Source organism: Pan paniscus, chromosome 4 (assembly GCF_029289425.2).
Source record: "Pan paniscus chromosome 4, NHGRI_mPanPan1-v2.0_pri, whole genome shotgun sequence".
In the NCBI taxonomy this organism is placed as follows: domain Eukaryota; kingdom Metazoa; phylum Chordata; class Mammalia; order Primates; family Hominidae; genus Pan; species Pan paniscus.
The window spans coordinates 28,889,466-28,961,554 of NC_073253.2; the positions used below are offsets into that span (position 1 = coordinate 28,889,466).

General features: G+C 35.9%; 1 pseudogene; it reads right to left on the reverse strand.

Moving 5' to 3' along the window:
• Positions 1–38,673: 38,673 nt before the first annotated feature.
• LOC134730472 (uncharacterized) lies at positions 38,674–58,596 on the reverse strand (annotated as a pseudogene).
• Between the last annotated feature and the right edge of the window lie 13,493 nt (positions 58,597–72,089).

Sequence of the window (72,089 nt, forward strand, 5' to 3'; positions counted from 1 at the left end):
GAAACAATACATACCTCATAAGTTATTAAGAGAATTAAGAAATATATTTACACTCAGGCTTACATAAATGAAGCTTATACATTCTAGAAATTGTATAAGATAATCACGTTTAACCAATCCTCTATCATCTGGAAACCTCTCTTGTAATATCCAATCATTATAAAGGTTTCAAACTTCCTTATTTTGATTGATGAGTCATCCTATAACTGCTGAGTTAAATTTCTCACCTTTTTTCGGATTGAGTCTCCTAGGTTGCAATCTGTACTTTCTTTTCTATGTGACAATAAACTAAAAATTTGTGTAACTCGAACTGATTTTATTTTGACAGAGCCCAGACTGAAGTGTAATGTGACCTTCAGCTTTCCAACCTCTTGATTTGTAACTACAGGGGTCATGAATATGGTACATGCCAGGGCTAATATTGTGTGGATAAGGTGGGCCTGAAGCTGAGGACAACAGATAGCAATGTTCACAAGCAAAGGGCCAACTTTATGTTTACAAATGAACTACAATTACAAATGGTTCTACATTTTCTGTGATGCCAGAATAATTAATGTCACCTGGGCAGATGACATAATATGCAAAAACTTGTCATCTTCTGAGTATTTCAATAACCAGTTTAGATTCACAGCAAAATTGAGAGAAAGATACAGAGATTTCCCATATAGCCCCTGCTCCTGCACAGATATAGAATTTTGAGAATTTTTCTGGCTATATTATATGTGTATACAAAATAAGCCACTGTCCTCACAGGTTACCCTTTCCCTCTCCTGGAATAATTCTGGCTTCTAATTTATAGCAAACACAAAGATATGTATATGGAAAATGGTCATACAAGTCAAGATCTACTGCATATTCTATATTACAATTTTTTTAAATATAGAGAATCATTATAGAAAACCAGGTAAAGTTAAGACTAACTGCTTTAGATTGTATTTATATAGTCTCTCTTGAGTTTTAATCTAAAGGGATATGAACTCTTGGCTTGAAAGTTTAGATCTGGCAATGGTGTACGGTGCAATTTTAAGCATGTTACTTCTTTCTTTTCTCTCTGAGTCCAGTTTCTTCAATCATGGGAGGAGGATAACAATAGTCACGCCCCCAGAAATACAGAAAATCGTAATAAGTGCTGAAAAAATATTTTTAGGAAATAGGGAATAGTAAGAGTGAGCCAGCTTGCCTTCAAATCCCTGACCCAACACTTTTGAGTTCTATGACCTTGAGTAAGTCATTAAAACGCTCTAACCCTGTATTTTCTCATTTTTCAAATAGGGAGTTTAAAAGTAGAAATTTAATTTGCTGAAAATAATGGCTTCCACCTCCATCCATGTCCCTGCAAAAGACATATTCTCATTCCTTCTTATGGCTGCATAGTATTCCATAGTGTATATGTATCACATTTTCTTAATCCAGTCTATCATTGATGGGCAGTTGAGTTGATTCCCTGTCTTTGCTATCATGAATAGTGCATGCAGCAAAGCACCATGGCACATGTTTGCCTGTGTTACAAACCTACACATCCTGCACATGTATCCTGGAACTTAAAATAACGCTTAAAAAAAGTAGAAATTTAACTGGATTCTTGTAAGATTAAGTGAAACTGTCAAGAAATATTTTGGATCTTGAGACTTCCTATAAATTACTCAATAAATGTCAATTATTAATAGATTCCATTAAAGTTACACACAGACTTTTGTCATTTCACTGCAGTTCCAATGCTTATAATTGTGCATGATCTCAATAAAATACTTTGTGAAATCCGTCAACTTTACAATCTGCCTTTAGCTCATTATTAAGCAATGGGCTCCTGATATATAGCTCTGTTCTTTTTTTTCTTTTCTTTTTTTTTTAATCTGGTAAACTTGAATTGGACTTAATTTCATTTACTTGTTTGGCTCTCTCTCTCTCTCTTTTTTTTTTTTTTTTTGAGATGGAGTTCCATTCTCATTGCCCAGGCTGGAGTCCAATGGCGCAATCTCGGCTGACTGCAACCTCCGCCTCCTGGATTCAAGTGATTCTCCTGCCTCAGCCTCTCAAGTAGCTGGGATTACAGGTGCCCAGCCACCATGCCTGGCTAATTTTTTGTATTTTTAGTAGAGGGGGATTTTCACCATGTTGGCCAGGCTGGTCTCGAATTCCTGACCTGAGGTGATTCAACCGCCTCGGCCTCCCAAAGTGCTGGGATTACAGGTGTGAGCCACTGCACCTGGCTCTCTTAAAAAGGTACATTTTGCAATATCTATTAGTAAAACAAAAGAGAGACATTGCATTTGTAGAATCCTTACTTAGTTGAGAGATAGAAGAAAAATACAGGAATAAAGAAATGTTGCTTTACAAAAGCCATTTCCATGGTGTTTAGTTTCTAATGACAGAAGTCATGAAAGGGAGACTTTTAAACAAATATTGTACTGCTAATTAGGCCAGAATAGTCTCAGAAGCTTGACTTCAGCCTACCCTGATGCAGTATTTGTGATGCTGAACAGAATTTTAATATTTGTCCATCTCTCATGGTAAAAATGTACCCTCACATAGCATTAGATAATCCTCCAGTATTAAATATATCTAATTGAAAACTAGGAATAGGCTGGGCATGGTGCCCAGCACTTTAGGAGGTTGAGGCGGGGGGATTTCTTGAGGCCAGGAGTTCAAGACCAGGCTGGGCCACATATTGAGACCCCATCTCTACAAAAAATTAAAAAGTAAGCTGGGCATGATGGCTTGTACCTGTAGTCCTAGCTATTTGGGAAGCTGAGGTGGGAGAATCTCTTGAACCAAAAGTTAGAGGCTGCAGTTAGCTGAGATTGCTCCACTGTCTCCAGCCTGGGTGACAGAGCAAGACTCTGTCTCTAAAACAAACAAGAAAACAAACAAAACTAGAAATAAATCATTGCTTCCAGTTCTGCAAAGAAGCTAAATTTGTACAAGTATTGATATGTTTGTTAGGCCTCAAATATTCCTTAAATATTGATCATTACTCACTCTGAAATTGTTAACCTAACACACACACACGCTATGACATTTGATAAGTGAACTGAATATTCACAGAACCAGTGTTTTACTTATTGCTGCATAAAAGGTATTCATATTACATGGACACCAGCTTCTATTTATATTAATTTAAAAATAAAAGTAAATAAAGCATGGCAGATATGTTAGAAATTGAAATAGATAATGGTGTGCATCAAAGTATAGAGAATATATATTATCAGTAATATTAATCTCATTTAGTTATTTGTAGCAGTGGATTCTGTGTCACCAGTTGGAAGGCTCTTTATCAGTCTGTTAATATTCCGTTCATGATTTCATTTTCACGCAGGTACTTGTAAGCTATGAAAACCTAGACTAAGAAATCAGAATAACTTCAAATTACTGGGGCAGTTAATTCAATTCTAGAAGTCCTTAAGCTTTCCATTAATGCAGCAGCCAGAAACTGGAATGTTTAATGTATCACTTTTTATAGAAAATAAATTTTTCTCTCTGTGGAACTGTATTACAGATAGTATTGCTGAGTTGTTTTAAAGTACAAAAAGAGATCCTGAATGGTGAGCAAAATTCTCTCTCTCTCTTTTCTACTTCAGGGAGAAAAGATCATAAAGGCTCAAAATGAGTGAATTAACAGCTCAATTTCCTGGAAAAAAATCAGTAGTTTTATTTCCATTCTCTTGTTCTACATCAGAAGTGGACAAATGCCATTTACTCTGGGAAATGAATAAGAAGGGGCTTCTTTGTTGGGAAATCCTAGTTATTTGTGGGATTTTTGAACCTTTCTTATGTTAACATATGAGAGAGATTGATAGTTCATGTTAAAGCAACCTCCTGACTGCACAGGGATAATATAGGAGCTGTTTACCATCTATGAATGTTCAAATGTAAGGTCCTATCTGGAGAGTACAGGCTAGTAGCACATCGTTGGCCTTTCCATTTCAAAGGTGGTAAATCATTGTGAACTCTTCTCTTTTGAAATTTCACCCATGATTTTATGAACTTAATCCTATTTTATATATTGTAATTAAATAGTCATTAAACCATCTGCTTTTGCTGAGGACAGTGATGTAATTTCAGGGCAAGTGTTTACCAATGTAAGGCTATGAATGGATTGGTTATAAGTGAATATAACCTTTCTTCTTCCTTAACACTCCTCTATAACCACAAAACAAAGACTGGACTAGAATAAGTTTGTTATATGATATACGAGTTCTCTGAAGACTATCTGGAATGCTGTCTTTTCTTCTCCCTTTGGGATGTGCTCACCACAGAACAACCAAAATTATCTTGTAACAACATGACAACTTTACAATTATTTTTCACTCAAAACCCTTGAAAAAGTCCTTATTGCATTTAGAAAAAATTTTTATTTTTTTACCAGGTCCTAAATGTAGGTAAAATATTTAAAATCTGTCTCTGCTTAGCAATTAACCCTTATGTTATCTTTGTCCCATTTGCTCAGCATTCTCTTGCAACACTGTCTTCCTTCTGTTCTTGGAATATGCTACTCTCTTTGCTCACCACAGGATATTTGTACATGCCATTCCCTCTACTTTTCCCTACTCTTCACATATTTATGTCTTTTCTTATCCCTCAGATTTTAATTGATGCATCGCCTCCTTTGATGAGATCTACCTGAAATTCTGTCTTAGATTTGGTTTATTTCATGGCATTTTTCACAACTTACGACAATTTTATTCAATTGTTTGATGGCTTCTTTATGGTATGGTTCCACCCTTCCACAGAGTCGAAACACCAATGATTCAAGAATATTGCCCATCTTGTTCACCAAGAACAAAGTCTAGTACATAGAAGTCAGTAAACAAAACTGGATTTGTCCTCCTTATTCCTTACTTTTCATGCTACCTTTCATTATTAGAAGTAATTCCTTTTGTAGGGATTGAGGTTGGAGACTTTGGTAATGCTATCAGTTTGTTGGCTACAGTAAATGAAATGACAAAGTATCTGAGTGGTTTGAGGCACGGGTTTATAACAAATGCTGAAGGGCTCAACTAGTAGAGCACATTTAACTGCAGAGGGCAGTGCTGTCTAATGTCCTGTATGGCAATCCCATGATTCCTAAACTAATGCTGTTTATTTCACATTCGATGTCCTTTGATGGATGCTCTAAAATTCTTTCATTACTGTTTTAGCAATGTGTTATGCAATTACACTTTAGAAATGACAGTTCTTATAAGAAATATCAGAGTTTTAGCCACGGATGCATCAGAGTGTTTCTTACATTAACTGGATGACCTTTTGGAAATGAATTTTTTGAAAAATTGTGGATACTTTCACTGGGTTCTAACTTCTGACTTCACTTCCTTTAATCTCTCCTTTAAAAAATGCTTTTGGGATTTAATCACACTTAGCAGTAAATAATGCAACTGCCAACCAGCCTCACTAATTTTTAGAAGGCTAAAGTAGATTTTGAATCTAAAAGTGCTTTCTCTCATGCTCTTGCCTACAAATTTTCTGGCCTCTTGTCTTCCTTAATCCATTCATATTGTATAACACTCTGCCAGATTAATCTTCAGAGCATATCTCTGGTGCTGCCACTCTTTTCTGAACAATCTGTGAAGATGCCTGATTGCTTAATTAGAATTACTTAGTCTTTAAGACCCTCCTAATTTTGTTTGATATCACCTGTCACACCTTATTCTAAATGCTTCCCTATTAATTTGAAAGAACTCCAAACTTACCCATCACTGTCCACCTCCTAGGTCTTTGCTTGTACTGTTACCAGCCAGTCAAGCCTGCATTAGGGAGAGACCCTCTAAAAATCTGGCAGAGAACTAACAGGTCTGGATTTCTACCACATCCTTGGCCTCACATTTACTCTTTGCATATTGGCAAAATCTGCTTTTACTTTCATGACCCCTACTATTGAACAAATTTTATGAGATGAGGAGAGAAAGGTTTGCTTCTCAGAGAAGTGACCAGAGAAAAGAGATGCTAAATGTCAGGGAGGAAAGGAGCAACTGTAAGAAAAATGGGTTGTCTTTTGCTACTTTTTTCAATATTTGATGCTAATTGTTTTAGTAATTAATTTTTTTGTCTTCTCCTACCCTTAAAAAATATGTAATGTGTTGTTAGCCTCTGTATGTCACATCTATTCATGTGGAATATTCAGAAAATATTGCTACCTTATCAAGATGAATTTGTATTACAGCTCCAGTGAAACTGGAAAATCCAAATTTTTATTTCCAATAACAGAACATGGTGTGTTAATGACAAATTAAAAATGAGTTTTTCTTTCTTTCTTTCCTTTTCTCTCTTCTCTCTTCCTTTAGACAGGATATGTTTTCTCCTTATTAGTGAATCACACCATTAAGCAGTTATATATATGAAAGAAAACACAAGGTAGTGTAAGATAACTCAAATACATTATTTTTGTATTCTATCATCTATCTCTCTATCTATCCATCATCTATCTATCTATCATCATCATCATCATTATTTAAACACACATTAGAATAACAATGCATGGTTAAAACATTTATTAGAATATACACAGAGAAATATTCCTTTCCTTAGTTTGTGGATTTTTGAGGTACAGTTAGACTCAACTCTTCATTTCAAGAAAATGAAATTATTCAGCCATGTTTGATTCTAGAACATTAATTTTTTCATTTTCACTTTTAAAATTTTAATCCATTTGGAAGTTACCTTAGTTTAAGATGTGTGGTACAGACCTGCCTTTTCTTTGTCCAGATGGCTAGTAAATTGTCCCTCTGCAGAGTTTTCTAGTCTAGAGATTCTCATGACATCCATGAGTATTAAATGAACCCTTAAAATTTCAGCAAATTTTTGCATTACTGTGCATTTATCTTAGAGGGACAGGAGACTCACAAGAATAATTCTGGGGACTGAGAATACCCAGTTTCCTCTTCATTACTATATCTAAAAATAGTTGTTGCTTTCTTCTATATTTTTCCAAAGGATTTTATGCATATGCAAGCAAATATCAACAGATTTTTAATTTTTTCTATCGTTTCACACATAGTATTGTGTTTGTATTTTTCATTTGACAGTATATTATTTATTGGATGTCTTTTTATAACAGTATAAAAAGCTTTTTTGTTCTTATTTATAGCTGAGAACTATTCCATAATATGGTTGTAACTCAATTTATTCAGCAAATTCCTACTTACGGACATTTAGGTGTTTTCCAGTCTTTTACTGGAAACAGTAACAAACTATGCTTCAATAAACAAAAATTTGCAAAAAATACTTAATATATTTTCAACTATATCTGCAGGCTAAATTTCACTCTTAAATACTGGATAGTTTTATAAGTTTTCTAACACTACTGTAACAAATTATCACAAATGTAGCTTCTTAAAATAAAGCTGATTATATCAGAAAAGTTCCTTTTGCAAATGTAACATATTTACAGAATCTGGAGACTATGGCAGGCACTTCACTTAAGAGCCATTCTGCCTACCATGCTAGAATGGCCCTTAATATGTGTAGAGTTGAATATATTTCTAAATTTATCTTTTGATGTTTATCTTTTTTATAGTCAAATTTGTTACTCCTTTTTAGTTTGTGGATTTTTGAGGTACAGTTAGACTCAACTCTTCATTTCAAGAAAATGAAATGACTCAGCCATGTTTGATTCTAGAATATTAATTTTTCCATTTTCACCTTTAAAATTTTAATCCATTTGGAAGTTACCTTAGTTTAAGATGTGTGGTACAGACCTGCCTTTTCTTTGTCCAGATGGCTAGTAAATTGTCCTTCTGCAGTTTTCTAATCTAGAGACTCTCATAACATCCATGAGTGTTAAATGAACCCTTAAAATTTCAGCAAATTTTTGCATTACTGTGCATTTGTCTTAGAGGGACAGGAGACTCACAAAATAATTTTCATATTATAGAAATAATACTAGGTGATTTACAAAACTGGGGTGCCTGACTTGCATGATGTAGGCTGAGTCTCTGAGTTTGAGAATTTTCACCTCTAAGATGAGAATGGTATGATTTCTAAAATTCTTTCCCATTATAGAAATATGAGCTCCACCACTAATTTTTTATAAATTGTATAGATCTTTAAAATAAATCTTTCCTTAAACCAAATAAATATAATGGAGAAATGGCATAGAAGATTGTGTATACTGGCAAAAATAGAGGATTCTCTAGTTACAAGCCAAGTTTTTAATTATATTACATTTCAATAATTAAAACATTCACTTTCGGTCAAAATTTCTTCAAATAGCAAAATGCATTTTGACAGCTGTCACTGAATTGACAAAAAATCCCCACAAATTTAACCAAAAACCTGCCGTGAATTTGCTATTATTATTAGTGATTGTGAAGCATTTTTAACACGTTGACCACGTGGTATTATAAAGTTATTACAGGCAGAGCTTTCAATTCTTTAAAGTTAAACTGTATCTTACTATTTCCAAAGTAAAAGAAGTATACTGACAATAGCTAGCAGTTTGATAAGAGCAGGTCACTATAACAGTTGAACCATCTCTGTCAAAAGGGATTCAACACAAGCCATTTTGGATAAAAGTGAGATATGTTCTAAATCCCAAGGATTCTAGCTGTTTAATTTGAAGTCTTTGGGGAGTAATTTAATGAATAGTTTTACTTTTCTTGGACTTAATGTAGTACTGAATTTAAAGACAACGTAGGAAAGAATAAAAGTTAATACAATTTGAGCCTTTTCAGTATAGTAGTTTACTTAGTGCGTTGTTAATACATATTCTAAAGTTGTCAAGTCATGTTGCTCATAAATCACACACTTATTTAAGCCATTAATAAAAATGCTTGTTATGTGCTAAGAGAAACAGTAACATGATTAAAAATCTATACATATTTTTTGTACCAACTAATATTTCTTATTTTCTGTAATTTTACATTAACATAGGGAGTAATTGTCATTAATTAATTAGTTGTGGGTGCTCTTATGTTTCTAGAAGACTGTAATGAAAAATGACAACCACAACTGAAAAAGATATATTTCAATCAGTTATTTGAATGTAACTACTGAAGAGAAAGTAAAATAGGAAGATTGAGACTATCGAATGTATTCTGAAGTGTTTTGATTCTGGATAAAACAGAGTAAGTACACGATCATGTCTCTCTCACAGAGTACCACTATAAAACCCAGACAGAATTTATGGTGTGGGTATTTCAGTTCTCCGAAACAAAAAATTGAGGGCTAAAAATATAAAGGCTGGGCACAGTGGCTTACACTTGTAATCCTAGGACTTTGAGATGCACAAGCGGATGGATTGCTTGAGCCCAGGAGTTGGAGACAAGCCTGGGCAACGCAGCGAGACCCCATCTCAAAAAAAAGAAAAAATAAATAAAATAAAAATATCACATTCATTATGTCCAGAATAGCATCTAAAATTACTCACCTTAAAAGGAATCAGGTAAATATCAGCTCACATAGGAAAAGACAATAAGCAGATGCCTTTGCCTAGAAGACATAGATATTGGAATTATCCGACAAAGATTTTAAGCAGCTATTAAGTAAATACTTCAATAAGTAATTGTGAAAATATTGAATAAAAAGATAGGAAATATCAGTAAAGAAATAGAAGATATAAACAAAACAAACTTTAAAAATAAGAAATAAAATGACAACAAAAATTATATTCACTAACAAAATAGCCATGATAGAGGAGTCAGTGAATTTCAAGATGGCTCAACTACTATCTTAGTCAGCTTGTGCTTCTACAACAAAATACCATAGACTCGGTGGCTTAAACAACAGAAATGTGCTTATCATAGTTCTGGAGGCTGAGAAGCCCACAATTAAGGCACCAGCAGATTTAGTTCTTGATGAGTCCTGTCTTCCTGGCTTGCAGACAGCATCTTCTTACTGTGTCTTCACATGCTGGAGATAGAGAAAGAGAGCCAGCTGTCTGGTCTCTTCTTATAAGAACACTAATCCCATGATGGGGACGCAACACTCGTGACCTCCTCTGAAGCTAATCACCACCAGAAGGGCCCACCTCTTAATTTCATTACATCACATTAAGAGTTAGGTCTTCAACATATGAATTTAAGGAGGGTGAAAACAAAAACACTCATCTGTAACAATAGCATTATTTAATCTGAATGTTAGTAAGAAAAACTACAGGAGACGCTAACAAAGCTCAGGGATACATGGGACAAAGAATGTCTAACATTCATATTATTAAAGGGAGACATGAGAGAAAAAAGCATGTAGTGCTGGGGCAATATTTGAAGAAATAATGACTGAAAACATTCCAAGTTTGATGAAGGACATAAATCTATAGATTTAAGAAGCTTAGCATACCCCCAACAGAATGATGCTAAAGAAATTCATGTTCAGGTACATAACAATAAAAAGACTTATAACAAATGGCGCACGTGGGTGCGTGCGTGCACGTGCACACACACACACACACACAAACACACAAATCTTGAAAGCGTCAAGAGAAAGCCAATGCATTACTTGTAGGAGACAAAATTCAGCTGGCATGACTGAGAATTCCATGGAGGCCAGAAGAAAATGTTACACTCCTAAAATGCTGAAGAAAACAACTGTCAATTCACAATTCTGTATCCAGTGGAAATATTAATCATAAATAAAGATGACATAGACATTATTTAGAGGAAGAAAAACCAAGAAAATTAATTATCAGCTGACCTACTCTAAAAGTTTCTTTAAAGGCAGTTCTTAGGACATAAGGCAAATATTGGCTGGGCACAGTGGCTCATGCCTGTAATCCCAGCACTTTGGGAGGTTAAGGTGGGTGGATTTCCTGAGTCCAGGAGTTTAAGACTAACTTGGGCAACATGGTGAAACCCTGTTTCTAGAAAAAATACAAAAATTAATCAGGCATGGTGGAGTGCACCTGTAGTCCCAGATACTTGGGAGGCTGAGGTGGGAGGATGTCTTGAGCTGAGGAGTTTGAGGCTGTAGTAAGCCATGTTCACACTGCTGCACTGCAAACTGGGCAACAGAGTGAGACCTTATCTTCAAAAAAAGGTGGGGTGGAGCAGGGGGAATAGCAGAAGGAAACTCAGAACGTGAAGAATAAAGGAATAGCATCAGAAGTGAAAGCTATCTCAGTAATAATTTCTTCTTTGAGTTCTTTAAAATATATTTTGTAGGTGAAAGCAAAAATAACATTGTTTGATTTTCAGTGTATGTAGATGTAATATAGAAGTCAACTGCAAGAATAAGAGGGAAAGGGGTATGGGACCTACATAGTGGTGAGGTTTCTACAATTCACTTGAAGTGGTAAAATATTTACTCTAAGTTGACTGTTAGCTAAGGCAGATGCAAATTAAAACCACAGTGAGGTATCATCTCACACCAGTCCTAATGACTATTATTAAAACATCAAAAACTAACAGATATTGGTGAAGATATGTAGAAAAGGAAACACTTATATACTCTTGGTGGAAATGTAAATTAGTAAAACATCTAAGAAAAACAGTGTAGAGATTTCTCAATGAATTAAAAATAGAACTACCATTTGATTTAGCAATCCCACTACTGGACATTTGCCCAAAGGAAAAGAAATCATTTCATCAAAAAGATATCTGCACTCATATGCTTAATGCATCACTATTCACAAAAGCAAAGATATGGAATCTACCTGTGTTGATAAAGGGATGATTACATAAATAAAATATATACACACAATGGAATATTATTCAGTCAAAAAAAGAATGAAATTATGTCTTTTGTGAAAAACATGAATGGAAATGAGGCTATTACCTTTAGTGGAACAACTCAGAAACAGAAAGTCAAATATTGCATGTTTTCCCTTAAAAGAGGGAGCTAAATAATGTGTACACATGAGCACAGAATCTGGAATAAAAGACACTGGACACTTAGAAGGGTGGAGGTGGCATGGGTAGGGAAGGGGGTTGAGGGGTGAGGAATTACTTACTGGGTACAATGTACATTTTTTAGGCGATGGTTACAATAAAAGCCCAGACTTCACTACCATGCAATATATCCATGTAACAAAACTGCACTTGCACCCCTTAAATTTATACAAATAAAAATGTAATAATAATGATAGATACCATATACTGAAAAAAATGACCAATTCACCAAGAATATTAAAACAATTCTAGACTATAACTAACACCACAGGATTAAAATACATTAAACCAAACTGACAGAAAACCAAAAGGAGAAATAGAGAAATTTACAATTATGGTTGGAGACTTTAATACTGCTCTGTCAGCAATAGACAGAACTAGTATGCTGAAAATCAGAAAGGATGTAGAAGATCTTAACAACACCATCGATTGACTGGATCTATTTAACATTTACAGGACACTCTGCTCCCAAGCAGTAGAATACATATTCTTTTCAAGCACACATAGAACTTGAAGATAGACCATATCCTTGAATAAGCTATGAAGACAGAACAAGATAGACCATATCTTTGTTCATAAATTAATCCTACACAAATTAAACTTGAAGCAACTGAAATCATTTAAAGTATATTCTGTGACCATAATAAAATTAAACTAGAAATCAGTAAAAGAAACTCCAAACTTTGCCTTAAAAATACACTTAATAATTCATGGGTCAGAAGGGGAGTCTTAAAGAAATTAGAATGTATTTCTAACTGAACAAAATTGCAAATATAAGATATAAAAATTGTGGTAAGTAGCTAATGTATTACTTAGAAGTTTTTGCCATTTAATGCTTGCTTTAGAACAAAAAGTTGTCAAGTCAATAATTTGTTTCCATCTTGAGAAATGGTAAAAGAAGAGATAAATAAACCCAATGCAAACTGAAGAAAGATACTAATAAAATAATAGCAAAGATTGATGAAATTGAAAACAGAAAAAAATAAAGAAAATCAATGCAACCAATCTGTTTCTATGAAAAGATTAATAAAAGTGATAAACCTCTAACAAGACTGACAATGTAAATGAGAATAGTAAAGACACAAATTACCAATATTAGAATTAAAAGAGGAAATACACCTTTAGAAACTCCAGACATTAATACAATTATAAAAAAGACTATAAACAACTCTTTGCACATAGATTTAGTAACTTAGTTGAAATCAGTTAATTCATTGACATCCACAAGCTATTATAACTCATCCAAGATAAAATAAGTAACTTGAGTAATCCTATAACTAATAAGAAATTGAGTCCATAGTTTAAAATCTTCCCCCTAAAAATAAATCTTCAGGCCCAGCTGACATTAGTTTATTTCTATCAAGTATATATGGAAGAAATAACACCAATTCTACATATATGAGGATAGAACATTTTCTAAATAATTTTATGTGCCAAGCATAACTCTCATATCAAAATTAGACAAAGCAGTTAGAAGAAATAAGACTTGGTGGTCAATAGATCAGTAGAGTGACTACGGTTGATATTAATCTATTGTACATTTCAGAATAGCTAGTAGAGGATAATTAGAACATTTTTAGAGTTAAAAAAGATACATATTTAAGGTGATAGATATCCTAATTACCCTGATTTGATTATATGAGTGTATCATATTACCACATGTACTCCCCAAATATGTACACCTATTATCTATTAATAAAAAATTTAAAAAGAAAAAGATAAATCAAAAGAACAACTAAAACAAAATTATTTTCATGAACATAAATGCAAAATTTCTTTACAAAGTATTAGCAAATTGAATCTAACAATCTAGAAAAGAAATAGTACATCAAACCAAATGTGCTTTATCCTAGAAAAGTAAGCAAGGCTCATTAAATATAAACAATCAGTTAATATAATCTACCAATTAACAGTCTAAAAGGAAAAATACATGATAATATCAATTTATGCAGAAAAAACATTTGACAAAATGCAATATTTTGTTTCATGAAAAAAGTTTTCTGTAATCCAGGAATAGAAGAAGACTTCCTTTACTCAATAAAAGTTGTCTACAAATATTCACAGATGACCTCATATGTAATGGTGAAAACTGAGTGCTTTTACCTTAAATTGGGAATAAGGTAAGGATGTCCATGCTCAGGACTACTATTAAAGATTCCACTGGAATTTTTTTGTCAGGGCAATAAGGCAATAAAAAGAAGTAAAGTTCATATAGATTGGAAAGAAAAGAAGGAAGGAAGAAAGGAAGGAAAGGAGGGAGGAAGGGAGGGAGGAAGGGAGGGAAGGACAGATGAAGGAAGGAAGGAAGGCAGGCTTATTTGCAGATGACATGATTGTCCACATAGAAAAAACCAAGGAAAGTACCAAAAAAAAAAAAAAAATGAAATGACTTAGAACTAATAAGGAAGTTTAGCAAGATCATGAAATATAAGATCGAGACACAAAAATTAATTTTTTTAATGTTCTAGCAATGGACAATTAGCAATGGTTATATTGATTAAAAATACCATTTAAAATAGCTCCTCAAAATGAAATATTTTGATATAGTCTATCAAAGCATATACTGGATTTGTGTGCTGAAAACTAAAAAAGGCTAATAAAAGTAGTCAAAGAATACCTAAATAAATGGAAAGTCATACTGTATACATGGATTGAAAAATTCAATACAGTAAAGAGGTCAGTTCTGCCCACTTTGGTCATAGGTTTTACATAATTCAATCCTCAGCAGGATGTTTGATTGTTTTTGTAGGGCTAGACAAGCTGATTTCAAACTTTTATGTGGAAAGGCAAAAGGACTAGAATAGCTAAAACAAATTTGTTAAAGAATAAAAATAAAGGATTTATACAATAAAGATAAATTGTAATGTTAAATTAATCAAGATGATGTGGTATTTTCTATACATAGATATGTAGATTATAGAAAAGAATAGAGAGGGCAGAAATAGACTCACATATACGGCTATATTAAAATTAATTAACTGATTTTTGGCAAAGTACAAATGCAAAACAATAAAGGTCAGTCTTTAAAATAAATTATAGTGTTTGAACAATTAAACATCTATATGCAAAAAAGGAGCTTAGTTTAAATCTCAAACTATATACAAAATTAACTCAAAGTCAATCATAGACTAAATATAAAACACAACACAATAAAACTCTTAGAAGACAACATTGGACAAAATTTTTATGACCTTGCATTTGCCAGAATTCTTAGACATGGAACCAAAAGCAAAATTGTGTGTACACACACACACACACACACACACACACACACACAATAGGCTTCATCAAAAGGTTAAACAACAAAAAAGCTTTTGTTCTGTGATAAACATGTTAACAGGATAGAATGTAAGCCACAGACTATGTTAAAATATATGTTATCACATAGTTGACAAGCATTATATTAAGAATGTATAAATAAGTCTCAAAATTCAACAGTAAAAATATAACAGCCTAAAAATGGACAAACATTTGAAAAGACAGTTTACCGAAGAGGAGATGAGCTTGGCATATAAAAACATGAGAAATATTGAACACCATTTTAGTAGTTAAGAAATTGCAGATTAAAATCATAGTGAGATGCTATTACATACGTTTTTGAATGGCCAAAATAAAAATTACTGATAATACCATGTTCCTGCAATTAGATTGGATTTGATTCTTTGATGTGTACATTTTACATGACTTTCTAGTTTGTGAGGGAGCAAAGGAAGGATGGAAGCTACTTATAAAATGACTTTTGAAGTTAATATGTATGTAAAGCAAAACATTCAGAAGAACTCCATTTGCTCTTATAAGACTTCTAAGTCTACATAATGAATGCTGTTTAAATTCTCAAGTGTTCACATGGTGGACACTAAAATGTAACAGATAAGCATCTGTGCCATTGAGATAAATGTCTTTCTTTGGATTCTGAGTAAAGCGAAATGTTTTTCTTTAGTCTTGGTGTGAAAAGAGAGTGAATGGGAACATCGATTTTTTCCCTTCTCATTCACACATTCTCTTTATGTTATGCATTTTGCTTTTTTATTAGTCAAGAATTGCCTCTCCAGAGATGACTAGGAAGTTTTGTTTTGCTGGGGAATCTAAATATCTTTTCTGAGACACCTGCTTGTAAGTAAGCACGTCCTATCCCCTCCAGGTTATGTATGCCGAGTCCTTGTAAAGGCTGAAATGAAAACCTTTTATAGATGTGTTTTATAGAAATGTTATTTGACCTCCTTTGAGTTTTCTGTTACCGTGTTTATGTGAAAATAAACATCTTTTTAAAAAGTACTGATTATTTTTCAAGGGCTAGACATTCAGAACAGATGATAGTTCACATGAGATTCTTTCAAAGCAGTTATGCATACAGGTCTTTCTTGATGATCCTGAAGTGTGCACCCTGGACATATGACAGACTTTATTAGTTTTCCAGCTTTTACCTGGAGAGATATTATTATGACCTTTAGATAATTATGCATTATCAGTTCCACTTTAACTGCCTTTTAAGAAAATGGATTGTAACTATTTTTCTCTTTCATAGATTTCACCTTTCTTTCCCTTTGCTATCTTTTTAGACAATCACTTCCCCGCTCCTTACTTTAATATCATATTTTTTCCTTCTCAAGGATGAGATTTGTCTCTAAATTCTTTAGTACTGTATCCTAATTGCTAGGTTGTGAGACATCAACTTCCACTACTACTCAAAAGTAAGAATATTTCTTAAATGTAATAGCTAAACTCAAAATGGGATAATTTTCTTCTTTGAAAGTGTAGGTGATATTGAATATGAACACTTTTTTTCTTTTAGTTTTGGCCCCTAAACCCTAAAGCAAGACTGAAATCTTTATTTTAAATGCTAGCCAGGATATGGCAGCCTTTTTTCTCCTGTAACAAGGAGTACTAAACTCTCCAGCAGGCATTTCTAAAAGACCACAAATTTTCTGACTATTTATCAGACTCCTTGAAGAATATTGCCTCTGAGGAAGAAGTCTCCATTATTCGAATGTACTCCATGAATCCAGTCTTCAATTTATAGGCTGTTAAAGCTTTTCAGAAGAAAGCTCTGAATAAAGTTGACTAGACTTTAGTTTTTTTCCTGAAATTAAACATTTGATTTCCATTGATCAATGAATCACTGCAATTTCTTGGTATTACTCTGACAAATCTTAAGGCTGACTATAGTTTCCTGTGAAATATAGTTGTCCTGAAGTGAAACTAACATATAATATGCTTAATATGAAAACAGAAGTAGAGAAGCTACTAAGAAGTTGTTACAGGGCTTCTTTTTTCTTTGTATTTTCCCTCCCTCATTCTCCTCTCCATTCCCATCAAGAATCCTCTCTCTGTCTTTTAAAGGACATTTCTTTTCTAGCTCCTATCTTACATTATTTTCATTTTGTGGGTATGGATCAAAATTATGCTGTGGGGAGCAAGGAACAGAAGTTCTGTTGTGATTGAATCACTTAAAATGTTACTGCCAGCATTTTGGAAGTGTACGGAACTGAAGAGATGGTCAACACAGTTGACAAATGGGAGCCTGGAAAAGAATATGGAAAGAAGAGTGGTATATATGAATAAAATATATATATATAGAGAAAAAAATCTATTAATAGCAAGATGTTTAGATATTTAGCAATTATAATGAATTTTACAAGCAAATTAAGAAAAAATGTTATGCAATATGTGCCTGAGATCAGCTAACACTGAGAACTTAATCACAGTTTTCCCCCCGAGCAGGGCCTGTTTAGAAAAAAAACATTATTAGGTAGCATCTTACTTATTTACCTAATGAGATCAATTGTCACATATCATTCCTGTAGCAAAATTCTTCTAATAACAAAAAATAGATATTAAAGTTGTTCTTCATAATGCTGCATTATTATTAAGAGGGGTGAGTGAATATGTGCTAGTTTTGTTTGATAACTTGTTTATTTTGCTTTCTCTGCCCCACATAAGATTTCCTATTATCTATACTAAGGAACTCCCCAGTATGTATAGTCTTGGTATACTTTCTCCAACATCAAAAATAGAAGAGTCAGATATTCCATTCTCCGCCCCTTGGTGGACAGGGCGTCGGCATGTAATTTAAATTCTGCCTATCAGACATTCCAAGTCAGGATTTGCAATATTGTGCTTATCAAACAAACATCAGAGTATGGTCAGAATTCACTTGTACTTGCAATTGTGGATAATAGCCTATAGCGATGTCCTGGACAAACTGCTTTTTCTACAACCAGTGATCTCATTTCCTGCTTCTTCACCCGTCAGAATTTGTCTTGATGCCTCTCTGTTTCTCTCTTCTTCTTCTTTTTTTTTTTTAATTCAGCTTTTATTTTAGATACAAGGGGCACATGTGCAGGTTTGTTACATGGGTATATTGCACTTTTAGTACCCAATAGGTAGTTTTTATCCCACAGCCCCCTCCCTCCCTCTCTTCTCTAGTAGTCTTCAGTGTCTATTATTATTACAATGGACACTGAATGTTTATGTCCATGTGTGCTCAATGTTTAGCTCCAACTTATGAGTGAGAACATTCAGTATTTGGTTTGCTTTTTCTGTATTAATATCCTTAGGAATATGGTCTTCAGCTCCATCCATGTTGATGCAAAGGGCATGATTTCATTCTTTTTTATGGCTGCATAGTATTTCATTGACTATATATACCACATTTTAAAAATTCAGTCCACCATTGGCAGGCACCTAGGTTGATTCTACGTCTTTGCTATTGTGATTAGCATGGCAATAAACATATGAGTGCATGTGTCTTTTGGTATAATGATCTGTTTTCCTTTGGGTATATACCCAGTAATGAAATTGCTAGTTTTAATGGTAGCTCTGTTTTAAGTTGTTTGAGAAATCTTCAAACTGTTTTCCACAGTGGCTGTACTAATTTACATTTTCACCAGTGGTTTATAGGTGCTCCTTTTTCTCCACAGCCTCACCACCATCTTTTGTTTTTGGACTTTTTAATAATAGCCATTCTTACTGGTGTGAGATGGTATCTCATTGTGTTTTTTGTTGTTGTTGTCGTTGTTGTTGTTTTGCATTTCTCTGATGATTAGCAATGCTGAGCATAGTTTCATATGTTTGTTGGTTGCTTTTATGTCTTCTTTCAAGAAGTGTCTGTACATATTCTTTGCCCATTTTTTAATGGGGTCCAAACTTGGCCCTACAAGTTCCAGGCAATACCTTGAATCATTAAAATCAAGCAAATAAATTTCTTTCTTTTTCTTTTCTTTTCTTTTTTTTTTTTTTTTACCAGACATCCAGAGTCTAATTTCATTGCATGCAATCAAGAAACCTATCTGAACCTGCAGAATGAATATTTCCTAGGAAGAGTAAGCCTACTTATTAAAAATCTATTATATCCACTCAACCTGCTTTTATTAACAGAATAGCATTTACCTATTATGTAGAAAGAGGGAACTGACAGGTGATAGCTCTTCTAGTGTTGACCTCTAGTTGGCCCATATCTTGCGTTTATTATATAAGTGATGCTTGTCTGCTAAAATTTTGATCAGTATGTGTATTTATTTTTTTGGCTTAAAAATGGAGGAAAAGAAATGGTTTTGTTTGTACTGAGAAAGATTTTTGTATCTGTAGTTTGTTTCAAAGAAGTTAAAAAGAATGTAATTTGAACTCACACACTCATATTTTAAATTTGAGACACTTACAGAATTTAAAAACAGATGAGTATTGCAGATAATTCTATGTTAAAACATTTATTTATATGCAGCTAATACCCATCAATATGCAGAGTAAAGTAAAAATTGATATGCCATTTTGAGTGACTCGCTTCCTTAAATGTTCCTTTATAAGAACTTAGAAGTTCTATCAGAGATATAAGACTTTTGTTCCAGGGATTTTCAAAACTGCAAAGTGTCCAAATTTTAAGGCAGGAGTGGTTTTGTGTCCTCTGACGTGGTCTCTGCTTTTCAAGATAGGAAATTGAATTTGGTGCTAAAGGGCTAAAGCACTTTCCTTTAGAAAATCAGGATATGCCATTCTACAAAGGATAGAGTGCTTTCTTTTAATCCTATTAATCCAAGTAAATTCACTTTATCTACTAGGTCAGTTAAATGTAACAACCCATTTTCAGATCTACAGCAGAGTCCTCTAGATTTGGGATATTCCACTTAGAAAACATGACTTCAGATAAAATAATTGTGTGGGTGTGTGATTTGTACCCTGTAGTGTTTATGCTATGTAACATTACCTGTATTTATCCTACCCAAAACACACATCTTTAACGCAAACATGTAATCATTTTAGAATGCTATACATCTACATTTTAGAGAAGTAACATAGCTTTAGTAAACACACACTACTACCATCAAAAAAGGAAATTAAAAGTAGCGATAATGATTTTGTTTTATCAAACTAAAAATAATATGTAGGAATATTCTATTGGTTGATATTCTTATATATAATTTAATAGTAAGTTACACATTTGTGCAAGGATAGTTGACCCTTGAACAACACAGGCTTGACCTGCACAGGTCCACTTAAATGCCAGTATTTTTCAACCAAATGCAGTTAGGAAATATAGTATTCAAGGGATTTGAAACCTGCATATAAGGAAGGCTGGCTTTTCTTATTTCTGCAAGGCTGAAACACATTTCTGCAGGGCTGACCTTGGGGCTTTGGTGTGAGCAACTTTTGGTATAAACAGGTCCTGGAAACAATCCCTCATATATACTGAGAGATGACAGTAGTGCCAGAAAATGCCATCGCGTTGTATGTATTTCAGGCATCATAAAAGCTAATTTCTCAGTTTAATTCCCATCAATAGAAATTGTTTATGGTATAAAAATAAATATTGTCTCTTATTTCATACAAATTTTTTACATTTGTGCATTTTAAGTTTTAAAGAGTATAGCTCACATGTTAGTTACCTATTAACACATAACAAATTACCCCAACATTTAGCACCTTAAAACAACACACATTTTTATTATCTCACAAATTCTTTGGTCAGGAAGTTAGGGCACCATGTAACCGAGTTCTCTACTTCAGGTTCTCTCACACTCAGAGGTTGAAATTATCCATTTTATTGAAGAAATAGTTAAAAATAATAATGCTAACATTCATGGCATCATTTGATAATCATTGTTCTGATTTTATAGCAGTCTTCATTGGAAGCAGGGGAATGGCCGTATTGAGTTTTATATTTCAAATCTTGAGATTAAAATTTAATTTTAACCATGAAATTAAGATCAATTTCTATTCTTCTACTAAGATCACAAATTAGAGTGATACACAGGTAAAAGTACATAAGATTAAAAACAAGGTGATTCAAAACATTAAATTTAGGAAAGAATCTTGAACATTAAATGTTATGTTATGATCGCTTCTCTGTCCTCCTATTTCTTGACCTCTCAGCAACAATTGCCACAATTGGTAACACAATCCACAATCCTTAGTATCCTCAAATCATATAGGCTGCACTGTACCTTTCAGTGCATTTTGTGGGTCCTTATTCTTATTTACATCTCTGGATTGTGGATGCCAGGGCTGGATCCTGCACCTCTTTTTGTTATAAATATTTTTAGAATGAAATTTATTTTATTTTATCTTATGTCAACTTTTTATCTTAGTACACTGTAATTACAGGAAATGTAGATGAGTGCTTGTGTGCACTGAGTGTTCAGACTGAGTGTTCAGATTGTGTAACCAGCACCCAGAACAAGAAATAAAATATTATCAACAACACAGGAGCCATTCCCTTACTGGTTTTTAGTTACCATCCTATCTCAAAAGTTTTGTCTGCATCTATGCTTCATGTAATGAAATTGCACAATATATAGTCATGCTTTCCTTAACAATGGGGATACATTCTGAGAAATGCATCCTTAAGCGATTTCATCATTGTGGGGATGTCATATAGTGTACTTACATGAACCTAGATGGTATAGTCTACCACACACCTAGGCTATACAGTATATAGCCTGTTACTCCTAGGCTACAAACTTATACTGCATGTTACTGTACTGAATACTGTAGGCAATTGTAACACAATTGTAAGTATTTGTGTATCTACACATCTCTAAACATAGATAAGGTATAGTAAAAATACAGTATTATAATCTTACGGGACCACTGTCACATATGCAGTCCCCTGATGACCAAAATGTCGTTATGTAACAGGTTGCTGCATTTTCTTTTGGAGTGGATTATTTCAGTCAATGCTCTGTCTATAAGAGTTACCCATTTATTACTGTTGCTATGAAGTGTTCCATTGTGTGAAAGTACCACAATTTATTTATCCATATTTCCATGTAAATACTTGCTTCCAGTTTTTATTTATTACTAATATTGCTGCTATGAATAGTCTAGTATATGTGTTTGGTAGACCTGTGTGCTTATCCTTACATGGGTGGAAGCCAGAAATGGTAGTGCAAGACCTTAACAACTACTAGCTGTATGACTTGATATCAGTTGGCTTGTATCAAGTACTCTCTGTGCTTCAATTTTCTAATTCATAAAATGGGAATCAAATAGTACTCAATTTATAAGGTTGTTATAAAGAGCAAATGAGTTAAATCTTTTAAAGTGACTAAATGACTAAGTGACAATTTTTAAAGAGCCAAATATTTAAAGTGATTAGAAGAATGCTTGAGTCATAGTAGGTACTTAACACATTAGCTATTTTTTTTTCTTTTTTAGAAAATGAAACTTCTACTTCTACTTAGCTACTCAGCTTCCAGCCTACAGTAGCATACTCAATATCTTCCTTTTTCTCATGAACTCAACCTCCAATCCTTCAAAAAGTCATGTGGCTCTGTGTACAAACATATCCTGCATCTTTCCATGCCCTCCTGCCCTGCATACTTTCTAATTTTGTTCACACCATCATCTCACACTTGGTACTTTCCGAACTTGTCTAATTTTTGCTATTTTTTGTCTTTTTATTAATCCACTCTCAATAATAGACTGATTTGATACAAATTCTGATAACACTGGCCTTTCTGTTCCTCAACTGAAGGAATTTTATTCTACCTAGGCTCTTTTTGAGAAATTTTTCTTTATACTAGGAATGCTATGTCCTCAGATCTTGGTAATGTCCCATTGTTTTTGTCATTTAGATTTCAGATCAAACAGCCTCCCATCACATTTATTTCTGAGAAGGCTTTTCCTAACTTTTTTCTCAGTCTGCTTTCACAAGTAATCACTCCCTATAATATCATCTGATTATATTTTATTTCTTATGCTCATTTCTGCCGGAAATAATCTCAGTCATTTATTTGGTCACTTTATTTTCTGTCTCCTCTTCTCTAGAATGAAAGCCCCACAAAAGCAGAGACCTTATTTGGTTTGTTTATTAGCCCTTACAATAATGTCTGATAAATTGTCCAAGTTCAATAAATACTTGGAATGAATACTTGGAATGAACAGCATCAGGAAAACTTAAATAAGTATGATCATTTCAATGTTTCTTACTCCCAGCAATCTCTTCTAACTTAAATTTAACCAATCAAATAAAACAGTACATTTAAATCAAATAGCAGGCCTTGTTGGCTTATTAATTAACTTGACTCTCATCATGATTACAGCCATATATTTAGGATTTTTCTGAGTAAATTTTCTTTACCTGTGTATTGCTCCATTTCATCTGAGTTTAACAAGTTCTCTAAAATGATAAGGTTAAGTATTTGTAAAACAGGAAAACACAGCTATCGTTTGATCTTTTTTAATTTAAATATCCCATTTTCACTATCTAGAAGTGATTTACTTACCTCTATTATTTTCTTATGGAAGTGATTTCTATAATAAATTTATAAAAATATATTTCCCTTTAAAACATCACTTTGAAGATGATTACATATCTATTACAAAACCTCTCCTGTTCAAGCTTAGATAAAACAAGGAAGAACAAACCTAGCATAGGCAATGCGTTTTCTGTTTCACCGTTTTTGCCTTTGCATGCAGTATTCCCACTGATAGTTGGATGAGGAAAGGAGCATTACAGCAACATTAACATGTCAAGCTCACAGGCTGTACCTGCCAAGCAGATAAATGTATTGTGGGAATTAACAAGCATGCCGCACCTGGGTTTTCTCAATGGTATTAAAAATAATTCTTTGAATAGCATAGGTATGGTAGCATTGGTGCCTTAAGACTTAATATTAAGATTTGTATATCCTGAAGCTAAATAAGGAAGGTTTAGAACCCTGGGAATGTGATGCTATCTGTCCTAGCATCTAAAACAGACTGAGAGGTTTTGCTTTAGATTTCAGAGAAGTAATTGGAAGAAAAAGGTTAAACAACAGTACTATATAGTCAACAAATTCATTGTGTTAAATGTAGACAACATAAAAATGAAGACATAACTTTTATTGAGTGCTTACTGTGCACCTGATGCTTTTTTAAGCGCTCAAATTTCATTAATTAGTTGGCCTCTCTAATTCTACACTGCTTCCTCCCTGCTTGTTTTCTTTTTTTAGTACTAATACTCCTTACCTGCTTTATCATGTTTTTCCCCATCGTCTGTCTCTACCAGAATGAGTGCTCCTCAATGATACACATCTTTGTTTTAATAGAGTAGGTTAGTCATTGCTGGACAACCCCAAATCTCGATAATTAAAATGTTAAAGTTTATTTTTCACTCATGTGATACGTACATCATGAATCTGCAAGAGGTTCTATACAATATGTCATATAAAAATTCGTGAATATAGAGGCTTCATCTCAAAACATGCTTCCATGATCACAAAGGCTGGGAAAAGGAAATGCAATGTATTGCTCACTTGAACTTAAAGTTTCTACCAAGAAGTAACATATGTTACTTGCACTTATATTTCACTAGGCAAAGAATCTTGATGGCCATGTCTGATTTCAACAGTGTTGGAAAGGAGACAAGGTTTTAATTAACAGAATACAATTGATTGTATCTCTTTCATTGATTGCCACATTCCATGTGCTGATGCATAGATCATGAATAGATATTTACAACTAGTAACTATTTTGATTGTCATTTTATAAACAAGGAAACGGAGGCACCTACAGATAAGGAAACTTGCCAAATTCCAGGAAGGGCAGAATGTAAAGCCAAACATTATTACTTTAGAACCTTGACTCTTAACTCCTATATTGATAAGTTGATAGAGAAAAGTCACTGTATTGAACTTACGTTGTTTCTGTCAGTGTTGGTTGTTAGGCATCATTTCAATTTTCATTGAGAAAGAGTAGCATTAACCCAGACAAATAGACTTCATCTGGCATGCCTCCTCAAGTCCCTACCAAAGGTTTTTGAGGTTTGACAGTTTGCAGAATGTAAGAAAGCCATTTTGTTTAAGGTGCTAAGATGGAAGAACAGGCTATTTTATGGTCAAAGGTACTGGATATTTATTCTCCTGAATTAAATTTTCACAAGATATATATTTTTATTAATAGATATAGGAATTTGTATACTCTCATATAGTAGGAGAATGTGCTTTAATAATTTACAAACCTGTGAAATAGAAGGATTTTCAACATATCTTACATCTTAAAAACACACATAGGTAAACACAATAATGTTAAGCATTTTGTTGAAAACATTTTTAAAAGAAAATATTTGGATTAAGATATCAAAAAAGCCAGGTAGTTAGGATATAAAACAGAACTCCATATATCTGTGAGCCAAAAATATAAATGGGTCTTAATGTTGAATAAAAAACTCCTTGTTTGAGGGCAAAATGTTAGTTTCATAGAAGAAAATGCTTGTGCACATTGGAGAAAACATGCATGTGTATTTTATCCAGAGGAAAGAAAATTATATCAAAATATTGTAGACCATACTGGTTTTCAATTTTAGAAGTACAAATATGATACCTAACATGGGCCAAGCATTCACAAACTATTCATTGATCCAGCAAATATCCATTGAGTACATGCCATATCGCAGAAGGGTATCATAACAAGTTGTAATATAAACTAGATATGTTTGAAGTTTATCTTATTATTTCTGGTGTTTATCAAAAATGATTAGTGTTTTCCTAAGAAATTAAGTTTGGTGAATATGTATTCTGGTTTTATAGTATATACATATAGAGGGGTATCTAAAATAAGACTCTGAATCTTTGTACAGTCGTCCTTCAGTATCCATGGGCTATTGGTTCCAGGACCTTCTCTGGATACTAGAATCTTTGGATACTTAAGTTCCTTATGTAAAGTGGCATAGTATTTGCATATAACCTCACATATACTCCTGTATAGTTTAAATCATCTCTAGATTACTTATAATACCTAATACATGTAAATAATACATGCATGTAAACACTATGCATGTAGTTGTTATACGGTATTTTGTAGGGAATAATGACAAGAAAAAGTCTGTGTATGTTCAGTGTGGACACAAAAATCCATTTTTTTCTAAATATTTTCAATCCAACGTTGGTTGAATCTACTATGTGAAACCAACGGACAAAGAGGGCTGACAGTATTTTTAAAGACATTTTGTTTTTACTGTCACTTTACTACAGTATTACACAACTTTACAGAAAATTTATGTTTTTTTGATCAATGTAAAATCCTGTTTTCTATTTTGGTAAAAACTGATCATTCTCTTGATCTACATGCAATTGCCAATATTGTGCATATACTCTGACACATATAATCTCATGTAATATGCTATTTAAAAATTATATTTATATCTTACATATTATTTATATGAAAACTGTACATTAATTACACTTCCAGGAATTAAACAACAAAACAAATTAGTATTCATAAAATTGCTCAAGAATTCTAATCCTGGTTTGTTTGGTGCCAACTACACAGGAATTGGTAAGATAATACACTAAATTGCAGATACGAGTTTCTTGACTCATTTCTGGGAGACAAAATAAACACTAGCATTGAATATTTTTCCAGAATAATTGAACCAGTAGAAAAAAACACTATACATTAAGCTCATTTAACATCTTCACAACACCTATATATGTTAGTAAATTCAGCATTTTCTTGTAAAAGATATTTGATGTGTGCAAAGAACCTTACCCTGTTGCTTTTTTCTGAAGATGTTAGAAATTATGTTGATTTTAAAACTACATATATACTAAAGCAAAAAGTCATCAAGTAATTATCATTGCTAAATACATTTTATGGAAGGCCATTGTTTTGGGCTGAGCTTCTGCACTAGGCCTCAGTGGACTAAACCCAAATGGAGTCACTCATGCTAAAGTTTCACATCACCAAACGAAAACCAAATTGTTTATCTGAACTTTTGAGAAACCTGGAGAAAGATGATTGCTGAATTCCCAAACATGCCAGTTTTAGCTAGCATGATAAAGAAGTCCCCTCTGCTTTAACACTTAAAGAAAGTTACCTGAACTAACCTGATGTTAATCAATCTGCTTTTTGTTATTTCCTTTTTTTCTGCTGAAGCTATCTTGTAAGAACTGGCTTTTCTGCCATGCCCAGAGTAGTACCTCTTTATTTTAGAGGAGATGTTTCCCAATTCATGAATCACAAATAAAAGCCAATTATTTAATTAAATGTGTTCGGATTTTGTCTTTTGATATCATATGACAGTAATATTCACCCAATTACCCATATTCAAAAAACTTATTTCACACAAATATAGTTTTGGAAAATACTAACTGCTCAGTACAATAACTGCCAATATCATTTCGGTTAGAATTCACTAAATCTCTTTTTTGGGAGGTCATGTGTATTTTAAAGGATGTTACTTTAAATGAGACAAATACTGAATAATATTAAATAAGACAAAATCCTCACTTATAAAATAAGAATGCTTTCTGTTTAGTGAAATGAGGCAAGGGCATAAAAACAATAGAGCTATAAAATGGCGAAGCACCCGGTTGTTATCTGAAAGATGAATTTGTTGAATTCTTTCTACACTATAATATTTATTGTCAATAGGTAATTTCTTCAATTTGAGTGAGTGTGAAGTACCAAGAAATTAATAATGTAAGCAGCCGTTAATACATTATAAATTTTATAGGACTAAAAATGATAAACAAAAGAGCAACAATTAGAATAAACTCAGTTATTTTTTATGTGCATATATTTTAGGTCACTTGTGAAATATTGCTTATAACTTAATTATGAACATTTTGTCTCTTACTTGGGAAATAATAATCTGTTAATTTTTTTTTTTTTTTTTTTTTGGTTGGAGTCTCACTCTGTCACCCAGGCTGGAGTGCAGTGACCTGATCTCAGCTCACTGCAACCTCTGCCTCTTGGGTTCAAGCAATTCTCCTGCCTCAGCCTCCAGAGTAACTGAGACTACAGGCATGCATTATCATGCCCAGTTAATTTTTATATTTTTAGTAGAGATGAGGCTTCACCATGTTGGCCATGCTTGTCTGGAACTCCTGACTTCAAGTGATCCCCCTTGGCCTCCCAAAGTGCTGATATTGTAGTCATAGCCACTGCACCCAGCCCTAATCTGTTATTAATCATTATTTTCCATTTTTTCTTCTCCCTTTCTTTTTCATTCTCTCCCTTCCGACTGTGTCTATCTACATTATATCTACTGTGTCCCAGGCATTAAGCTAGTTATAGTGTTATTGAGGCAGAAGAATAGGATCTGGAGGCAGGGAATATAGGCTGATTCATGCTGACTTCCTAGAACTAAATCAAATGGAAACTCTTCAGCTATGACAAGAAACGTCCTCTCCATCTACATAGGGCATATATCTAGTAAATGACTTTGTAGTTTTACTTCATCCCCTTCATTTATATAGGGTATACACCAAGTAACCATTGGAAACCTCTAGAGGTTATTTAAACCCCAGAAAATTCTGTAATGGGACTCTTGAACCCCTATGCTAGGCCCGCTCTCCCCCTGTGGAGTGTACTTTCATTTTCAAAAAATTTCTGCTTTTCTTGCTTCATTATTTTCTTGCTTTGTTTGTGTGTTTTGTCCAATTCTTTGTTCAAGATGGCAAGAACCTGAACACCTTCAAACAGTAACATTATTTCAAAAGTTGGTTCTACCATCTATGAGCTATGCAGTATTGGAACAGTTTTACTCAACTTCATTCCTTTTTTAAAGGCTGAAGATACTAATAATACGTATGACATTATTGGGAGGCATAAATGTATTATTAAATGGGAAAATTTTATTTCAGTGCCTGACATAAGACAGGCTCTCAACAGAGTTTTAGAATAAAGGAATGAATGAACGAATTAATGCATGGTAGTCATGGCAGTGAGGATTTGAAATTCATTTGTAATATTCAATTTTTGAGAAGACGTGAGAACTGGAAAAGTTTATTACAAAGAGATCATTTATAGACCAATGCTTCTCATTAATATGTATGCAGACAATTTTAACAAAATCAAATCCTAAATGAATGTGAAATACCTAAAATATAATAAATCATAGCTGAGGTGGTTTATTTCAGAAATGCATGTTTCATTTAGCATTTAAATGTAAATTAGTGTAATTCACCAAATTAACAGACTGAAGGAGAAAAACCATACATTTATCCCAATGAATGCAGAAAAAGCTTTTAATATAATTCAATACTCATTGATAAAAAAATTCTTAGCAACTTAGATATAATTAGGAACTTCCTTAATTTAATAAAGAGTATCTACAAAAATATCACAGCAAATATACTCAGTAGTAAAAAGCTATCCCATTAAATTTTGGAGGAGGTAGAAATGTTTGCAACTGATGCTTCTATTTAATATTGTACAGTAGGCACTAGCAAGAAAAAGAAATACAAGGAAGAAACAAATGATTATTTTCAGATGGTATTATTGTGTGCACAGAAAAATCAAAACAGCTTACAGAGAAAATATTATAATTTATAGGTAAAATTAGTAAGTTCATGTAAGTTCAAATGTATTTTTAAAAAACATTGTACTTTATATATAAGCAAAGATTTTTAATAAAATTTAAAGAACATATAATTTACAATAGTATTTAAAATATATATCACCTGGAAACAATTCTAAAAAATACAAATGTACAGGGCTTTTAACAGAAAGCAAACTGTATTGAGATAAATTAAAGAAAATGAATTGGAGGAACATATCTTGGCTGTGGATTGGTAGACTCAATATTATAAAGAACTCAATTCTTCCCAAAGTGGTGTATAGTTTAATGCCATTCTAGTCAAATTTACAGCAAGCATTTCTTTGTGAAAATTCATCAAGTAATGCTAAAATTTTTATGAAGATGCAAAGGGTCTAGAATAGCTAAGAACATCTTGAAGAAGAATGAAGAATTTACACTACTATATTTTACAAAAATATATATGCAATATTAAGACAGTGTGTTATTGGTAAAAGGTTAGGCAAACAAAAAACAGAATAGAAAATTCAGAATTAGGCCTGAACATTTAGTCATATAATTTATGACAGAGATAACACTGTGGTACAGAGGAAATAGATATTCATTTTAATAATATTTTGATTAACTGGATATTCACATTAAAACAAAATGAATCTAACCCCTACCTCACACCATATGCATGAGTGTATATCAGATGGAGTGTAAATTGAATGTTTCTCAAAAGGGTAAATATTTATGTGTGTTAACATTGTACATACATGTAGCGATATTTTTAAAACAAATATAAACTAAAAAGGAAATCTCTTACATATTTTTAGACAGGTGCTAAAAGGAAATACATGTGTTTCATATAATGAGGCACAAAATGAGGTCCATTAAGCTGGCTGCATAAGGACTTCTGAATATTGGCAATTCCTATATTTAGTCATAAACTATTGGTTATGCACAGGGCAAATGATCATTCTTATTTAGTAAGTATTTGTTTAAAATATGCAAAGATTAAGCAACATTGGCAGATTTCTTAATTCTGATTTATGGTTGTGACATTATGTATAAAATCTCTAAATTTCTAATATTAATCTTCTACTAAGTATGAAAAAAATGTATGAAGTGAATTGAATCTTTTTACATATGATTTCCTTGATACATTTTAATTTACTTTGGGGAAAATGACTGAATTAGGGATAAATTTAGATGGATGTTTTCTTACACTGAATCTTTCTGAAAGCAACTCAAAATGATAATATTAAAAATATTTATCCCCAATATTTGACTTCCTATTACTTTTAGCTCATTTTTAACATTAGTCTTTTTTTTCCATTTCTGTGAAATTTTTAAACGTATGGCTTTCATAGTCTCCTCATATATATTTTAATTTAGCATAAAGTATGATTTATTACTCTCACATTGATGTTTTAAAATTCATTCTACAGCAGTTCCTTTAAAAGGAAACATTACTTTGTGTATTTTCCCAGCAAACAGGTGGTGTGGCTTCTCCACTGTCAAAGTGACAGCCACCCAATCACAATCATTTCTCAAATAGTATGCAGTGGAAAAATAACATCTGTAGATTAATGAAAACCAGCTTGATAAAATGAAGCAGGTGGACATATTAGCATTTCTGCAGCTAGAGAAATTCATCTGCAGAAACTTGATTTACAGTAATTTTAACCTGATTTATTCTTCATTATAAGTAAGTGCACTACCCAAGAGATGTGTGAATCATGGTACTTAGTGAAATAAACATATTTGGAAGATTATTATCTTGCAGAGAATCTGTTGTTACTCTTCTTGAACAATGTTCTTTAGAAATCATTTGCTCCTTTGCTTTATTTAACTGTTGTATATCTGGGAAAAGCAGTATTTTTCTTTCCATAGGTAAAAATAATCATATATATATGTATATATATAGTTTTGGAATTAAATATATCTTCACTGATGACGTGCAATTAGGCTTTTTATAATATGCTTCAAAGACATTTTTAAGAGAGGCAAGACATACATGTGTATAGGCATGTTGTAATGAATAAAACAGATTATATATATGTTTTATATAGTATGTATACATATATAGATACATATATACTAGATAAGATATTTTAATATACTTTTATATCTATATAAAGCATTACCCTTGTGAATATACTCATTTCATATACATTATATATATGTATAATGTGTATACACACACACACACACACACACACACACACTGAATATATAAAAACAATGGTGGAAATAATTTAGAAGGCCATAAATAAAAGATGTTCTTTGATAAACTGTTATGCAATTGTTAAAAGGGACAGTCAATCTGTATGCATAATGATAGTGGATTAATGACCACAATACATTATTAATGTTTTTTAAAAGAGCAACTTACACAAAAATATAGGCAATTTAAAATAATGCACAAATGGACTCAGAAAATTATACTGAAGTACACATATCCAGATGTGAATCAGGGTTTTTTTTCTAGAGGTGATTGAGTCTTTTATTTTCACTTTATATAAGTTTATATATTTGAATATTTTCTCATTGATTTTGTATTCTTTTTTACTTTTTGAATGTGTAAAACATTTTTAACTGAGGAGGAAATTATTAATTATTGATAAACTCTTCCTTGAAAGGAAGTAGTCTTTCTAATATGGGAAAGTGATTCCTCATGTGCTAGAGATATTCCTCCTATATTTCATAACCTACATAAAACTAGTTTACTTTTACTTAAAATACTTGATTATAATCATGTGTGAAAATCTCTAAGTCTCATTCAAAGTAGCTAAGATGTAAATACATTTTGAATATCTATATTTCTTAGAAAATATAATTTTATGTGTATGTGACATGAATATTACCAACTAAGTATTGCAACCAATTGAAATACATTCAAGAACCTGATTGTGAATTCTTTAGCATAAGGGATACATAATACAGACTATACTGCGTCATCTGCAACTGGCCCATGGCAATTTGTTCATTGCCAGACATTTATAGAACAGTCATAACAAGCTAGAATAATATTAGAGACATTGACAGATTCTAGCCTTTTGTGTATTACCTGTTCAGATGGACCTGTACCTACATGAGTATATTCGCTAGAACTGGAACTGTATCAGCATAAGTGCATTCACTACAACGTTCAAAATTTGAATTTATTCTGAGAATGCCAGGTCAATGAGTTGACCTTGTTCTCTTGTGGGTAGTTTTTAATCTTTATTTGTCTCAAGCTACTTTTTGTAGGTCTGTAGCAAATAATGAATAACATTTTTACAATAATTTTCATCAGAGATTTGTAAGGAGATTCAGGTTCTGATAAAAATCATATTGTTTATCATATCCTTCCCTTTGCACTCTGCCCCACACTCAGCAACTCCAACACTCACTGGCCTCCAAATATGCTACTGAAATTGAGTTACATAAATAAGATGAATGTTGAACTAAAGAGAAAATAAGTTATTTTAAATATGAGATAACATGATAAAGTGGAAATTGGAAAGAACAATTTCATTCAATTTAGGCTTGTTGGGGCATTTCAGTAAAATAGATGTAAGTATAGCTTAGGTCCTTTCTAGCTCTACATAATCATCTTTATGAGCGACTGCCAAATTATTAGATGCCTGATTTCTGGCACATTGCATGCCTCTTCTGCTTGATTCATTTTTCAACAGGATTATGATAGAACTTCAACCAATGAAATCTTTGGCCACATTCTTTCAACACATGAAATCTTGGCTGGGCCAAGACCACATGAACTGTCTTTGCTTTGCAGGCCCTACCCATTTAGCTAGATGACTTTTCTTTTTTTCTGATTAACTGTCTACACTGTCTTCTCTGAGATTTGGTTCTCCCACTCTTCCTTTCCCCATTCTCAGGTCCAGTTGAGTACAAAGTATGGTATAATATTTTCTAACATATCCAATTTCTATCTGGCTGATTTTCATTCTTTTTTTTTTAAATTTACATTCACCATTGAGAAACAGATCAGGACAAGGAAGATGAGTGCAACAAAAATAACACATATGAGGAAATGTATAAAGTTACTAAAAATCAACCACAATTTTCACAGTCTCCTTCTTTGGAGTCAGATTCTCCAAAAGCTGACACTGAGACAGCTTTTGTTAGGAGGATTTGTTAATGATTTCCTAAGGAAATGATCCAAGAGAAATCTTTAAAGTGATAGAGGAATCAAGAAAGGGAAGCAGAGGAAGCCAAACAGAGGTATAATTTCACATAAAATCCCAGCTTCAGTCTGATTCCTGGGGAAACTTATAAATGAAACTTATGCCTCACAGTCTGTCTTGATTTGAGGCAAGGTCCTTCGGCTTTCTATCTGCAGCACTAGTTGGCCATTCGCTAAGGCTACCCTGGGGATATAATGTAAACTCACTCCTGGGCATCTCTAGCTCTCTGTGCATGAGAGGAAAAGTGGTCCAGGAGCTCAAAGGAAGGTCTCTGAAGAGAGTCACAGGTGCAGGTTGTGAGAAGCAAGGTACACAGAAGCTGCAAGATGGACTTACAGAAAGGACAAAGGGGATTCCAAGAGATTTGGCCAGGTAATGGAACTTTCACAGTCTCTATTAAAATGTAGTTAGGCTTGACTTGCCTTTGTCAAGTGTTTTCTGCCTTCTTATTTCTCCAGGATGATTTGTTCTGCCTCCTTTGCCTTTCTTCAAACTGTTTCTCTGAGGTTGGAAATCTTTTGTAATAAGTTTATAAACAACCCCCTGACCCCCACCTCTTCTTCAAAACAACAACAAGAGAAATAGTTTTCAGGAAGGCAAGATAAATATGAGAAATATCATCTTAGTACTATTCAAAGAAACACTGCATCTTTCAAATAATGCCACATCCAACCTAGTGTAGTTTTTGGGAAATGCTGATGTAGTTGGGTCTATTGGGAACAATTATGATATCTAGATCTACTTTTAAAAAGTACCCCAACCCCAAGGAAAATGTCCTACATCTAGAGTTGTACCACTGGGTGACAATTAAAGATGTTTTTCTATCATGAAATAAAACTCCCAGGTATGATTGTGTTTGTCTTTAGCTCCTGTTTCATTTGAAGTCTCATAACCCTTCGTGAATATCATTTTAATTGGATCTTTCAAGTTTTTGACTCATAGAAAAATGATGTGTATACTTATCTGATGCCTTCAAGCAGGCTAGGCTCTCCTTAAAATAATAAAAATATTCATTGAGATATAATATTATAATATTACAGGCTCTATGCTCCACAATTTATAAACAAAATATCATTAACTTTTCAAACCAATTGTAAACATTATCTTCTTTTTATAGATGGGAACAATGAGGTACTAGTAACCAGCCTGAGAGCTAATAAATAAAAATATTCTTTAGAGTAGAAGTTTTATATAGCGAAACCTAGACTAAGGTCACTTAACCTAATATACTGTTATCACTGTCATTTAATGTCAAGTGTAATTAAGGTCCTAGCTTAAGAGTCAATGAATAATTTAACTGTAAAATATTTTGGTTGTTTAATACCAGTGGTTTTCTGGCCATCACTTCCATGCCAATCTGCTCTAGAATGTGTATTCATTGCTTCCATCTTTGCTGAAATTGATTATTTTGTTTTGCCCTGAATAAGAAGCAGATTCACTTATTACACTTTACTTATTTTATATTTCCTTTAATTTTTTTTTCTTTTGAGACAGGAGACAGGAGTCTTGCTCTGTCACCCAGGCTGGAGTGCAGTGGCATAAACTTGGCTCACTGCAACCTCCGCCTCCAGGGTTCAAGCATTCCTCCCACCTCAGCTCCCCGAGTAGCTGGGACCACAGGCACAAACCACTGTGCCTGGCTAATTTTTTGTATTTTTGGTAGAGACAGGGTTTCACCATGTTGCCTAGGCTGGTCTCAAACTCCCGAGCTCAAGTGATCTGCCTGCCTCTGCCTCCCAAGGTGCTGGGATTACAGGCATGTCCTTTTAAGATTTTAAAAAAGAAACCTTAAAAAAGATTATAGTGCATACACAGATCTATTTTCCAACAGGTGTGAATGTTTGTATGCTTAACATGCATTACCCTTCTGCCTTGTAGCTCTTCTGCTATATTTCAGCAGAACATCTGGATCCAACCTAACTTGGATCTGCAGTTTATTTGTTATAATCACTATATTAGAATATATTGAACTTCTTGTGTTTGTGATCTTCACCTGTTTAGGAGACATAACCTGAATTCCCTTGCTGACCATGCTTGCATTTTAAAGAAACTATACTTTCAATTAATATTTTAAAAACTTATCTTTTGAACACAACATTTTTAATAATTAAAATTACTTTTTATTTACTATTTTCTTTTCAGTGCTTTTAAAATCCTTTTTGAAAAAGTACTGGGCAAGATTTTATACAGTAATGCCAGCCAGAGATCAGAGGTCTTCAACATGGAGTTGAGGAAATGAGATGAGAAGGGAAAATTCCAGAGATAGTACAAAGTACATAAGGACCTGAGGGTCAGAACTTAAATATATTGGTTCCCAGTGCACTGAAGGATGTAAGCAGTGTAGATAAGATTTATGTGGTTTCTGGAGGGAGTTATTTACTCCTTGACTAAGCACACCTTTCAGAAGAGCCAATTCTCATGAAAATAACAGGAGCAAAATACAGTTTTGCAAAGGGAAACTATTAATACTTACATTGGACCTTTGTCTTAAGACTTTTGTCTTTTTGAATAGATTCACATAAACAGTAAATGCTTAATATTGACTTACTATTTTAAAATGAATTGTCTAGAATCATAAGTGACATTTATGGCACTTAAACAATCAACCTGACCAGAGTTTAAACAAATATGGCAAAGTTTATCCTCATACATGTAATCTACATTATAATTTAAAAGATCAAATGTTTAGCAATCAAGCACGTTTGCAGAAAACTTAGCATGTCCAGCAACACAAATTGAACTTCTACAAATTAAAGAGAATCCAAGATCTCATAGTTCAGTGGTAGTGGACTTCTGCATTTAAGATTTCTGACTGGCAGATTAAAGGGGAGAAATCAATGTAGGATACAGGGAAGAGGTAAGAATGATACAGAATGTGCTTGGGCTGTTAATGAGGTGGAAGACACTATCAGGGTAAGTCAGAAACAAAGATATTGCTGTTTTGTTCAAGGGGAGAAATCAATGTAGGATACAGGGAAGAGGTAAGAATGATACAGAATGTGCTTGGGCTGTTAATGAGGTGGAAGACACTATCAGGGTAAGTCAGAAACAAAGATATTGCTGTTTTGTTCAAGGTCAGACACTGGAAAATGATGAGCTTTGGGCCAAAACTGGACTGCCATTCATTCTTAAAAATAAAGTTTTCTTGGTACACTGTCCTATTGAGTCTTATGTGTTGTCTATGGCTTTTGTTGTTCTAGGACCATTTGACATGCACAACCTAAATTATTTACTATGTGGCCCTTTAGTAGAAAAGTTTGCCAAGCCCTGCTTTAGGTAATAATGCTTTTAAATATAATAATGGAACATTAATGGTAAAATATTGATGGTCAAAGCCAAGAAAAGTGTATCATCATTGTTATTTCTAAGAACACTAGACTGCAATTATTTCCTAATTTTCAATTCTATTAAGGCAGCAAATATTATTTATAGCCCCTGTATAGATTTAGTAAAAGAATGATTAAAACTAGCTTTTCTTAAAGTGTGTTATACGCCTAAGTACACATATGTACATGCAGAAAGAGATGTCATTTAGAAATTCATTCAACTTCAGTTGTTTAAAAAATACAATTTTATTATTATAATAAGTTTCAAAATAGTTACCAGAAGAAATTGATTCTACAACTCTAAGAAGTCTGGGCTGAGTTTTGATAATTTTCTTGGCTTTTCTCTCTTGCCTTTATTAATGGGCTTTAGGTAGTCAGATACTTCAGACATCATGCCTGTTTTCAATGCAGGAAGAATTTAGATAAAGCAGGATAAAATTGGTTTCAGCAGATTTCAGAATAAGGATCAGTAGCTATAGATATGTTGTCTGTACTCTGCTACCTGCAAGGAATTCTGGTAATTTGATAATTTACAGTTTTTTTAAATTGTGGTTATAAACGTGTAACATACAATTTATCATTTTAACTATTTTAAGTGTACATTTATACTGTTATGCAATCATCACCACAATCTATCTCCAGAACTTTTCTGTATTCCCAAACTGAAACTCTGTAACCATTAAAGAGGCAAAGGTGAGGAAGTTTTGTCTGTTGGCTGAGATGCTCTGAGGCAGTGAGGGAAAGGAGAGGGTAAGTAGACAAACTTGGGGCATTCAGAATGAAAAACAGATGTATTGGTCAGGGTTCTCTAGGGGGACAGAACTAATGAATATATATATATATATATTTATGTATATGGGAGTTTATATGAGAATATATATATGGGAGTATATATATATATATATATATATATATATATATATATATATAGGAGTTTATTAAGTATTAGCTTACATGATCACAAGGTCCCACAATAGGCCATCTGCAGGCTGAGGCACAAGGAAAGCCAGTCTAAGTTCCAAAACTGAAGAACTTGGAGTCCAATATTCGAGGGCAACAAACATCCAGCATGGGAGAAAGATGCAGGCTGGGAGGCTACGCCAGTCTCTCTTTTCACATTTTTCTGCCTGCTTATATTCTAGCTGCACTGGCAGCTGATTAGATTGTGCCCACCCAGATTAAGGGTGAGACTGGCTTTCCCAGCCCACTGACTCAAATGTTAATCTCCTTTGGCAACACCTTCACAGGTACACCCACGATCAACACTTTGTATCCTTCAATCCAATCAAATTGACACTCAGTGTTAACCATCACATGTCCACCCCTTGTCAACTTGAACCCATATACATCATACATAATCTTCAAATAAAGAAAATAATGAGGTCATAATTATGCCTAACATAATACAACTGTCTTTGTACAACTGGAAATGCACCAATCTGCAACCTAAATGCTATTACATAAAGTTAACAACACTTAAATGCTGATGTAAAGTCAATAAATATTATGTCAGATGATAAAGATGAAAGAAAATAAAATGAAGATATTTTCTTAGTATAAGTGTATACATGCACAAACATGTTTTTAACAAAAGGAGGAGGAAATACTCATAACAATTACAGTCCTTATTTCTGCAGCTGGTCACGTGGTCATAGCTGGTATTGATGACTACCTTCTTCTGCTACCCATTCTGTATTCCCTTTGCCTTCAGCAAGCACCGCAGCAGGTCGTGATTTTTTTCCAGGTAGAGTGACCCAAACCTTCATTCCTGAAGGGCCTGTGTCATTTGTAGTCCTGCCTGTGTTGGATTATTGTAGTTTCCCATTGACCTTAATCACAGGGGCATGATAATGAGAGGTGACAGCATGCTGGCAGTCCTCAGAGCCCTCGCTTGCTCTCGGCACCTCCCCTGCCTGGGCTCCCACTTTGGTGGCATTTGAGGAGCCCTTCAGCACCCCCACTGCACTGTGGGAGCCCCTTTCTGGGCTGGCCAAGGCTGGAGCCCACTCCCTCAGCTTACCGGGAGGTGTGGAGGGAGAGGCGCGAGCGGGAACCAGGGCTGCATGCGGAGCTTGCGGGCCAGCTGGAGTTCCAGGTGGGCATGGGCTCAGCGGGCCCCGCACTCGGAGCAGCGGGCCGGCCCTGCCGGCCAGGGCAATGAGGGACTTAGCACCCAGGCCAGTGGCTGCGGAGGGTGTATTGGGTCCCCCAGCAGTGCCGGCCCACCAACGCTGAGCTCGATTTCTCGCCGGGCCTTAGCTGCCTTCCTGCGGGGCAGGGCTCGGGACCTGCAGCCCGCCATGCCTGAGCCTCCCATCCCCTCCATGGGCTCCTGTGCCGCCCGAGCCTCCCCGACGAGCACCACCCCCTGCTCCACGGCGCCCAGTCCCATTGACCACCCAAGGGCTGAGGAGTGCGAGCGCACTGCGGGGGACTGGCAGGCAGCTCCACCTGCAGCCCTGGTGTGGGATCCACTAGGTGAAGCCAGCTGGGCTCCTGAGTCTGGTGGGGACATGGAGAGTCTTTATGTCTAGCTCAGGGATTGTAAATACACCAATTGGCACTCTGTATCTAGCTCAAGGTTTGTAAACACACCAATCAGCACCCTGTGTTTAGCTCAAGGTTTGTGAATGCACCAATCGACACTCTGTATCTAGCTGATCTGGTGGGGCCTTGGAGAACCTGTGTGTGGAAACTCTGTATCTAACTAATCTGATGGGGATGTGGAGAACCTTTGTATCTAACTCAGGGATTGTAAACACACCAATCAGCGCCCTGACAAAACAGGCCACTTGGCTCTACCAATCAGCAGGATGTGGGTGGGGCCAGATAAGAGAATAAAAGCAGGCTGCCCGAGCCAGCATTGGCAACCCGGTCGGGTCCCCTTCCACACTGTGGAAGCTTTGTTCTTTCGCTCTTTGCAATAAATCTTGCTACTGCTCACTCTTTGGGTCCACGCTGCTTTTGTGAGCTGTAACACTCACTGCGAAGATCTGCAGCTTCACTCCTGATCCCAGCGAGACCACGAGCCCACCAGGAGGAACGAACAACTCCAGATGTGCTGTCTTAAGAGCTGTAACACTCACCGCGAGGGTCCGCAGCTTCATTCTTGAAGTCAGTGAGACCAAGAACCCACCAATTCCAGACATAATAATACTAAGAGATACCCTAACGGATGTCCTGTATTCCATGTATGCTCTTCCTTACCTCTGTAGACTGATTTCATCTTGGTAGTCCAAGTCAATCACACCAGCTAACACTGTAACTCCCTTCTTAGCCTGTTGACTTAAATTTAGGAGTACCCTGAAGTGTCCAGGTGGCAATCTTAGCTTCCAGTTTAATGGAATTGTTGTTGTGTCTCCTGGTGACAGTGTTCCTCCCTCTGGAACTGTAGCAGGATGAGCCACAGACAAAACACCTCAGACACTGAAATATAGAAGGAAGTGCCTTTATTCGGCCGAGAGCATTGGCAGACTTGCATCTTAAGGGCCCAGCTCCCTGATAGAGAAATTCCTGCCCCTTTTAAGGGCTTACAACTCTAAGGGGGTCCACGTGAAAGGGTCATGATCGATTGAGCAAGCATGGGGTACATGCCTGGGGCTGCATGCATTGGTAATCAGGACAGAACAGAACAGAACAGAAAGTTTCACAGTGCTTCCTTATACAATGTCTGGAATCTGTAGGTAATACAAGTGGTTAAGTCAGGGTTGATTTTTAATTACCAGGCCTGGGGAGCGGCTGGGAGCTATCTAACTATTGATCTTATTTCTGCCTTTCTTTAGCTTTTGCTTCCTCTTTTCTTTTTCTGGGGCATGAGACAATAGGAGAGGTGGTCTCCTTCCTTATTCCACCCTTTGAGAATCTCACTTATTAGTGGGAGTTCTCACTCTCATCTTCACTGTGTAGGTCTTCCAGCAAAACAGATTGATAATGATTCATGTAATACATTTGTGCCGAGGTTTTCTGATGAACTACAGTGGTATAACTTTTTGTCAGTTGGAGAAATATGGGCAGCAAGCAAGGAAGCAATAGACAGGTTCTTAACACTATTAGTATGCCTATTATTAAAGTCCTAAATCCTCCTAGAGATGGGAACCATTTTTCAGACGGGGACCCAGGGTTAAACCCATGCCAAACCTGCAATGGCACATGTGTCAGCTTTGTTATGTCTCTAACTATATTTTTGACTACTTGCCCTTGATCATCTATGTGTAGACAGCAATTGGTTAGGTTGAATTTTCTACAGATTCCTTTTTCAGCTGCTAGTAAAAAGTTTAGGGCCAATCTATTCTGATAGATGGCATTTTTCATTTGGGTTTCTTGCCGGGCTAAAATGGTTAAAGCTCTGCCAGTTTTATTAGTGATTATTTTTGAGACAGCTTTATTCAGCTGGGAGTGGATGATCTGGGTCCTGCTGGCTGGTTCACTTGTCCTGAGCTGCCGGTGTTAGCTGACTGTGGTGGATCCAAGACATAACACCTGCAACTTTAACAGCAGTGGGAGTGGACAAGATTACAGTATAGGGCCTATCCTATATGGATGCTGGAGAAATTAAATTTTACTTTTTAACCTAAACAGAGTCACCGGATTTAAAGGAGTGTCAGGCTTATAGGCATTTTTATGTTCTTAATTATGAACACATTGTATGGTTATTCTTAGAACGTGCATTTGCATTTTTAAGGTGAATTCCTCTAGTTCCTAGAGGTTACCTTTAATTTGGGGTAACTATGATTTGGGGGTGGCCGACTGAACAAAATCTTATAGGGCAAATACCTAGTTTGTTTGGTGGGGTTGCATCTGACTCAGAGGAGGACCATAGGCAAAAACTTGATTTTATTTTAAATGAATTTCCTGGCAATATTTCTTCAGTAGCTGCTTGCGTGTCCGGTTTACGCGTTTTTACCTTTTCCTGAACTTTGCGGCTGGTAGGCGGCATGCAGTTTCTATATGATCCTTAATGCCTTTGCTGTTTTCTGTACCAAGTCAGCTACAAACGCTGGCCCGTTAACTGAGCTGATTTGTAAGGGCAGTCTAAATCTAGGAATAAGATCTCGGAGAAGCACACAGATTACTTCACGAGCTTTCTCTGTGTTGGATAAGCCTCCACCCACCCAGAGTAGGTATACACAAGAACTAGTAAATACTTGTTACTACACTTTGGCATTTCTGTGAAGTCTACCTGGAGGTCTTTAAAGGGGGCTGCTCCATAAGCTTGTATGCCAGGCTGGACCCTGCCTCGCATTGTGCTGCCAGCAGGTAATACATCACTGTGCCACCATTTTGGCAAGGGCTGATAAATGTGAGATGTAGAAGTACTGGTGTAACAACTTTTTAAGTGACTTTTGGCCTAAGTGGGTGGTCTCATGCACAGCCAGTACAACTGCAGCTCCTAGCAGTTGTGGCACGGCTATCCTTCCATCTGGTAACTGGATCTACCCCTCTTCTATTATTTGTCCCCCTTTTGTCTGGAAAAATTCCTTTTCTTAGAATAAGTAGGTACAAGGTCAGGGGCCTGTGAGAGAAGGGGGGCTGTTACTGACACCTGCTGGAGGGTGGATGCAGCTTTCCAAGCCTCTGAGTCAGCCCAGGAGTTCCCTAAAGCAACCATAGTGGAAGCTCACTGGTGTCCCCTGCAGTGTATAACTGTCACCTTTTGGGGCTTCCACACTGCTTTTAGTAGTTGCGAGATCTCTTGCTAATGTTTCATGTCTTTTCCTCCAGAGTTTAACAAGCCTTTTTCCTTGTATAATGCCCCATGTACCAAGAGTCAGTGTAGATATTCACAGTCTTACCTTTACTTAGTTCTAAAGACTGAATTAAAGAAATGAATTCATCCTTTTGGGCTGAAGTACTCTGGGGCAACGATTTGGCTTCAATGACAGTGTCCAGGTTTACCACTGCATATGCTGCACATCTCTCTCCTTGTGGGTTGACGAAGCTGCTCCCATCCACATACAGCTTCTAGTCCACTGATGCCCAAGGCTGGTCCTGGAAGCCAGGTCTGCTAGAGTAAACCTAGTCTAACACTTTAACACAGTTATGCTTGACAGGGCCCTCTGATACCGGGAGCAAGGTGGCAGGGTTCTGGGTGTTACAAACTTCAATGGTTATGCGGAGATTTTTACAAAGCAGGCTTTGGTACTTGGTTGGTCTGGCATTTGTCAGCCAATGATGTCCTTTGGTATTCATTAAAGTCACCACAGCATGGGGGGCTTTTATGTTCAGGTTTTGGCCAAGAGTCAGTTTATCTGCTTCTTGTGCTAGCAGGGAAGTTGCTGCTAAGCCTCTCAAACACGGGGGCCAACCTTTAGAAACTCGGTCTAGCTATTTAGAGAGGTAGGCCACTGGCCTTGGCCAGGCCCTACATCTTGGGTTAAAACTCCGACTGCTATTTTTGTCTCTTTCTGACACATACAATGTAAATGGCTTTGTTAGGTCAGGTAGCCATAGGGCTGGGGCTGACATGAGCTTTTCTTTGAACTTATGAAAAGCCTATTGTTGTTGGGAACCCCATTTGAAAGGTTCTGTGTTGCCCACATTTGTGACTTGGTACAGAGGTTTGGCCAGTACTGCAAAATTTGGGATCCAGAACATGCAGAACCTCACATCTCCTAAGAATTCTCTCACCTGCCTTCTGGTCTTAGGCTCCAGTAGGTTACAAATGACCTTTTTTTTTTTTTTTTTCCTGATCCTAGGCTGCACTCTCCCCGTCGGATAGTAAATCCTAGGTAGTGTACCTACTGTCTGCAGATCTGAGCTTTCTTCTTGGACACCTTATACCCACAGTCATCCAGGTGCCAGAGCAGGGCATCTGTTCCTTTGGCACACCCATCTGCCGTGGGGTATCCCAGCAGGAGGTCATTGAAGTACTGGAGCAACACGCAGCCTAGGTCTCTGGCAGGAAACTTTTGCAGGTCTCAAGCCAGGGCCTCCCTGAAGATAGTGGAGCAGTTCTTGAACCCTTGGGGAAGCTGGATCCAAGTGTACTGAGTGGTGACACCTGACCCCAGATCTTCCCACTGAAAAGCAAACAGCTTCTGGCTCTCAGAAGCTAGTCTGATGCTAAAGAAGGCATTCTTCAGGTCTAGGCAGGTGAACCAGCTGGCCTCAGTACGTGAGCAGCTGGTGGCAATCAGCCTAAGTAGGGTTATGAGTCTGGATAATAGTTTGGAGCAAACTAATTAAGGCTTAAGGCTTTTCAGTATAAGATGGGGTATTGTTCTTCCAATTGGAGGTCAGCAGAGGTGAAAAGTTGATACACAAAGGCATGCCTTTCTACCATATGCCCTTCCTCATCTACCCCAGTATATCGCTGCTCCCTCAGGGGGATTTGCATAGCTCGAGCATGGCCAGATTTGAGTGTGCCCATTTGACTATCTTGACTTCCTTCCCTGGCCTCTCAAGGCTCTGCTCCTCCCCTTCGAGGTGAGACCTGGGGCATGTTAGCTCCTGAACCTGGTTCCTGGGGGGCTGTTGACCTCAGTAAAGAGTGGGTAGGCTGGGACATATGGAGGAAGAATTTCTGTTACCTCTGGCGGCTCCTGCAAAACAGGTTTCTCTTGCTGTTTCTGGGATTTCCTCTTTTAACTCTGTCTGCTGTCAAAGCTGCTCTCACTTTTACTTTTGGCCTTTTTTGCAATAAGCTGTTAAACAGGGCTGGATCTATGCCAGTTTTATCATACTATATTTAACTATGAGTCAATATAAAGGAATTTGGTCTGGGTACACTGGCTGTCCTCTGACCCCTGTCACCACCTTAAATACATGGCCAATTGTTCCCTGTCTATAGTTCTTTCTGTTGGCCATCCAACATCAAAAGAGGGCAATTTTAATTTACATTCACAGAGAGTTCTCAACCTCTGGGGGGTTAACTTAACTCTATAATCCCCTGCAAAACCTTTTTTAAGGTTCTGTAACATGCACTTTAACAGAGGAAGTTTTGGATGTTCTGATGACTTTTTTCTTATTTATTTTATTTTGTTTTTTTCTTGAGACAAAACAACACTCATACTACAAGAAGGAAAGGGTAAAAGGTCACTCACTTGTCTAATTCACACTAAATCAAAATTAAAACCTAAGCCAAAGTGTTGATAAAGGCATGACTGTTTGCCAAGCAATTCAAACCAAGTCAAAATCAAAACCAAAACCAAAGTGCCAATAAAGGCACACCGTGGGTGATCAGGCCACACTTGCACTCAAATGGAGTGGGCAAGTTCCTAAGACCGGTCTTACCATGTTTCAGATGTCCGGACTCCAAAAGCCAGTTCCTTCCCAGTGTTCAGCCACTGCGTCGATCTCATGCAGGGGCTTGCCATGCACTGCTCTGACGAGGCATTCCACTGGGGCAAATGCCTACCTGGGAGCACTTTCAGGATCCGCGTCGCTCAAGCTGGCCGGAGTCCCCCACAGGGATGCTCTGCAGGGCAGGCCTAAGCCACCTAAGTGGCTTCCTTGATTGCCCGTCAACCACCTCACTTCCTGGTCAGGGAACCAAGAAATGTAGCAGGACGAGTCACAGACAAAACACCTCAGACACCGAAATATAGAAGGAAGTGGCTTTATTTGGTCGGGAGTGTCGGCTGACTTGCGTCTTCAGGGCTGAGCTCCCTGAGAGAGAAATTCCTGATCCTTTTAAGGGCTTACAACTCTAAGCGGGTCCACGTGAAAGGGTCATGATCGATTGAACAAGCATGGAGTACATGCCTGGGGCTGTATGCATCGGTAATCAGGACAGAACAGAACAGAAAGTTTCACAATGTTTCCTTATACAATGTCTGGAATCTATAGATAATACAAGTGGTTAGGTCAGGGGTTGATTTTAAACTACCAGTCCTGGGGAGTGTCTGGGAGCTGTCTAACTATTGATCTTATTTCTGCCTTTCCTTAGTTTTTGCTTCCTCTTTTCTTTATCTGAGGCATGAGACAACAGGAGAGGTGATCTCCTTCCTTACAACTAAGACTTCTAGGCCAGCAGAACTTAAGGTTGTGGGAACAGGAAGCAAAAATTGCTACTGGATCACTAGGGGTGATGGTGAGTGGTGCCACTTCCACTTCCACCCCTTGATTCCTGGACCCATAAATCCTGGCTAGGGGAGAAACAGTACCATATATTGGGTGCTGATTCAGAGCATACATGGCCTTCTGGAGAACTTTGCCCCAGCCCTACAAAGTATTGTCACCTAATTGGTATTGTAATTGTGACTTCAAAAGGCCGTTCCACTGTTCTATCAATCCAGCTGCTTCCAGATGATGGGGAACATGGTAAGACCAGTGAATTCCATGAGCATGAGCCCACTGCTGCACTGCTTTAGCCATAAAGTGAGTGCCTTGGTTAGAGGCAATGCTGTGTGGAATACCGTGACAGTGGATGATGCATTCCGTGAGTCCATGGATGGCAGTCTTGGCAGAAACTTTGCATGAAGGATAGGCAAACCCATATCTGAAGTAAGTGTATATTCCAGTGAGGACAAACCTCTGCCCTTTCCATGATGGAAGGGGTCCAGTATAATCAACCTGCCACCAGGTAGCTTGCTGATCACCCCAAGGAATGGTGCCATATTGAGGGCTCAGTCTGCTGCTGGCAAATTGGGCACTCAGCAGTGGCCACAGCCAGGTCAGTCTTGGTGAATGGAAGTCCATGTTACTGAGCCCATGTGTAACCTCCATCCCTGCCACCATGGCCACTTTGTTCATGGGCCCATTGGGCGATGACAGGAGTGGCTGGAGAAAGAGGCTGAGAGATGTCCACAGAACGCGTCATCCTATCGAGTTGATTAATAAAATCCTCCTCCACTGAGGTCACCCATTGGTGAGCACTCACATGGGATACAAATATCTTCACAGTTTTTGACCACTCAGAAAGGTCCATCCTTGTACCCCTTCCCCAAATTTCTTTGTCACTAATTTTCCACTCATGCTTCTTCCAAGTCCCTGACAATCCAGCCAAACCATTGGCTACAGCCCATGAATCACTATATAATCACAAATCTGGCCATTTCTCCTCCCATTCAAAGTGCACAACCAGGTGCACTGCTTGAAGTTCTGCCCACTGGGAAGATTTCCCTTCACCACTGTCCTTCAGGGACGTCCTAGAAAGGGGTGGTAGTGCTGCAGCTGTCCATTTTCGCGTGGTGTCTGCATATCGTGCAGAACCATCTGTGAACCAGGCCCTAGTCTTCTCTTCCTTTGTCAACTGATCATAGGGAACTCCTCATGAGGCTATTAGTGCAGTCTTGGGGAGAAGAAGCAGGGTGGCAGGGGTAGAGGCCATGGGCATTTGAGCCACTTCCTCATGTAACTTACTTGTGCTTTCAGGACCTGCTCGAGACTGATCATGTATATAACACTTCCCTTTGATGACAGAATGCTGCTGTGCATAACCCACTTTATGGCTAGATAGGTAAGAAAACACTCAGTTCATGATAGGCATTTCAGGTCATATGCTGACTTGATGATGTTAGTCAAATGTTCAGTTTTCACCAAAGCCCGGTAACAAGCCAAGAGCTATCTCTCAAAAAGAGAATAGTTATCTGCAGAAGATAGTAGGGCCTTGCTCCAAAATCCTAGAGGCCTTTGCTGTGATTCACCTGTGCTGGCCTGCCAAAGGCTCCAAACAGCATCCCTATCTGCCACTGACACCTTAGTCGCCATTGGATTTATTGGGTCATATGGCCCAAGTGGCAGAGCAGCTTGCACAGCAGCATGGGCCCATTGCACAGCCTTCTCCTCTTTTGGACCATATCCAAAACTGGCAGCCTTTCAGGTCGGTCAATAAATAGGCTGGAGTAACACACCCAAATGAGGAATGTGTTGCCTCCAAAATCCAAATAGGCACACTAAGCATTGTGCCTCTTTCTTGGTTGTACGAGGGGCCAAATGCAGCAACTTATCCTTCACCTTAGAAGGAATATCTTGACAGGTTTCACATCACTGGACCCCTAGTAATTTAACCGAGGTAGAAGATCCCTGAATTTTAGTCGTATTTATTTCCCATCCTTTGGCATGCAAATGCCTCACTAATAAGTCCAGTGTGTTTGCTGCTTCTTGCCCACTGGATCCATTCAGCATAATGTCGTCAATGTAATGGTCCAGTGCGATATCTTGCTGAAGCAAAAGGCAATCAAGGTCTTTCTTAATAAGATTATGACCCAAAGCTGAAGAGTTGATATATTCCTGAGGTAGGACAGTAAAGGTATATTTCTGGCCTTGCTAGCTGAAGGCAAATGGCTTTTGGTGGGCCTTATTGACCGGAATGGAGAAAAAGGCATTTGCCAAGTCAATGGCTGCATACCAGGTACCAGGAGATGTATTAATTTGCTCAAGCAATGCAACCACATCTGGTACAGCAGGTGCAATTGGAGTCACCACTTGGTTAAGCTTACAATAATACACTGTCACTCTCCAAGATCCATTTGTCCACTGCACAGGCCAAATGGGAGAGTTGAACAGGGACATGGTGGGAATCACTACCCATGGGTCTTTCAAGTCCTTGATGGTGGCACTAATCTCTGCAGTCCCTCCAGGGATGCAACATTATTTTTGACTTACTCTTTTTCTGGGTAGAGGCAGCTCTAATGGCTTCCATTTGGTCTTTCCTATCATAATAGCCCTCACCCTACCAGTCAGAGAGCCAATGTGGGGGTTCCGCCAGTTGCTAAGTATCTCTATGCCAATTATGCATTCTGGCACTGGGGAAATGACCCACTGGACCCACTGTAAGTTGCACCTGAGCTAAGACTCCATTAATTACCTGACTTACATAAGCCCGTATTTTAACTGGAGGATGACAGTAACGTTTTGGGTCTCCTGGAGTCAACATCAGCTCAGAACCAGTGTCCAGTACTCCTCAAAATGTCTTATCATTTCTCTTTCCCCAATGCAGTTACCCTGGTAAAAGGCCAGAGATCTCCTTGGGGAAGGATGGAAGAAAGATTCACTGCATACATTGTTAGTAATGTAGTGGGGTCCTTCCTCAAGGGGACCTGGCCTCCCCTTCATTCAAGGTGTTCTGGGTGTATAAACTGGCTCAAGCCTGAAAATTGATTGAGGAGCTGTGCTTCTCTGTCTTTATAATTTAAATTAGTGTTTTGTCCATTCGACCTAGAAGTTTTCTGCTTGTATAAATTAAGTAGGAATGCAGTAGGCTTTCTTTCAATTTCACTTCCAGGAACATAATTAATTAGCCAGTGCCAGAGCTCTCCACCAGTCAGACTATTCTGATTGCTGTTTTGCCTCTGCTGTCCATTACAGTAGCTACACTCACCACGCCTTTGATGGTTGAATGCAGCCACTTTGCTCCTGCCACCTTGGGATCCAATTATTCCCATTGTATTTAAATTTTTTAGTTGAGTGACTGTAGTTCTCACTGTTAGATCTGGCATACAGAGAAGAGCAATGACAGGGCTCTTCAAAGATACAGGTACTGCCCTCACAAATCTATTTCACAAACATTGGTTAAGGGTATATCTTCTGGACCCTCTCAGCTGGGATGAGTAGGTCTAAAGTGACTAATATACTACACCATCCCAATCTCCCTAAGCCTTTGGATTCCCTTCCTCTACATTAAATCGAGAGACCAGGAATTTCCAGCTTGCTCACAGTAGGCCATCTTTTAATCTATATTTCAGCTAACCAAGCAAATAAACTATTAGAATCTTTTTTAACTCCCTGAGCTGCAACATTAAATGCAGAGTCCCTACTAAGTGGGCCCAAATCAATAAATTCAGCCTGATCTAACTGTATGTTCCTTCTACCCTTATCCCACACCCTTAATATGCATTCCCATGTCTATTCTCCAGATTTCTGTTGATATAAATTAGAAAACTCTATTGTAGCACACTGCTTCATGGGTCACACTCTCAACCTCACCTCTAGGGGCCTGCTGGGACTTTAGTCTAGTTATAGGTCTAGAAGCAAACAGAGGTGTTGGGGGCAGCTCCTGAGGAGAATCAACATTATCTTGCCTGACAACTGCCTCAGAGGAGGCCATCACTGTTGCCTCAGGCAGTGCAGAGTTTATCTCCTCAGACAAAGGTGGAAAGGCTGACTGCAACATGGGTCTGGGAGGGGATATTGCCACTACTGGGGATGGGGATGCTGTTTTTCTTTTCTGGCTAAAACGTTTCATCAGAATTTACAAACTCACTGTCCCCAGCTTCATCAGGGTCCTCCCACATGTCCCTATTCCAAGTTGCAGGGCCCCATTCTTTGCCAATCAGTGCTCTCACTTTAACAGTAGACACCTGGTGAGGCTGTGCATGTACCTTTCGTTGCAGGCCAGCAACTAGCATGACAAGAGCTTGTGTCTGTTTTTCCACAAAAGAGTAAGATAAGACTTTTACTCAGGGCAACCTTAGCAGATTTGAGGCTCAGTATCTGCTTCTGAAGCCAGGAGATAGAATCCCTGAGTTCATCATTTTCTTTCAACACTTTGTCCACTGAACTTAGGAGCAACCAACCAGCTTTGTTCCTTGGTTCTCCACATGTGGTCAAAGGTATTATGTATAGAGTCACTAAGCTCCTTGCCTGTCATGAGTGATGAATCAGGAGTGTCAAATGCATTTATTTTGCGTAACTCTCTAAAGAGTTCATGCCAAGGACTTATCAATATTCTCCATACTATTAGAAGTAGAGTCATTAGCATTTTTGGTCTAATCATATTAAGTAGCCAACTCTAGAAACCCCAAACCAATGAAAGAATTCCATCCTTAATATTTTATTCCTGTAGAGCCACTCCTGGTACCAAAATCTGCATTAGGGTTCTCTAGAGGGACAGAACTAATGGAATATCTATTTATCTATCTATCTATCTATCTATCTATCTATCTATCTATCTATCTATCTATACACACACACACATATGTGTATATATGTGTATATATGTGTATACATATGTGTATATATAGTGAGCTAATATATATGATTATATATTATATATAGCTATTATATATAGCTAGTATATATAATATATAATATATTGTGTGTATATATATATATAATAAGTTTATCAAGAATTGGCTTACACAATCACAAGGTCCTACAATAGGCCACTTGCAGGCTGAAGAGCAAGGGAAGCCAGTCCAAGTTCCAAAACTGAAGGACTTGGAGTCCAATGTTTGAGGGCAGGAAGCATCCAGCATGGAAGAAAGATGTAGGCTGGGAGGCTACGCCAGTCTCTCTTTTCACATTTTTCTGCCTGCTTATATTCTAACTGCATTGGCAACTGATTCGATTGTACCCACTCAGACTGAGGGTGCATCTGCCTTTCCCAGCCCACTGACTCAAATGTTAATCTCCTTTGGCAACACCCTCACAGACACACCCAGGATTAATACTTTGCATCCTTCAGTCCCCTCAGGTTGATACTCAGTATTAACCATCACCATAGTATATTAACAGTTCTGAGAAATTCTTTGACCAAAGATTTCTTTATTCTAGTATTAACTATTAATTATGAAAATTCTGTTTCATAGAAAATACTTTGGTTAACATTGTTGGTAATTTGTCTTTTAGCTTGTATATTTTTGTTAATAATGGTAATGTATCTTTTGTTATTGCTATGTTTATTCACAAAATATTTTTTATATAAAAAGCTATTTTGTTCTCTAATTGTATTTTGGTTTCATTTTTTAATATTTTGCCTTCCAATTTATTTAATCAAATTTGTTATTTGTTGTCACACATGGTAGTAGTAATCGACTATGCCATTATCTTTTATATAGTTATCAATGATATCCTTATTGACTTAAATATCATTTTTACAGTATGCAATTTCAGTCTTCATTTATTAAGACTGAAATTTATTTATTATGCCTTTCTCTGATATTATTTAATAAATGATGACTTGAAAATAAATGTTTTTCACTCTGGAAAATTTTCCTTAAAGCTTTGTAAATTGATGTTTTTTTCTTAAAATATTATTGGAAAGAATATTGAAAGAAATTTGAAATATTGAAAGAATATTGAAATATTGAAAGAAGTCTTCGTGGAAAAATTAGATTTTTTTTTCTCCTGCTGAATACTTTATAATGCTTTTTTTCTCCATGAAATTAAGGCCTGCTAACTTCTTTTTAGATTCTTTTTTGTTATGTTGTTTTAAGATATGGTCTCACTTTGTTGCTCGGGCTGGAGTGCAGTGGCGCAATCATAGCCCACAGCAACCTCAAACTCCTGATCTCAAGTGATTTCTGCTGTCTCAGCCTCCCAGGGAGCTGGGACTACAAGCATGCAGCCTGTACTAGCCTGTACTAGACACCTGGCTAACTCACGCCTGTAATCCCAGCACTTTGGGAGGCCAAGGCGGGTGGATCACCTGAGGTCGGGAGTTTGAGACCAGCCTGACCAACATGGAGAAACCCCATCTCTACTAAAAATAAAAAAAATAAGCGGGTTGTGGTGGTGTGCACCTATAATCCCAGCTGCTTGGGAGGCTGAGGCAGGAGAATCGCTTGAACCCTGGAGGCAGTGAAACCTGAACCCGTTGCGGTGAGCCAAGATAATGCTAATGCACTCCAGCCTGGGCAACAACAGCGAAACTCCGTCTCAAAAAAAAAAAAAAAAAAATTCTGTAGAGAAAACATCTCACTATGTTGTCCAGGTTGCTCTTTAACTCCTAGGCTTAAATGATCCTCCCACCTCAGCCTCCCAAAGTCCTGGAATTACGGGCGTCTTTTTAGATTTTGACTTGAACTTTTCAATCTAAGAAATCTAGAAATCTTTTGCTTTTAATTTTTGTTTTCTTTTTTATTATAGTGCAAAAGTTTTTTTTCTGTTATTACTTATGAATTATTAATTGCTTTGAAAATATCTGTTTCATCTTTTCTACTCTTCCAAAACAGTAATTAACTATATTATGAATTTTTATTTTCTGTCCTTAATACCAGAGTCATTTCGGTGATCACTTTTCACTTAATTGTCTTCTTCCACATTTGAAAGTTGTCTCAAGCCTTTTATTCACATAACTTATTTGATATGAGGTTTTTTAGCAATATTAATTCTACTGTTAATTTCATCTAATGCATATAAATATTCTGTAGTATACCTTTGTTTTAAAAACTGTCCTTTGAAATCTATTTTAGCTTTACATTTCTGCTTTGTCTCTCAGCTTCATTAGTAGCTAACTGTTGTCTTATTTCATCTCTTGTTTTGTGGAAACACAAATGTGTGTGACATTTATTTTCTTTTTCTGAAAAAAATTATTTTCATGCATTTTATTCCTTGATTTATTTACTGTTATATTCTTCCTGACTCTACTGTAGCATCTAGTACAGTATGTAGTAAAGAATTTGCCCTTGCCAAAAAGGAAAGTCTGGACTTCACCCTCAGCTTTTGGGGGGTAATTTCTGGACCTTTGGAATGTCATGCCTGTTTGGAGTGTCTTTGGAGGCCATGGGTCATACTGCATAGTCTAACAATGTGAGTTAGGACAGGGCCTAGCCAAACCCAGGTCTCAGGGCAGGGGCTGACAATGCTAGAAAGACTGACCATGTGATATAAGGTGCAGGTTCTGGGTCATGTGGTATGATTTGACCAGGAGACTGAGGTCAATCATATGTGCAGTCAATCAATCAACCATGCCCATGTGAGGAAGCCCCACTAAGAACTCTGGACATAAAAGCTAAGAGTGAGCTCCCTGATTGGCAATACTCCATGTGTATTGTCACACATGGATTCCAGGAGATTAATGTGTCCTGACTTAGAAAGAGGACAAGAGCAGCTCTGCATTTGATATTTCTTTTAGACTTTGCCCCATGTGCTTCTTCCCTTGGCTAATGTTAAACTATGTCCTTTTCAAGTAATAAACCATAGTCATCAGTATAATATCTTTCAATGAGTTTTGTGAGTCTATGAAAATTATTGATCCTGAGGGTAGGGATAGGAACCCTTTGAACTTTCAGTTGATGTCCAGATGTGAGGGCGATATTGGGGATTGTACCCTCCAACTTTATAGTTGGCCCAAACTCTTTATAGTATGTGTCCATATGCTCTGATATAATGTTTTATTAGTCAGTTAGAGAAAGTGTTAATTCAGTTCTGGAATTCCGATCAGAAACAAGATAGATCCTCCGCTAAATCTCCTTCTCTTCTTTTCGATTTTGAGCTCAATATTCTGCTTCTAATTCAGTGAAATGGTTATCAGAGAAGATCAGAGGAAGGGTTCTGCAAACATACATTATTTCATTCCATCCTGTGCATGCATCTCTCTGTATGTGTGTGTATGTGCTGAAACCACCATGTCAGGTGCTGACACATATTGGATTAATCCTATTTTCTGCTATTTTTCAGATCAAGTTTGGTAAATGTTTATCTATTACTTCAGTTAATAAAAGCACAGAATAACCTTGGAGAAAACCATTCTTTCAGTTTACCTACTATACACTGATATCTTGGTCTGTTTTTCTGTTGCTGTAACAGAACACTAGAGGCTGGGTAATGTATAAAGAAAGGAGAATTATTTGGATCATGATTCTGATAGCTGGGAAATGTATAAAGAAAGGAGAATTATTTGGATCATGATTCTGATAGCTGGGAAGTCCAAGAGCATGGTGCTGGCATCTGGCAAGGGCCTTCATGCTGAATAATAAAATGCTGAAAGTTCAACTGAGCTTGCAAGACAGGAAAATGGGAGAAACTCATCCTTTTTATCAAGAACCCACTTCCATCATAACTAACTGACTCCTGTGATAATGGCATTAATCGATTCATGAGGGTGGAGCCCTCATTACCTACTTGCCTTTTAAAGAACTCACCTCTTAATATTGTTAATTCAATAGCAATGAAATTTCAACATGAGTTTTGGAGGAGACATTCAAACTCTAGTAACTGCTATGATATGTTGGGACTCTCTGTGGTCTAAGTCTTTTGGCCCAGTTTATCCAGGAAACTGTCCTGTACTGAGAATCAACACTGTAGAGACATCACATTTTCAGATACCTGAACTTGTAAGTCTGACTATAATTGCTGCTTTGAATATAAAGGTTTGTAATGAAAGAGGAACTACAAATGAAACTTAAAGAAATTATTGTCTATTTCCTCCTCTAGTCCTCTTGTTTCTGAGCCCAATGACTGTTTAAGGGATGATAGTTGAGGATAATTAGAGATGCTGTTAAGTAGGTAAAATGAGGCTACATGAATGAATAACCTAAATACTGAGCTTAGTATGTAAGATGGCAATAGTACCAAGTGTAAGTCAAGGAACCTATGCTCCAAAGACACGTTGCCACTTTTCTTTCTATCCTAGGTCAAGCTACTTAAGCTCTTTATAACTAGGTCTTTTTCATTTGTAAAAGAAGGTCAAAATGTGTATTTTCTGTAGTAAAGATAAAGTAGATTATACATATTGCGATGTTTTGAAAAATGTGGTACAGTTTATGGATGACAGAAGCTATTATTTGTTCACATATGAAAAGCCTAATTTCTGAACTGGGAAGTGTATAATAAAAATTACATTTTTAGAAGATGAATTTGGCACTTATGCAAGAAGAAATGAAGTGGAAGCATAACCAGAGTGAATTAGGGCGGTACATTAAGTGATGGCTCAAAAAAGAGAAGATGGATGCAATCCTAGAAATGAATCAACAGAACATGATAACTAACTGGATGTGAGGCAAAGGAAGAGAGCAGTCTTAGCTAATGTCAGAATTTAACTTTATGAGTCAGAAGAATGGTGGTGTCATTCACAGGAACAATGAATTTTGAAAGGAAATCCAGAAAAGGCAAAAAAAAAAAATGTAAAACAAAAAAGGAGAGGCAAAGAGAAAAAGGAAAATAAAAGATATATACTCATTTTCCCCAAATTGCTCACGTTTACATTTTTAAAGTACTAAGTACCAAATAATTAGATCTATTATATATTCTCTAATTCATTTTATCTTCTCCTCTATCAAAAGGATTGCTTCAGTGCCTATATAACACTAAAAAGTGAGCATTCTTTTCCTGCAGGAAATAAAAAAAAAATCAGAACTGCTTTAAAAAGTCGCATTGAATGATTTCTATTGAGGTGTTTCATTTCAAACTAAAAGCAGTTTTTAAAACTCTAAATAATGGCAGATTAGATTTGCATGTTATAGGCATTCTTATCTCATGTTTTCTTTTCCATTTTGAAAGATCTGACTAAAAAGCCCACTTAAAATGTAAATTTTTTTAAGAAATCAGTATATGAGAAATATTAGAAAAAAACCAAAAATGTGAGATCTTTGTCATCATGTATAAAGTGTTAGATATTTACTTTTAATTAAAATTACCCTTGTCTGAATTGTTTGTTATTCTCATCCGTTTCTGATGGTAGAGACTATGGTGAGAAAGAACTGTAACAGGGCCTACTTAAAAGGCAATAGGGAAAAAAATCACTTATTATTATAAAGTAGTTTTACTCCTTGAAACCTGTAACCTCCATTACACTAATGGAATAATGAATAATGATAATACATTGAATATAAGTAGGCTCCTTTTGCTGCAAATAGAATGTTTCGTCTTTTGTCTAAAGTACTACTAATAAAAGCATAATGACCTTTCAAAGTCTGAAAATGAATGTACAAGAAACTTGGGAAGCTAGTTTTCCATTAAATGCATTAGTGATAAGCTTGGTAGTTTTCTTAGTGTTCTCAGAAAGATCCAACCTCATTATCTCTCATCACCATGCCAAAGTCAGCAGCAACTGAGTCTTAGCTTTTCACTGTAAAAGTTAGGGTGAAAAAATCGAAGGGCACAGAAATTTCTCCAAAATAGCTTGTTATTACATTTTAGAACTAAATAATTTATTAGAGTAGCTAGTAGATAATAAGCATGATCAATGCATATTTACTTTTATTCACATTTATATTATAGATATTTATATGCATATATAGTTATATAATATTTTGCACACACACATACATATACATATACACTCATATAAATTCTTATGCCCTAATGAAATTATACTTGAACCATGGGTTCTGACATAATTGTCTTCCTCCTTCACCTCCTTGTAGAAACTTACTTTTTAGAGCATATAGCACTGGAATGTACTGGTTTACCTCTGAGCATATCACTTGTCTTTTTCATAGAACTGTTTTATTTTCCTACTCTTGTTGGAAGAATACAACGTTTTTCTAATGTGTGTTCTTTCCTTTCTATACCCTGTCTCCTTCTCTGTCTCATCCACTCCCTCATCTTCAACAATTTCCTCTATTTAGATGAAATTCACCTATATCTGGAACACTTACTTCTGTCCTGAGGTTGTGTCCTGTATTTCAAGTTACTTGTTAGACATTTAAAACTGGATGACTTGACAAATTCCCCTGAAGCCAGCTTTTATTTCCAAATGGTCTATTAGCAGCACTAATATATTCTATACATGAGCCTTATTTTACTCTTTGCTATCTCCCCATATTGAATCAGTCCTCAATTGCATCGATTTTTTTGTTCAAATGTTACCAAACTTTTTCCATTTTTATCTTTCTTTATTGTCTTCATCTCCACTCAACTTTTGGCTGATATCATTTCTGAATATTCATTTATCCTCAACAAAATTTGATTATGGTTTTATGAAAAACAGAGAAATGAAAAAATTGCAAACTTTATCAACATACACCTTTTAATCTAGAAAGATGCAAAAGATATATCAAACAAAATGATTATAAAAGAAAGTATTTTTCATATCTTGAGTAAAAGATATTTTTCCAACAGATTTTTATTCTGTTAAGGACCATTTTAAAGGGTCCTTAAATAAAAATTGTCCTTATTATTTATTAAGTTATTTTTGGTGAACTTTTATTTATTCTACTTTTTTCCTTTTTAGTTTTAATTTTTCTTTCTTCATTTCTAGACATTTTATCTACTAGAAAGATTATCTTTCTTTGTCTATAATGGATGTTACTAAAATTTTTTGTTGTTACTTGCCTTTTGACTTTACTCTTTTTTATTGTGACATAGTTTTTTAAATGTACTTAAAATAATCTATCTTTTATTTTATGGATTCTCTAAATGAGTCCCCATGCTAAATTTATAACGACATTTTGAGACATTTCTTCTGATCTTTGATGGCTTTTTTATGTTTAATTTTAATGATATTTTTGGTTTATTTTGTTATAAGTTTGATTTATGGATGGAATTTTATTTTTCTCCACGTAACTCCTCCTAATATTCCCACATTTATTTACTTCAAAGTATCTTAATTATTTTTATTAGAATGCTGCCTTTATCTTACTGAAATCCCATTTAGTGTTCATTGTTGAACCTTCCAATTTTTTTCAATGATCTGTTTAACTTTTCATGTATAAGTAGCACACTGCTTCAAGTGAGTCTAAGTTTTTGAAATAATGACTCTTTAGTCACATATATTACATTTTACATACAAATGCAATACTGTAAATAGTATTCTGTTTATTTCGAATTGAAAGGGGGAACTACTTTCACGATATCTAGGATAAATTTTTCCCTAATCTTTGCAGCAGTTATAAAATTTTGCCCTTTGTCATTGTGATCTGTAGTGTCCTCAGTCTCCCAATATAAACTTACCATTTTGATTGAATTTCAGTAGCTTGCTCAAATTCAGACATCTTTTATGGTGAGGCCCTTGGCAAGGAGAATGACAGGCTTTGATATAATACTAGATGTGTTTTCCTGAGGCTGTCACCTGGCTATGGGACATTTAATGGCTGAATGACAGAAAGGCAGAACATTACTTACAAGGCAGGCATAATTTTGCAGACTGCCACCTATCTATCAGTTATAGAAGTCAATGGAAATATCTTAAGAACAGTCAACTACAGTTTCTTTATAATACTTTGAAAATAAAAGAATTATTTTGATTATTTAAAGCGAGTTTTGTTAATAACAACTGGATCATTTTTTCTCATTTTACTTTTGATCTCACTCTGAAAATTACATATAGTATTTTCATCTCAAGAACATCCTTATTGCCATTGACTGAGTAGCAAATGTTAAGTCATTTGTTATTATAATATTCGATATTATAATTTAAGTTAAAATTAACAAGTATAGGCTTTGTTAATACAATAAAGATAATCCCATTTCTCTTTTCCACTCTTTCATCAAGTAACATGTATTGGTGAGTCACAATGTCCAAGGATATGTGATAGATAAATTAGGGGAACAGAACATATTCAAGTATATCTCTGATATTTTTTCTGGTTACAACATAAATAGGTGTACGAAAAGTTAGCTAAAAGCAAAAGGCTGCCCAGGTGAAGGGGAAAACGAGTAGTATAGAAAATAAGTGCAGTATGAATTCAAATGAGGGATATGACTGTGGGCAGAGGGTAGCAATCACTTGAAGCTCTTCGAGGAGATAGACTTTGAGGCTGACACTCAAGAACACACAGTGTTCAATAAATCAGAGGAGATGAGAAGTTGAAAAGAATAAAGTGATTGGGTTTGTGAGGAAAAAAAAAGAATACCATAATTGCTGACTCAGCACAAGACCACACCCCATTTTGTTTATAACAATGAATTGTTCTTGGTAACTAACAATACAGCCTGATGGGTCAGTTATGTATTTTGGCCAAATGTAGAACAGTTTTTCATCTCCTTTTGAGGAATCGTGCAATACAGTGAGTGTGTTCTAGAACTTCCACTTCAGTATACACTGTTTTGTCATTTTTATACTAAATTCTTGCATCATGTGGCATCATTCTCTTGTGATGAATTTGGATCCATTCATCTTAGGTCCTCTCTGAATTAAGCATATTTTCCACCATTGCTGTTCATGATGTCGTATCTTTTTGGATTGGAATGGCTTGTTATATAAAACCTGGAGATATTACATTCTTGTTATTATAGATGAATAATGTTATTTCCAAAAGCCAATCTGATAAAAAATATGTCATTATTAATGTTTTTTTTTCATAGAATATATTGTAAGCATTAAAGAAGGATGAACCATGAAAATTCCTTTATAAAAATTTATTTAATATTATATTCCATTGTCTTACAGTATTGCAAATGCAAACAACAGCAACAGCATACAACAACAAAACACTTCTTATATAGCACTTCCTACCTGTCAGGTACTTTTCTAGGGCTTATATATATAAATGTATTTAATCATTACAACCATTACAACAGCCTACTTTACAGATGAGAAAACTCAGTCACAGAGAGTTAACATGCCAAGGCCAGGACGATACTAAATGGCAGAGCTGGGATTTGAAATCAGATTGTCTCCAGAGCCTGCCTATATTCATAGCTACATATAAATTTCAATGTGATTTATCTCTACAGCACATTTTACCTTATCATACAGTCCTATGTTTATGAAATGGCATTATAAATGCTGTTAATTAAAATCACATTTTTTTGTGACTAGACCCTTTAAATGTACTATTTCTCCTTTTAATTTTATAAATATTGGTTAATTGACTTGTAACATTCCATTCCTGTTTGTTTTCATTTGGTTTTAGAATTTGTATTTTCTGCTTTTATTAAATTTGGAAAAACATTAAAATTTGTCCCATGCTTTGATTATATTTTTCAGTTTTGAACTTTACAATAGAAAAAGAAAGGAATAAAATAAATCTTAGTTAAATAAGACATGAGAGAGTGGATTTGAAATGGTTTATTTTAGCTAATTACTTAGTCAATAGTTATCAGTCAAACAAAGATACTATTTGAGAAGTAATCTTTTGAGCTCTTTTAATGATTTAGAACACAAATAGAGATAATATGTGTGCAGTAATTCTCCCTGAGACACACTTAAAAGAAAATTTTGATACACTCATTAAATCATTACAGATAGGCACAGTGATTTTTCTCAATTGTTGCAAAAAATGACCATTGTTTTCTTCTTCATAGAACATTTATTGTCGGCACACTGGTTTTCAGCACTGCATGAGCAATTTTCAAGTTAATGCATTAAAAAAAAACAGAAAAAACTGACAATACCTGTATTGCCAAAAACATGACAGAAGGATAGCATCCTCTAATTCTGCCTAATTTCAAAGTGAAGAGTGATTAAGTGGCATATAAAATTTTCTTCTTATTCTGGCAAGCCTACAGAGGAAGAAGAAAATAATTTAATCTCGACTCTATATAATGCTGTTACTTCTTCAATGGCAGGCAAAGGGCATTTCAGAGTAAGTGATGATTAGTAAATATTTTTCTCATTTTAGGTTTTATTGATCTATCTTAAAAATTTATATTTTGCTTATAACATGAGGAAATGCTGAATCCAACAGATGGTAGCAGCAAATAAAAAGTCATGTTTTCAATTAAAACTATAGAGGAGACTGAGACAGGAGATCCTATCTAAAGGAACCATACCTCTCAGCATTTGCCCCCTTCACAATATTTACCTTGTTCTTATGCCCAAGCTTTGAGTGGCCAATAATGTGACTTAGATTGAGGAAATTAACAAAGGAAAGAAGAGGAAGGACCTAGGCAGCAAAACCATTTTCTATGGGAGGTGTTCATAAACAGATGAATTGAAAATTACACAGAGAAAGTTGCCAAAGGTTTGCTTTTCAGGGTACTGCAGACCCTACAGAAGAAATCCAAGTAGTGGGAATGTATGAAGAAGAGTAAAAAGATTTAAAGGGAAAATATGTAAAGGGCTTAATTTCCTAAGTAACTGCTTTTAGATTGAGAAAAGCTTTCTTTGAAAAGCAGCTTTAATTTTTCCCCTATTACACTTTAGTGGCTTTTAAAATTCCCCTTTGTCTTTGCTAAAGTAATTCCTACATAACTGTAACTCTTGAGAATATTGCTTTCAGGAGAATGAAGAAAGATTTTTTTTTTTTAAAGAACAGTCTCATCTCTATATTTTTATTCCTAACTGGAGTCAGGAAGCTGTATTTAATTCAGGGGACTGTTTCCTGTAGTTCCAAGCATGAGCTAATGATCCATCACAGACTACAGAAGTATAGCCTCTTAACACAGTTCTAAGCTTTGTTGAAGAACATGTGAAGTTGAGGGCCACTTTCTGAGTGTGGAAGCAAGTTCCCTGAAGAGGGACGCTGTGAATTAAAATACTTAATAGTAGATGATACTATAAACTGGCAATAGAGAAGGTAATCATCAAAAGCAAGCATGCACACAGAGCTCAATTTATACAGATTTAGTGCTTCCATGTGGAGAGCATTTCTTTTATTCTTATTTATATAAATTTAAGAAGCACAAGTGAAATTTTGTGCTATATTGTGTAGTGGTGAAATCTGGGCTTCAGAGAAAGAGTGTGTGTGTGTTTTTCCATGTGTAACGCTACCAAAACACAAGTCGTGTATAATGGGGGCCCATAGAGTCCGAAAAGAGGGATATGGGAATTTAGAATATGTTATTTTATAGAAAAATTTCCTTTGGAGAAGTATGGCACAAAACAGTAGAGATGAAAGAAGTACCACATTAGATTCTTTATTGTCTTATAAAGGATTTTATACATAATTCCCCTGGAGTACTATCCTACTTTCTTGACGGCTGTGCCTGCACTTGAGACATTTTACAAGAAAGAAAAATCATGACATCAAAATGGATCTTTCTTTTCTTGCTTAAGATGGTGGAGAGTAAGTTCAAATGCGTGTCCAATAAACCCACCATCGATTTTATCCCTGGGCAGTATTTGGAAGGTAGCCAAATGGTAAGCCACTAGAAAGTGTATGAAGAGACTGAAGTTAGATGGTCAGGTTCATGGCTATATTCTTGGAGTAACCAACTTTGCTTTCTTTCCTCAGGGAGACAAACAGTCGCCAATCCTCCATAGTCACTCATTTATTGGGTTAGATACTTTTCAATATTTGTATTCCCTATATGAATATATTCTCCTATAAAAGATTTTGATTGTGAATTATTATGTAATGTGTTCTATGATTGTTAATTTGATTGGATTTGTCAGTAAGAAAGTTTCATCTAAACCTAATGAAGATAGAATTATTGTGTCCAGACTAAAGGGGCAGTAGATCTAGAATGTGGAATTTATAAATCATGAGGCCAAGAATTACTCCACTGGATGCACAACCCAGTTTTAGATGTTTAGACACGAGCTTCAATTAATCATGATCTTTACTTTGATGTATGAGATGAGGGTAGAAAATGGACTCTGTTTTTCCAAAGCAGATAAGCTAGAAGATAAATGTTCAGAGGCTTATCACTTGATTATAGTTGTAGTTTACGATAATGTGTCTAGACACATATAGCTTCATCTAACTTAAGTAACGTCTTAGGATCTTCAAGCTCCTGTTACAGGACTCAGACTTTCTCGATAAATGCACAAATGCTGTATGTGTCTGGAATTAAGTAGAAGAGATCTGTTCAGATTCCGTAAACTCATTCAAATAAGAGGTGGAGAGCTGGAGGTGAGGACAATCTATAGCTATCAGAATGAAGCCTGGCATTAAGAGCAATGTCTCTCTTTATTGTTTGAATTCATTCATACATTTCTTCACCAGATGGGAAACATGGCTGCAAGAAACAGAGAGCTGGTGAACATTTGTGCTTCTCCAATGCTGATTCATTCAGGGCTCTCTTACTGTCCTTTGGGCACTAGCATCAGTAGGAAGACTACTTTATTTTATGCCATTTTAGATTAAAAACCCTTTTAATGCCCTTACTGTGTGCCAGACATTATTATAATTTCTTTGCAAATAACTTCTTGGTGGTTCTCGTCATGCCAAAGGCTTTATCGACTGTGAAGGATACAGAGCTCAATTTATGCAGGAGATTTAGTACTTCCACGTGGTAAACATTTTGTTTTCTTTAAATTTGTATAAATTTAAGGGTTACAAACACAATTTGTTACATGGCTTTATTGCATAGTGGCAAAATCTGGGCTTGTAGTGCATCTATCACCCAAATAATGTATGCTGTACCCATTAAATACTTTCTCATTATCCAATCTCCTCCCTCCCTCATGTGGTTAAAATTTCTAATATTTTAACTGTTTAAAAACGTGGATCCCTTCCTAGAGTTTGAGGAACTCATCACCTTTTGGTTCTGATAGGAGGCTGAAATAGAAAATTGTTAGACACTTGCTTTCCCAGCTTCCCTTCAGTGGAATTGCAGATATTTCCTTGGATCCACCAATAAAATGGACCACCCCAGAGTGTGACTCAGGAGCTGGTAAAAGTAACAAGAGAAAACTAGAAAGTTCCTCCTAATGGTAAGAGTAAGCAAAAAGATTATTGAATCTCTGGGGCAAAAGTGGAAGCAGTGACATTTGTAGCACCCGCTGCAAGGCGGCAGCAATACTGCTTGTAACAGTGCAAGCATATTGGAAGTGGCTGGGTGGCAGCAGTCCTATGGCATCATTTTAAGCATCCTCTTAAATTGCCTCTGCCTAGATCTCCAGTTCTCCTGTGGTTCTCTGAGCTACCGATATCATTTTCATTCATTCCTTTTCTACTGAAATCAACCCAGATCTGCTTCTGTGGCTTGAAACTAAAATATCTGACTGAAGCACACCAAATATTAGACATGGGCAGTCAACATTTTCCATTTATTATGTAAATATGTAGGTTTATGATAACTCTTCTTTCTTCATAGGACGAAGAGTCAGGCATAAAAACTGCAAATTGAAATGATATATTGTTCTCCAAGGCCTAATACTTTCAAGGCACTTATAAATAACGACTTCAGAGTGTACAGCATTTGAAAGGAACATTTTGAAAATGTGTTTAGCCAAATGCTATTTCTCCAAGAAAGAAGGTTTGAAAAAGGAACATTTTGTAATTTAATAGTTTTGAAAAATGGAGCAAATCATATCCTCTTCTTAGTACTTTGGTACATTTTGGGTTCTAAGAAGTTCCACATAAAAGAAACCATTTCATTTTTGGCTAGAGATTTCCAAATATATTGGATGCTGCAATCATTTTCACATAAAACTTCTTAGTATTCCTCAGAGCCAATGTTCTGTGGAACATTCTGGGAAGACATAGAAATGTCTACTTAGTTATTCAGTATCCACTGAGGATAAAATGTGTTGCTATGCTTGATTAATGTGAGAATTTCAAAACAACTAGTTTTATTTTTCCTTTTAAAAGTTTCATAGAAATTTAAAGAGTTATAGAACCTCTTGACTATTACACTTGGAAGATTAGCATGGCATTGTGTTTATACAAATAGACTCAAGAGCCAGACCCCCTGGGCTCAATTTCTGGTTCTTTTCCCATATTAGATATGTGGTCTCAGGCAAGTTACTCAGCTTTCCCATGCTTCAGATTCCTCACACTGAGGATAACATTTTACAAGAATTAAATGAGTAAACTTTTGTATTAAAATTATTTGTTTCCAATATTTTATTTATAATCTTGTGTTTAATTTATATTTTCCTTTTGTTAATTGTGTTAGCTAGAAAGAGATTTCTAATAGGATTATGGTTAGTGAAAAGAGAGCTATTTATTATGAAGATGAAACAAAAGATACAGTTAGTGAAATGCTAAAAAGATTTTTGTAATAGTTTTGTGTTTTACAAGAAGTGTTCATCAAAATGTTATGAATTTGTCTTCAGGAAATGGTCTGTGTTCATGTGATAACTTTCAACACCTTTAAAATACATGAGTATGAAAAGAAAGTGATAAAAAGAAAAAGTCTCTCTCTCTCTCTCTCACACACACACACACACACACACACACACACACACAGCTCATTCTGTAAGCATCCTTATGTGATTTTTAGTTAAGTGTTGGGGTAAATAAAAACTTGTGACCCAAAATAAAATGAATGAGCTAACACTTTCTTCAGATTTGGTATTCTCTGTAGGAAATGTCTTAAGGGAGAAGGGAAAGTTCTTGAGAATTGAAACACCCACATATAAAGGGTCAAACAATTATTTTATTATATTAAATTAACTAGTTTATATAATTTATAATTTCTTTTCCATCACTCCCTAGTTGTAATAGACAGTATATGAATTCTGCCAAAATCCCTTGTATATACCCCTTCCACTAAGTGCAAGTGAAAACTGTGACTAACTTCTAACCAATAGATTAGGGCAGGTTAAAAGTAGTTTACAGATATAATTAAGGTTCCTACTGAGTTGCCTTTGAGTTAATCAAAATCGTGATTTTTCTTCATGGACCTGACCTAGTCAGTTGGGCCCTTAAAAGAGAAACCGGGTCCTTCCTGAAGAGAAATTCTCCTCGTGTATTTGAAAAAGTAGCTGCCATGGTTTGAGAGGGCTTTGTGGGTAGTTCCTGAGGGTGACTGTTGGAGATTAGAGTGACTACTAGCTGGCAGCCAGGAAGAAACCAGGGACTTCAGTTCTTTTTATTTTTATTTTATTTATTTATTTATTTAAATTATACTTTAAGTTTTAGGGTACATGTGCACATTGTGCAGGTTAGTTACATATGTATACATGTGCCATGCTGGTGCGCTGCACCCACTAACTCGTCATCTAGCATTAGGTATATCTCCCAATTGTATCCCTCCCCCCTCCCCCCACCCCACAACAGTCCCCAGAGTGTGATATTCCCCTTCCTGTGTCCATGTGATCTCATTGTTCAATTCCCACCTATGAGTGAGAATATGCGGTGTTTGGTTTTTTGTTCTTGCGATAGTTTTATAACCACAAGGTAGTGAATTCTGCCAACAGCGTGCATGAATTTGGATGAGAACTCCAAGTAAAAACTAGATGAGAACGTAGACCTGGCCGATACCTTGATTTTAGGCTAGCAAGACCCTTTAACAGACAACCCAGCTAGATGATGCCTGGACAACTGACTCCTGTGTGATGGCTAATATTAGGTGTCAACTTGATTGGATTGAAGGATGCCCAGATAGCTGGTAAAGTATTGTTTCTGGGTGTGAGGGTGTTGCCAGAGAAGATTGACATTTGAGTCAGTGGACTGGGAGAGGACGACTTACCCTCAATGTGGGTGGGCACCATCCAATTGGCTGCCAGCGAGGCTAGAACAAAGTAGGTGAAAGAAGGTGGGATCAGCTTGCTGAGTCTTCTCGCTTTCATCTTTCTCCCATGCTAGATGATTCCTTCTGTCCTCCTGCCCTTGGACATCAGACTCCAGGTTCTTTGGCTTTTGGACTCTTGGACTTACATCAGTGGTTTGCTGGGAGCTCTCAGGCCTTCAGGCACAGACTGAAGGCTGCACTGTCAGCTTCCCTGGTTTTAAGGCTTTTGGACTTGGACTGAGTCACTACTGGCTTCTTTCTCCCTCATCTTGCAGAGGGCTTATCATGGGACTTTACCTTGTGACTATGTAAGCCAATTCTTCTTAATAAATTCCCTTTTATATATACACGTATATCCTATTAGTTGTGTCCCTCTGGAGAACCCTGAGTAATACACCCCAGCAATAGCAAGTTATTAAATAAATTTTGTTTTAAGCCTTTACAATTATTTTTTGTTTTAGCAGCTATAGAAAACTAATACATTAGCGTTCCAATTGCTCGTTTTAGTGTCTTGCCAAGTTCAGAACACTATGGTTAAAACAATTGATTAATCCAAATAAAATTATAAAAGTGTAATGTCCTGCCAAATAGCACTGTGACTTCTAGCTGGAGAGATTTTTATGAGTGCCAAATATTGCTGTAACTTGATGTTACTGTTCTGTAGAATTTGAGTTCCATGAACATTCTTCAATAAGACAGGGATATTTCATTTCTTCTGGAGGTGGCTCAGAGCCAAACTGGAGCATTTATAGATTCTGGGAGAAGCAGCAATGAGAGTTTAGTTAGAAAAATGTTTCCACAGCATTGTTTAGACTTGACATTCTATACCCACATTTGGTGTTTGGCATGAGTGTTATACACAGTGGCCTATAACATTGTGGTAGTAATAAGCACAGCCAGCCAAACTCTGGAACCAGCGTGTGTGTGATCAAATCTAGGCTCTGCCATTAACTAGATCTGTGTTTCAGTCTCTTTATCTGTGAAATGGAAATTAATAATAATAATACCTACATCAGGGGGTTCTTATATTAAAAGTAATAATATGGGTAAACCCCTTAGAACAGTGCCTATGTAAATATTAGTCTGCATAATTATGTCACTTGATTTGTATGTTTACAATTCTGACACCATTAATTCACTGCAAGGAGGACAGTCATGTATATCTCTATGATACATGTGATCAAGTTGCTGTAATCTCTCACATCTCTCGTTTCAATTCCCTTTGTGATCAAATTATGTGAATTTTTAGAAGATGGCTGTGGATGTCTATTTCTACAATTTAGGATAGAAACAAAGTAAATATAACAAAGATTGAATTCACCAAAAAATATGAATGGTATTTTATGGGAAGTGGCGTTATTATAATGCATAATATCAGAACATAAAATTGTTTTCTTCCTAATTTGTGTTTATTTATGTAGCACTGTTAATCTTTTCAGGTCCTAATGGTAATTAGTATAGCTACAGTCTTACTTTCTGGCCAGAAAGAAAGTTAATGAAAGTAGATAATAGTCTGAAGAGTGGGTGTGGAAAGACTTTTATCTATTTAATAGAAGGATTAATGTGAAAAAATTAAACTATCCTCAAACAATTATGCTGCTAATTAATATTTCAGCTTTCACAGACATTAGACAGGAGTTTATGAAGGAGGAAGTCATTCCAGTTTTAACCTAGCTTCTTTGATATACTACTGCAAAGAAACCTTCCTATGTTCTGATCTTTAAATGTGTCACTTTTCATTGAAAAAATGCAGAAGCAGAATCCCCTAGTAACATGTCAACTGTGCACCTAATGACTTTTCGAATAATGTACAGGACATGCATAAAACTGTTAAGCAAATAATGAATTTTGTGCAAGGCATGCTCCCAGGTGTTATTTTGCAAATATAGCTTGTCTTGTACTGTTATGTCAGGTGAACCTAAAAACAGAGGGTAAAATTGCTATCAAGAGTAAATGATTGGAATCCAATTTTTCTGTTAACTGAACTGAACCCATATGCACACTGTAATATTCCCCAGGTTTGATAGGCATATTCTATTAGCAATTTCTACTCACCACATACTGTAATTTGGTGTTTAATTATTTGCATGAAATAAATCATCAGTTGAAACTTACTATATTAAAAAACATAAAAATAAGCCCTTTTTTTACACACACCAGTGCCTTGAAAAACTGGCTTGCCAAATTCAAAATGGCAAAATTAATAAAATGAGTAGCTAAGCATTTTATTTGCAATTGTATCTTTGCATTTATTTTTAGAGCATAATCAAGAGAAATATATTTATTGATTCCTAAAGGAAATGTTTACTTTCCTTTATCTGGTAATTATGGAAACAAATTGCCTGGTCACATTTGAAAGAAATGAATCAAATTTGAGTCAATGTGTTATAGATAACTAATGTTACATGATTGCAATTTATTCACAGAGTGTTTTTTTTAAAAAAATCATTGAAGTGACTGGAAAAAATGTACTTAATTGAAATGTTAAAAAATGGAGAAGAGTCTCAGCATGAAGTGCTGAAGGCTTCTGGTGATTTGATATTTGTCTATGAAAAGCTTATCTCCACTGAAGAAAAGGCAAAGAGGGTGAGCTCCTGAGAGACTTGTTTATACAGAGGAAGGATTTTATTATACTTTATTGTATGTACATGGCATAAATTCTAAAACATTAGAAGAACTATTCCGCTGTAGATCTCGAAGCATCTTTCTTTGGGGTAGTTTAAAAGTAGGAAAACTGTTCCTCTTCTTAAGGGTGCAACGTGGTTTTAATAGAATTTGAAAGGAGATGCCTGGGTTTTCAAGGTTTCTTTCATGGATAAGATTTAAAGAAATAATTTCCATCTTAGGTCAGAAATGCAGTATGCCTTCATTTCTTTGCTCAAAAGATTTCCCCCAGGAAACACAAACCTGGAAGTACAATCCGTGGCTCCCTGGGGGTAAATGAACTATTTTGCTTATTCTTATTGCTGATTTTTAGAAATACATCTCATGTACAAGCCTACTTCTAGCTTATAGAGGGCAGGTAATTCATGAAAAAGGGAAGGAAGCATGAGGTATTGCTCTTCCCTCCATGTTCACCCACCTCCTGCCATTCCTTCAGGTCCTCATTGCACCTCACTAATGCACAATGTGCAGAGCTGGTCTGGCCTCGCCTCTGTAGATTGGTAATTCCATTTATTCCAAAAGGAAGTGATTCCTCTCTTGCACATTTTATTTTTCTCTTCTGTCTCTATGTCTCTCATTATTTTCCTTCTTTTTCACTTGAATTTATTGAAATATAATTCAAAATAAAATTGTATATATTTTAAGTGTGCGAGGTGACTTCATATTTGTATAACGGCACTCATAGATACCTGTTTTTAACAGAACAGTTCAGATTTATTAGCAAATTTCAAATATACAATACACCATTAATAACAATGCTCACCATGCTCTACATTAGATCCTCAGAGCTTATTTGTTTTATAACTAAACATTTGTGCCCTTTAGCCAACATCTCCCCATTTCCTGCACCTTCCAATCTCTCATTCTTTCTCTGTCTTTTAGGAGCCACAAAACTCAACTATTTTCACTAGATGGGGTTACAGTTGAGGAGTGGTGTTGGAAAGTTTGCTATTGAAAGCTTTTCTGTAATGCTAACTTGTTCCAGTTCCAAGGAATCCACTCATTTCTCTCTTCCTGAGAGAATTGAGATCTCTACATATGACACTGGGTCATTGCCCTTTAAACTGATACAAATTTAAATTTGATATTCTGTGCCTTCAGAGCCTCTAGCTCTGCCTGTCCCAAGCACAAAATTGTTTTCTTATCCTTCTTTCTTATTCTCAATTATGTCCGTGGATTTTTCCCCAAATAACAAAAACTTACATACTTTTCTTTTTTTATTATTATTATTATACTTTAAGTTTTAGGGTACATGTGCACCATGTGCAGGTTAGTTACATATGTATACATGTGACATGCTGGTGCGCTGCACCCACTAACTTGTCATCTAGCATTAGGTGCATCTCCCAATGCTATCACTCCCCACTCCCCCCACCCCACAACAGTCCCCAGAGTGTGATGTTCCCCTTCCTGTGTCCATGTGTTCTCATTGTTCAGTTCACACCTATGAGTGAGAATATGCGGTGTTTGGTTTTTTGTTCTTGCAATAGTTTACCGAGAATGTGATTTCCAATTTCATCCATGTCCCTACAAAGGACATGAACTCATCATTTTTTATGGCTGCATAGTATTCCATGGTGTATATATGCCACATTTTCTTAATCCAGTCTATCATTGTTGGACATTTGGGTTGGTTCCAAGTCTTTGCTATTGTGAATAGTGCTGCAATAAACATACGTGTGCATGTGTTTTTATAGCAGCATGATTTATAGTCCTTTGGGTATATACCCGGTAATGGGATGGCTGGGTCAAATGGTATTTCTAGTTCTAGATCCCTGAGGAATCGCCACACTGACTTCCACAATGGTTGAACTAGTTTACAGTCCCACCAACAGTGTAAAAGTGTTCCTACTTCTCCACATCCTCTCCAGCACCTGTTGTTTCCTGACTTTTTAATGATTGCTATTCTAACTGGTGTGAGATGGTATCTCATTGTGGTTTTGATTTGCATTTCTCTGATGGCCAGTGATGGTGAGCATTTTTTCATGTGTTTTTTGGCTGCATAAATGTCTTCTTTTGAGAAATGTCTGTTCATATCCTTCGCCCACTTTTTGATGGGGTTGTTTGTCTTTTTCTTGTAAATTTGTTTGAGTTCATTGTAGATTCTGGATATTAGCCCTCTGTCAGATGAGTAGGTTGTGAAAATTTTCTCCCATTTTGTAGGTTGCCTGTTCACTATGATGGTAGTTTCTTTTGCTGTGCAGAAGCTCTTTAGTTTAATTAGATCCCATTTGTCAATTTTGGCTTTTGTTGCCATTGCTTTTGGTGTTTTAGACGTGAAGTCCTTGCCCATGCCTATATCCTGAATGGTATTGCCTAGGTTTTCTTCTGGGGTTTTTATGGTTTTAGGTCTAACATTTAAGTCTTTAATCCATCTTGAATTAATTTTTGTATAAGGTGTAAGGAAGGGATCCAGTTTCAGCTTTCTACATATGGCTATCCAGTTTTCCCAGCACCATTTATTAAAAAGGGAATCCTTTCCCCATTGCTTGTTTTTTTCATGTTTGTCAAAGATCAGATAGTTGTAGATACG